The sequence below is a fragment of the Mus caroli genome, unplaced genomic scaffold, assembly GCF_978045245.1.
Source record: "Mus caroli unplaced genomic scaffold, Mus_caroli_1 scaffold_19, whole genome shotgun sequence".
In the NCBI taxonomy this organism is placed as follows: domain Eukaryota; kingdom Metazoa; phylum Chordata; class Mammalia; order Rodentia; family Muridae; genus Mus; species Mus caroli.
The window spans coordinates 44,426,340-44,498,428 of NW_028227274.1; the positions used below are offsets into that span (position 1 = coordinate 44,426,340).

Consider the following 72,089-nt stretch of genomic DNA (forward strand, 5'->3'; position numbering starts at 1 on the left):
TGACCTCCAAGATGTGAGTTTTATTCAGAAACTCGTTTTTAGTCACTCTTGTTCATCACTGTCTTGTTACAGCTTAGTCATGTTCATAAAAATGTTAGCAATAGGACAAAGTTGGGTTTCGCAGTTACAGAATACAAAGGGGTGTGTCACCAAGGGATGGAATTAGAATCAATTCGTGTAGTCATTCCAAATTCAGTGCCCCAGGGCAGACTGAAGCTGGTATTTGCATAGGTATTTGGAATTGGGCCACAGCCCTCTCTCCTCATATCTATTTATGTCTACTGACCTAGATGGTGGGGAAGGACAGGAACACACCAGAAGTGAGGTTCAGACACAAACAGGCTGGCAATCTTCAGGGCTCTGACAGAGGCCACGAAATGGGCTCACGGGGCTTCTAGTACCACTTGAAATCAACTGGGTACATCACGTAGCAAGACTTCATTATCGACGTGGTTTCTGAAGAACATTTAAATCCATCCTGATTGAGCTGCCAAGGGACAGAGCTGCACCCCTTAGGCATAGGATTGGTAAAGCTGCACTCAAACTGTGCAGCGCTCCAGAATCCACGTGAATGAAATTATTTTTATTTCTTATTATTTATTACTTGATATGTGGTACCAGAGCCTTGAACATGCTGAGCAAGCCCTTTAGCACTGAGCTAAATCAACAACAGAACTCACTTTCATACATCAGAAAGGATGATAAGATAATCTCTCTCTCTCTCTCTCTCTCTCAAGTCATACATAACTTTTTGAATTCACTGAATTCACTATGTGGAGGAGGGTAACCTTGAACTCCTGATTCTCCTCTCTCCTTCCTGAGTGCTAGAATATTATACGATGTTTAGTTATAATAAAACAGTAAGTTCCCTAGAACGGGCAGCATCTAAGCAGAGAATGAACATACAAGACTGTGGTCCAGCCAACCTTCAGGGTCCCTCCTAGGGTTCTAGGCTTTCTAGCTACAAAGCTTCTACTTGGCCAGCTTTGTTCAGTCCCCATGACTCTAAGAGGCTCTTAAGGCCACTCCAAAAGTTGTAAGAGGTCTCTTTAAAGTGTTCAGGCTGTTGAAGAAAGAATAAAAGGAGTGCATAGTACCTGACCATGCCACCTCGATCTTCAACACACAAGGTTTCTCTTCTAGTTCAGAACAGCTTCTTTCCAGGGTCTCAGTGTCACACGTCCCTTGCCTTTCTCTGCCCATACACTCTGCTACTCTCCCTTCCTTCTGTTCTAGAAACCCAGGCCAGACCAGGCCTTCGCCCTTACTATAGATACCCTCTGCAAGAACCATTCTGTCTTCAAGTCTCTCACACAACATTCATGTCTCCGTTTCTTTAATTTTTTTTTTAAGTTTAAATCTTTTCAAAATGATCTAATTAAAGCAAACTTTCCACACAGGTTTGCCTTGCAGAATGACACATTTTAAAAATAGAAGAGCCGGGCAGTGGGGGCGCACACCTTTAATCCCAGCACTTGGGAGGCAGAGGCAGGCAGATTTCTGAGTTCGAGGCCAGCCTGGTCTACAGAGTGAGTTCCAGGACAGCCAGGGCTATACAGAGAAGCCTTGTCTTAAAAAGCCAAATAAATTAATTAATTAAATAAATATATATATAACAGAGGAGTTCCTTTCCTTCCCACATCTTTCAGAATAAACGCTCCTCATTCCCCACATGTTGGCTGCTAGGACAAGCCTAATGCATGCCCTGCCAAGCAAGCACGTCTACATGTCCTAGTCCTCTCAATGTGCCTTTTAAGCCTGAGCCAGGATATTGTAAACTCCCTTAGTAGACTTACAGAACAGAATGATAACGGATCATGAGCGAATGCAAGGCCAGAAAGGATAGCACAAGCCGAATGTGGACCTGTAAGGCACAGAGCTATGGCTTTAGGACAATATATAAAGACAGCTTGGAACATAGAACATTATTGTTTCAAATAGCAACAATCTCTCCATGAAAGTCCTATTTCCAAATACACAGATGCTTGATACAATTACCCTGAAGTCATTGCTAGAATTAGATATCTTATATATTAACTTCCTAATACTGATAATATATAACTATGTGATAAATACAAAATTATGTTTACACAGTAGCATAGCTCAAGGCCAGGGGCAGACTGCTCACTGTAGGACACTCACCCTGGCGAGTTCTGTCCCCTTTTCCTTTACAGTAGTTTCTTAGTGCACATGTCACATAGTTAGTTTACAGTCTTGCTCTTCATAATCAGCCCCTACTTTATGGTTTAACACTGGGCCTCTGTACAGTGGATAGCTACCAGTCAGACACTGCTATCCTCTTCCCCTGGAGCACGGCTGTCATGTCAGGAAGAAACATTTTCCACTCTATAGGTCCCTCAGTGTTTCTCCCAGGACTCTAACAAGCCCACCTTTTATTGTGAGATTGACTTCTGTGTTCCATGTGAACCAACAAGCACTTATTTAAGCTTCTTTTAAAAATCTTTCATCTTATGATTTATAATTTTGCACTTTTAAAGGCAAAATTAAAATTTAAATGACACATTTTTAAGTCTTCAACTTTTAGTGTTCTTAGTTCTTATATACTGCTGGTTACTGCTGCTGTGTTCCGGAGAGGCACGTTTTTATTTTACACTATTAATAAAATGACATCTGGGGCTAGAGAGATGGCTCAGTGGTTAGGGGCACTTGCTGCTCTTGCAGGGGACTTGGGTTTGGTTCCAGCACCCACATGGCAGCTCACGATAGTCTGGAACTCTAGCTCTAAGGAATCCATCTTCTGGCCTCCTCTGGCATGTGGTGCACAGACATACACTGAGCTAAATGCCAATGCAAATAAAAATAAATCAATAAAGAAGAGCGGCATCTGTCTAGCATCCCTGGTTTCATCTCTTCTCCCTTTTGTGCACTCAATCCTTTAGGAGTTCCTGATAACCATCAGCCTCTGCCCTTGTACTTCCCTTCAGTCTTGCTAGCATTCCTAGTGTCCGTCTACTTCATTTTCTGCATGGAACACTGTAAGCCTCTCCTGAGGTTCCCCAGCTCTCATTCACAACCACGCACCCTAAGGCCTGTGGTTGGACTTGTCTTCCAATAACACAGAGCACATCGCTTTCAGCTCAGGTCTCCTCACGGGCCACAATAAAATCCACTCTTCCCAATGGCCAGCAAGAGCCTTTCCCCCTCTCGAGCTGTGTTCTTCTGTTTCCGGAGCCAACAGAGTGGAACCTACCTTAGGGCTCTTCTACTGTGCCCGCTGCCCACACGCAGCCTACATGAGGCTGCACAGCCTGCTTCTGCCTACCTCCTTCAGGACTGTTTAAGTGGCAGGTCACTAGAGAGCCCTCAGTGACTCATCACCCTTCCCTACTCCCTCTGCATCCCTCTCCACAGATCCCCCAGCTGAGAGTGGCTATGTCTCTCTTCCATGCGCGAGCAGGCTCCATCAGAACAAAGATTTGTCCTAATTGCTGTTGAGTCTTTATTTCCTACAATGCTGCCTATCACAGAATATCCTCAATTAATTCCTGTTAAAAGAATGAATCTTACTTCTAAATACAGCGTTGATTCCCACGAGCTATTTATAAAGCCAGCTATCATAACTTATTTTTTTGTTCACTGGTGTTGTGCCTACACGTGTGAGGGGGTTGGATCATCTAGAACAGTAGTTACAGTTGGGAGGAGCTGCCATGTGGCTGCTGGAACTCGAACCCAGGTCCTCTGGAAGAACAGCCAGTGTTAACCTCTGAGCTATCTCTCCAGCCTCAAACGCAAGCTATCATAATGGAGAAAGCTGATGTAAGACTTGAAAGGCAGGAAGCAAGTGGGGGTAGAACAGCAGGGAAGTGGGAGCTCTGGGGATCCCAACTTTCTGCAACTTGCAGTCCCCATCATGGTGCTAGACCGCAAGCTTTCGGTTCCCTTCTACATCTTTGGTGATACTGCTATTCAACTGAAGATATAGTATCTTTAAGTGTAAATACAAACAAAAACAAAACATAAAAAAAGAAGGAAATTAGAAAAAGAGGCCCTCTCGGCCTGCGTGGATGTTTCAGAATCTGCCTCACCTCTCTGCAGTGGTCTGACGGGACCCCTCGCCTGGCCTGACAATGAAGGTGGACGCCTGGTAAATGAAGCCTTCAGAACGCTGCATTTGGGCTCAGGAAATACAGGCTTGAAGCTATGAGGGCAGGTACTTCTAGCCTTGTAACTTTGATTACATTTTTGACGATCTCACTTGCTCAGTCTGAAAGGGGATATCACACAGAGTTATGGTAGACAGTCCTCAAGATATGGCTGGTATAGGGCTTAGTCTGTTGCTTATACAGAAACACTGGCAGCGCGTGCATTTCCTCCCAGCCTTCAGACTCTGTAGCTCTTTGCCTTGGAGCTCCCGAACACTAAAGAATGTTGCACGGTGTATGTGATTCTAGAGCCAATGCACAGGCTCACAATCGGATAAGCTATGTCTAACCAACAAGAGACGCCCTGGCCACTAACAGCCTTAGTTTTTGAAAGCACTTTGCCTCTGCTGCATTTCCTTGTCTGCACTGTGATAAATGACAAGCTGCTCTCCTCAGAATGGATCAGGAAGCCTGTTTCTTAGCAACACCCTTCCCACAAGCAATAGAAGACAGAACATAATTCCCTTTGGGCATTAGGAGTCTGCTCATAATACTGAATATGTGGCCAATTTTCCCTTAGATGCAGAATTTGAAATCAGTTCTCTACTTATCAGAGAGAACACAGTTAAGACCCTTCAAATGACAGCCTTTGACAACATTATCTCATTTCGTACTCCAGGTTATGTAGTTTTGAGAGCCATTTTTAACAGATATTGTGGAATCTTGATAGCATCTCATGGCCTTGACTGTCATGATTCAAAAATTAAGGATGGGGCTTTTCTAATTCGAAGCTATCTCCTCCTACCACCTCGCTAGTTCATCTTTCAAAGAAAGCATATCAATTACTTGTTTCAAATACCAGCTGTGTTCTTCAGTTTGATATTCTAAACTACAGAAAGAATTTCATGTTTTTCCAAGGATAAAATGAGCTCACTGTAAATGTAAGGCCCATTTAAAAGTAAAGAGCCAAAGAATTCTAGCATCTAAAATATTTTAAGGATCTATTCTTCCACCAGCCATTACACTTAAGACATTGTGTGCAGGTCCTCTGCTTAGCTATGCTATTTATACCTCATAAAACTCTTAAGTCTCCTCGACATGGAATTCAGACTTCAAGGTCATACACTAGGAGACAAGGAGCCGATGGTGTTGTATTTGTTTTCTGATACTTTATCCATTCCTGACCTTAAAATTTTGGTGGTGCTTTCAGCTCGTCACCTTCTTTGGTATAGTTTGTAGATTGTGACTAAACAAATGGTTAAGTTACCCAGAAGTTTGAGCTTCTAGAAAAGACATCTTTTAGTACTTCTCCAGGAGAACTTGAGCATATCCAAAATTAACACTCACCGCTTTCATGCTCTATTGTATATTTTCGAAGACAGGTTGAAAGCAATCAATGAAGTAAAAATGAGCTTATGAGCCAGGCAGTGGTGGCGCACGCCTGTAATCTCAGCGTTTCTTAAACCAACCAGGGCCAAACTACTTTTCAGCTATTTGATAATCAGAGTAATTGACCGTACCTTCTTCATGACTGCAACTCCATCGTGCCCTGCCCCTGTGGGTTACTAGGCAACTAGCAAGCAAAACAGATATGGTCACAATTATTTAAAGTGTGTTCCCATCTGGTGGGTCTAAATTTTCTAGACACCTGTCACTCAATAGCTTTCAATTTCTATGACTAAAAGTAGTCTTGCCATTATGAATGAAGAGCCTCAACAGCATGAGTGTCCCAGGAAATGCAGCCTGTACTGCTCCTGGCTCGACCCAATATTACACTTTACCCTTAGATCTATGTGAGATAGTGGCTTCAGAAGGCGCTACTCCTATCTGCATACAGGATAAATATATATACACATGTACTTATATTTGCTTATGCATTACATGGAGTGTATTGGGGTCAATGTATAAGACAGCTTATGATGGGACATACTTAAGACATGCCTTTTCTTCTAGTTGCTTTACAACATTAACTCACTAATAGAGAAATAACATTACCTTAATGTCTTTTACCTTCACAAGCAGTAGGAATAAAGATGTAAAAGTACACTTTGTACTGAAAAACAGGCATGAGTGAGTTTTTCTAACAAATAAAAGGAAAAACAATATGCAAATTTCCTCCTCCCTCCCACCTGGGCCCTCCAGGAAGGTCAAGTTGGGGTGGATCTCCATCAGTGACCATAAAATGCAGACAAGGTCTGTGTTTCAAAAGGTTTTCAGTTTTAAATACAGGCCTCAGATACTTCAAGCAACTTTGTTTTCTGTTAAGGCAGAGGACAAACAATGCCGGGCGGTGGCGGCGCACGCCTTTGATCCCAGCACTTGGGAGGCAGAGGCAGGCGGATTTCGAGGCCAGCTTGGTCTACAGAGTGAATTCCAGGACAGCCAGGGCTACACAGAGAAACCCTGTCTCGAAAAACCAAAAGGAAAAAAAAAAAAAAAAAAGAAACCCTGTCTCGAAAAACAAACAAACAAACAAAACAGAGGACAAACAATAATCATATTTAGAACTGAATACCCAAGGCCATGCATTCTCAACACAATTAGGATTTAACACTTTTATGTTCACAAACTAGAACTGAATTCTATTGAGAATTTCAGTATAAAAATGGCCTCCAGTCAGCCCTGATTTATGAGACAGTAAATGCCTTAGTGACTTCAATAGAAGTAACCCAGCAGTTTGAAATGAGAATCACAGATAAGCAGACATAGAAATACTCAATAAAGACACAAAAAAAGTTCAATCACATAACTAACCTTGAAAGACAAGGCCTTAGGCTAGAGAACTTGAAAAGAATTCAAAGCCAGATGCCTAAGTATAGTCACACCAGCCTCACCAACAGGGTCAGAGGAGATGCAAATGGCTGGCAAGAGCGTTGCTTTGTGTTACAAGAATCTCCTGGAGTCCCTGACAGGAAGCAGGAGCTGAAACCCACAAACCATGTCAGGAAAGACTCAGCAAAGGAGGCCAAGGAAACCTTAGCCTTCTAGAACAGCAGCAACTCAAGATGCCTACCCCTTACTCTGGGCTGTGACAAAACCCAAAATGCTCCCGTGACAAACTAAAATTATTGCCCTGCACTTTGGTAGAATCCTAACTTGTTCCCTTCTTGATACAGGATGCCCAAGATGGATATGTTTTGAGAATCTGGTGAGTGGTGCTATAGTTCAGTTGGTGAAGGGCTTCCTAGTATGCAGGAAGCACTGGACTCTATGTCCAGAACGATACACCCCAGACCTATTCTCACCACCCAAGAGGTAGGTACAGACAAGACTTGCATGGTCATCCTTGGCTGTATGTATATCAAGTTATAGGCCAGGTTTGGCAACTTGAGGCCCAATCTCAAAAACAAAACAAAACCAACTATCTCAGGGTTTTACTTCTGTGAACAGACACCATGAACAAGGCAACTCTTATAAGGGCAACATTTAATTGGGGCTGGCTTATAGATTCAGAGGTTCAGTCCATTATCATGAAGGCAGGAAAATGATAGCATTCAGGTAGGCATGGTACATCTTCATCTGAAGGCTACTGGCAGAATACTGGCTTCCAGGCAGCGAGCATGAGGGTCTTAAAGCCCACACCCATGGCGGCACATCTACTCCAATAAGGCCACACCTTCTAATAGTGCCACTCCCTGGGCATATACAAAGCATCACATTAACCAATAAACCAAATACACACTTTGATTCTGGGAACCCCTAGGCCCTGGTGGATCTGTGTGTATGCTCCCAAACCCTCATGAAGACAGAACATTTTTAACCTGGGAAATAATTGAGCAAATACAATGAGCAAGGTATATAACAAACACAAGAAAGGTTCCGTCATCTTCCTGCTCACTGTCAACATGAACATGGAATTAACAGATTAATAAGCACCCTGAGAGTCTGGGCTAGGAAGCAGAAAGAGGAGGCAGTAGGGTGCGTAAAATGAGACACTCAGAGGCTGCAACAAAGGAATTGGTAAACTGTGGAGGGAGCAGAATTGATAAAAGTAAAAACAAAAGCAAATGAGATTTAGAAATATAATATATTATGTCAGGCAGTAGACTAGATAGATAATAATGTGGAAAGCATGAGAAAAGTTAAGACTTGGAAATCTAGCCATGTGTTCAGACACAGAGAAGAAAGAGAATCACAGTGCTAAGTACTGATAACTAAAACCAAAGAAAAATACCCAGAGGTGACAAGTAGGAGAAAATAAAACAAACCTAACCCTGGCCATATCACAATACATCTGCAAAATGCACAAGACAGGGAAAGCTTAAAATAAATGACAAAAAATACCACCCCAAACGAAGAGGCTAGAAGACAAGGATCCCTAACTTCTAAGTGCTGCAGAAGAACAGTTACAAAGAAAGCAACAGTGTAACTCATACCCCTTCCAGTCCCCTTCCTGCAGAACATAAAGGGAAGTCCTTTAGAAGGAAGAAAACTCCACCATGAGGACAGGACTGCAGTCACAGATGTGGCTGTCAGCAAACTGCAAACCAACAAACCACAGCAAGACCCTTCTCAGATGGGAGGCCAAACAGAGCAGAAAAACATCTTAGGCTTTGAACCACCTGAGAAGTGCAGGTGGTGTCGTTAGGTCAAGCCATTCTGTGGTCAGCGTGTAGCTTTGCTAAGCCAGTGAGCTTGGTCCCAAGTCCCAAGGACCTCCTGACAACCAACCTCCACCTCAGTGGTTTAAAACAACAGAAATGTTGCCCCAAGAGTCATAAAGCCAGAAGTCCCAAACCAAGATGAGTGGGGGGGGGGGGGCGCGGGGGGAGCGAGCACACGCAGGTCACTACTCATTATGATGTTTGGACTCTGTATTCCGTATAACTTCTTTCTTTTTAGGTTGTTCCCTATTTCCAACTGTCCCACACTGTCTTGTGTATCAGAATCTGACCACTATCATTTTTATGCTGTGTTCCTGTTTATGACAAATACTCCTATTTGGGTATTCCCAGGTGGATCATAGCACGGTGTTAGCTTTTAGAACTCTTGTGTGCGCATGGTAGTAAACTTGGGCACTGCTACACCAGTGAAGCCCATATTTTGTCAATCTCAGAATTTCAAACACTGAGCAGAGACCTGAGACATCACGCACTTACAACAACAAGCCTGTCACTCACTCCACGTTCCCTAAGGATCCTTAGCTGTCTCAGAGCTTAAAACTCTGCAAACTGTGTCAGCCGTGGAGGTCAAAAATAGGAAACCTCAGCTGTACCCACAGTTAATCTCTCCAGAGGCTTTGAAGAAGCCACGCCCCTCTTCTAGTGTCTGGCAGCTGCCACCAGACCTCAGAGCTCCTTGGCTGGAAGCTGTCACTGCCGTCATGTGTCCTTCTCTCCTGTCACTTAACATGTTGCTCCATTTAGGATCACCCTAGTCCAAACGGCCCCATCTTGGGGTCTTTACCTTAAACTCATCTGCAAAGAACCTTGTTCCAAACACACTCATGCTCTGAAGTTCTGGGTGGACAAATCTTTGGGGTCCCAAACATGATTCCACCCAGTACTCGTTAAAAATATAAAGGTAAACAGGTAAGAAAACCTAAAAAGTAGAATGTGTAAACTCTAAGCAAACGGAGGAGGGAAAACATCCACAGAAAGCCATCTCCTTAAAGGAAGGGAAGAGGAAACGAAAAGCGAGTAAAGGCAGCTAAGACAATAGTGGCAGTAATTATAAACAAATTAAAAATTGTCTGAAATAGTAAGATTCAATTATTGAAAGAGTGTCAGATTAGATTAAAAATAATGTACATGGCTGCTTTTAACAGTTCTAGGCTTTGGTCTTTTTTGTTTGTTTTGTTTTAGAGACAGGGTTTCTCTGTGTAGCCCTGGCTATCCTGGAACTCACTCTGTAGACCAGGCTGACCTCGAACTCAGATCCAACTGAGAATACACTGTGTGACAATACTGAGAACTGACTAGATGGAGATTACAGAATCAAAGTTTGAAGTAAATTCCTACAGAAGGAAAAGCATTTTTCTTGAAGCTAAAATCTCTTTCCTCGGCAGTGACTAGAGAGCTGCTTCTTCCTGGGCCAATTTCAAGGATTTTTAAAAAAGTTTTAATTACTTCTTGATAATTTAAAAGATTAACGAAAATTTAAAACCCTAAAGATGTAGTTTTGATATGTCTTCTTCCTCTTCTTTCTTTTTTTTTTTTCTTTTTGGTTTTTCGAGACAGGGTTTCTCTTTATAGCCTGGCTGTCCTGGAACTCAGTCTGTAGACCAGGCTGGCCTGGAACTCAGAAATCCGCCTGCCTCTGCCTCCCGAATGCTGGGATTAAAGGCGTGCACCACCACGCCCGGCTGTCCTCCTCTTTCTTTATAAATTCCATATCTTAATAATAAATTATTTGAAATCCCTAACTGCAAAGGACAAATAGACCTGAGTAATTTTTAGCCATCATAGTGAACACATGTTAGGAGCACACAAGATGCACCGGTTTTAATGAGTTCATTTTTTTAAAGTCATTTGCAAACTTACACACATATTCAAAGGATAGTTGTATGACTTTGTTGTTGTTTTGAAACAAGGTTCCCTGTAGTTCAGGCTGGCCTTGAACTTGCTGTGTCCCGAGGGATGACCTGAAACCCTGATCCTCCTGCCCTCATCTCTTAATTGCTGGATTACAGTTATATACAGTCAAGCCTGGCTTACAGTTTTATCTAAGGCAAAATGACACAAGTTGCAAAATAAGAAACAAAGCACAAACTTAAGCAGAATGATGATATCTGGAAAGTGAACAAAACTCAGCTAATGCAGAGTAGGTATGCACTATTCACAGAAGGCGGAGGAAACATGAGGCCCAGGAAAGGAAGAGACAGTTTGTAAGGAACAACAGGAATGTCCTTCAACTGGTTTTAATATGCTTCCTTGGATGTTATGACGAGGTACAGCTGGTAGTCAGAATCTTACAGCACTTGAGTTACTCATGTTGGGTCCTATGGTGCCTATTTAAAGTCATTAATGAAGCCAGCAAAATGGCTCAGTGAGTAAAGGTACTTGCTGCCAAGCTTGATCCTTGAGTCCCACCTGAAGGAATGAGAATCGTCTCTAACCAAGGTATTCTGACCTCCACGTGCACATGGAGACATATGTGCAAGCACACACACAACAAACCAATCACAATGTCCCTGTAAATAGTATGGGTTTAGCTTTTCTTTGGGAAGACAGTGAAGTGGGAATCAGAATGAACCTGAAGGAGCTAGGAATTATATACACTACGATAAATTAAAGTCAGGCTTATACATACATAGAGTTGGACACTGCAATCTGCTTGCAATACTGGCACTGGGGAAGCTGAGTGGGAGGGATGAGTATATGGCTTGGTTTCATTACGAATGTCTCCACACCAGGAGATCCTGATATGATAGGGGAAAGGGAGGGCTTGAACCCAGGGTTAAATATGTATATTACCATTGAACTCCAGCCTTGAACATCTTAAACTGGCTCATTTTAGCAAAATCTGGAACAATTAATGCAACAAAATACCATTTTTGAGCTACAACCAAAAGAACTAATAACTTACATGGAAATATGGTGAATAAATAAGAAAGATCAAATCTACCTTACATTAGAATTCTAAGTAGCATATGCAAATGGCCCTTTCTAGAAAGTAAAAGTTAAACTCTTCCCTTGGGCACTGTTAGGACTTAGTGACCTGGTTCCAGAGAACAGAATGTGAAATGAAAAGTGTAGTAACTCTGAAATCATTAGAGACCTGGTAGATACATTAACTGAGTGACTGATATTCACATCATCAGTGATAACAGGCTGAAATCGTATATACATTAAAAAAGTAAGACTGGGGCCGGGCGTGGTGGAGCACGCCTTTAATCCCAGCACTCGGGAGGCAGAGGCAGGTGGATTTCTGAGTTCGAGGCCAGCTTGGTCTATAAAGTGAATGCCAGGACAGCCAGGGCTATACAGGGAAACCCTGTCTCGAAAAAACAAAAAAAACAAAAAAAAAAGTAAGACTGGGGCCGGGCGTGGTGGCACACGCCTTTAATCCCAGCACTCGGGAGGCAGAGGCAGGCGGATTTCTGAGTTCGAGGCCAGCCTGGTCTACAGAGTGAATTCCAGAACAGCCAGGGCCACACAGAGAAACCCTGTCTTGAAAACAAACAAATAAACAAACAAACAAACATACAAAAAGTAAAACTGATAACATACACTCCCCTAGAAAACTCCAGGCTTGGTGCGATACCAAATAAGCCTGAATTAAGGAAAGTTACATAAAACAGTCTAAACCACTATTGCAGAAAAAGAGGAAAGGTAAGAGACTGTTTGTTTTAACAAGCAAGATGAATAAATAAATCTTAACATGGATCCAGGTACAAGGACATTAGTGGAAAAATGGTGAAATCTGAAGTGTCCATTAGTTTAGCTAAATGGAAATGCACAGAGCAGGGTATATCCTCTACTTAATACTAAACATTTTAGGTGTTAAGACAAGTTACAGAGTTTGTATTTATAACTAAAGTATCTACAATTTCTTTACAAAGTCACATTCATATAAACCATCCATCTTTTAACATTAGCTACCAGAAGACAAACAGAAATTGTCTAGGCTGGCAAAGAAGGTGGACTTTTAGCCAGGCTCACTTCTGTAATCCTAGAGCTTGAAAAAGAAAACAGATACACAATAAACTAACTTGATTATCTTGTATTAGAACTCTCACCAAGACTAATTACAGAAAAATGTTATGATTCATAAACATAACAGACTGATCTTTCCATTTCCAGTTTTAGCATTATGTCAAATCCTGTGTACCTCTCAGTTCCCACCCACAGAATACAAAATAGTGCAGTCCATCTCGACTGCACTACAGAGCCACTTGTCATTAAATCCTTCTTTAAAGGGACTCACTGGGAAAACAACTAAACTCACTTAACAATAATATGCAGCTGTAATTTAATGAGGAAATCTTATTTAATGGACCATTTATGCTAAACATAAAGTAACATGGCACTTAGGAACTGTAGATTAGACAAATTATCCCAATATTCTAACCTTTATGATACTGTAACAACCTGCAGCCATCATAGCCATGCTGATTTACAGCCGCTGCTATCTTCCTCCCTCTCTCCTCCAAGATGCTGTCTCAGCCACTCTTAGCTCTGCCTCCCCTTTCCCTGTCCAATCACAGGCCTCTTCTGCACTAATGTAATTGGACAGGGAAAATCCTGTGACAAGGAACCAATTATTAATTATTCCTCTTAACTCGAAAAGCCCAAAATTCAACAATACTATTCTATCCAGCAGCACAGATAAAACCATGAAAGATGGCATTGTGAGGTGTACATTTTGTTGTTCAAGCCCTGAAAATAGAATTTGATCCAAAAGTGAAAGTCTAGAACACTGGATTATAATTTATACCACATGAGTTTAGAACTATGAACAACTTTCTAGGCCAATTGAAATCTTATATTAGATAACTTAAGACACAGGGAATGAAACTTAAAAATTATATTAATTGAAATGTAAGTATAGAAAACTTACCTTCATTATACACATATCACTGCACGCTTTTAATAATACCAACTATTAAGGACAAGAACACATTAAAAGCCGTCCTCTGTGCTCTTCATTGAGTTTTCCCAGACTTTAGTTCCTATGTATTTACCAGGAAAAAAAATTACAGTAAACTGTACACAAGTCATCTTACTGACACCACAGCATCCGTAATAATGGCATGGGTAAGTTCTATCTAGCTGAAGTTATCAAGTAGGCATTTTTTTCAAAAGGAATCCAGGAATCCATTGGAATATATTTCAAGGTAACACTCACCAAAAATTAAGAGTTAATGAGAGCACACTTAAGTTTGGTGCAAATTTAATTTTATTAAACCTTACAATGCTGTGGCATATCATGTTTTTCCATTGTGTGACAATTTATTGGCTGGCATCTGGATACAGTACTTCTTTTTAAAAATACACAATGGGAACCAACAAACGGAAGAGAAACTAGTCGTTTAGTGATACACAAGAGGAAAAAGAAAAGGAAAAAGATGACAAGCAATTCAAGTTTCTTAATATCTATGCTACTATGACCTGAGATACTAAGTTTCCTTAGTATCTAACTTTAAAGTGGTTCAAGTTCCAAGCAATGGTGCTGCTGAACAGGGTAGAAAGATTCCTCACCCAGCCCCTGCTGGGAACTACTTGCAGAGATTAACACACCTGTGCATTCAAACTGAGGGGGTTTGCTGGGCAATTTGATTTTTAAAGTCAAATTTCCAAATATAACCTAAATTTCTCAACTCACAGTAAATGGGCTTTTAAAAAATATTACTTCTTTGCAAATGAGCAATCACTTAACTTCAAAATCATTAAGGGTAAAAGTTATCTTGCACATCTTGGCCTATGCTTGTCAGACGTAAGGACAAAAAAATTACATTTTAAAACCTATAATTCATTTGCATTTGGAAAGGAGACTGGTATCTGAATAAAATAACCATTTCTTTTACAGAAATGATCAAAGTAGAACATCTGAAATTCAGAAGTATTTCTGGAGAAACAATGTTGAGACCTGCACATTAATTCCAGCCAATACTACCATGTATATTGTTTGATTCAAGTGAGTGCAATTAGGTCATTTCCTCACCATGGACAACAAAACAAAACAAAACACAAACTTCAGAATTTTATTTTATTCGGTCTCATACATTTCTGATGAAGGCCCTAACAGTTATCTGAGGTTGTACTCCTGAACCAATTCACTCTAAAATAAATTCAATGCTAATTTGAGCTACTAAACAGCTTTTTCAAGAGCTCCAAGTGGCATTTCTGGAGAAGGCAAACAGAAGAGGGAGAGCCGCACCCTGACTGCAATACAATGCTGCAGTTTTCAAGACTAAGTAAGGACCAGTTCTGTTATCTATTCATAGTGAAGGAAGCCACTATTCATACAGGGCTATGAAATTCCAGTGCATATGTAAAACAGTGTGATGATGTGCCCTGCTCTATAAGCGGGTGAGCCAGACTCTTCTGAGCAAAGAGGGGAGAAAGACATTAAATCCTAAAATCAAATTATCATCTTTTACCCAAAAAGTGAAATCAACCAATGATGATTCATGAAAATGGACAAGTTTTATTTTCTTAAAAAAAAAAAAAAAAGTGGCTCACTCATAGATAACTCTCACGACACCCATTAGAGGGAGATGATTTCCAAATATTGTTAGGATATGCCTCAATGACATATTATTCTTATATATAGCAGCTCAAATATTTTATCAGACTTGCCCATGGTAAATAAAACATAGTAAAACCTTTTTCATCAAAGAGTTTAAAGAGCCCATTGATAACTAATCCATTTTCCAAAGGTAAAATGTAATTTAAAAATGTAGTAAAATGAGTAAGGATACCTTTTAAAGAATTAAACCTCAATTGTTTAATGAAAAGCCTAATGTTCTTTATTTACTACCCATTACAAATTTTTACTGAATAAAGATGAATTTCATTATTTGTAATTCTTTAAGTAGCAGTTCATCAACCCTCAGAATAAAATGTCATCCTAAATCCAAGTGACCCAGATCATGAAGTTCACAGGCGAACTGACTCTCTGCTAGAATCAATAAGCTTTTCATTCAGAACAAATTCTTTATGACACATGTAGGGCAATGTACCATTCATTGTAAGTTCTACTGAATTACGGTAAAGTGCTGAGTGATTACCTGAATCTTTTTAATTCCCACTTATCTTCTCTTAAGTCAAAAGAGCCCTTTCTGCGGCATTAACAAATCTACAATAGGAAAATAAAGGGGGTGGGGGGTGGAGAAGGGAGAAAGACCTGGGAGGAGGGAGGTGGAAGGGAGGGGAAGAGGAACAGATGGAGGCGCTTTCATTAAGGGGACAGAAATCACTGTGCAATCTCTTGTGTTTAATAGGGTGACAAATAATTGAGATAAAGTAATTCATGCACGTTATCTTTAACAGATATACATAAACCTGAAGCAAGAAAGAAAGAACACTGTTACTGACCTCTGGTCCTATGGCAGTACACCACATACTAAAATACCGTAATTATCTTAGATGCCTAGGTCTGGCTTGGCAAGCATCATGCCACTGACATGCTCTAGCCTCTTTGTAACTAAAAGTGGTCTGCAGTTCATGACTGAGAGCTCAATGTGAGTCGTTAGGCTGTGTGATAACGTCTGAGGTTAAACTGAAGCAGGTTCTATACACCTAGTCACACCATCAGCACAAGCAGGACGACGCTGGAGCGGTATGAAAGGCAGGTCACTCTACAAAGGTCTTCCTTTACTGCACGCTAGCCTAAGATGACAGACCTAAATTTCAACTGGGTTAATGACTTGTAATAGATTTGTTTCCCAAATTTAGCATACAAAATTTTCTGTGGACTGAAGAAAGAAACCTCAGATGTGAAAAACTAAAGCAAAAACAAAACATAAAAGTTTAAAAAGCTTGAGCTCGAACAGCTTACCGGCAACTCTAGAAAGCGACATGCTCTGAGAGTACGTTTGTGAAATGGACTCCGGAACGTAAGGAAACAGTGTTTTGAGTTGAAGTTGACCAACTGCTGCATAGAGAATATGCCAACACACAACAGTCCCAGTTTAAGCCGGTGCATAGAGAAGATAAAGCACTTATGGTAACTGCAAATGGTAAACAAGTCCATAAGGTTTATGACTTAGCATGGACCCAACCAACGGTTCAGGGAACACTGTAGCAGAAATGGTTTGGGAGAAAAAGTGGAAACAGGCAAAACTTGAAGACAGAAGTGGGAGCCAGGGGAGGATGACTTCCAATTGTATAAAATTCACATACTAGTAAAATATAGACATCACTGAAAAACAGTTAACTCTGTCCCAAACACCCAACAGCAAACAAAATCAGAATGGCCTTTGGCAGACAATTTTAGAAATTTGAATATGACATTACATTTCTCAATAATTCACAACAATATATTATAAGGTATATTTATATTAAATACTGGGAAACCAATCCTGCAAATTTGATGCTTACAATGCTTTAGCCAATGAGAGCACAATGATATCAAGCTAAATGAATGCTGGTGTTATCACAACAGTGCTCATTTATGAAACAACTGTTCCCAAGCCGTGCTTTAACGGTACTGAAGCACAATCAAATTATCATCTATGAAGTGAAACAAAGGTCTCTAGCTTTTCTGGGATGTTCCCTTTGTAATAGATTCTATGATTCACGATGACACGAGCAGCAAGACACTGCAATGTAGTATGATTTATGGGCTGTATCAAATTTTTAGCTATCTCCTTCTCGTCCAGCAAGTCACTGGCAGTCTGTTTGTGTAAGTTTGTGGCATCAAAATGTGCACCTGATTTAATAAGGAGATTCATGATGTCTGGATGGTTATTCAGAGCCGCGATATGTAGGGGACTGTTGTCATCAGAGTCTCTGACATTCACATCAGCACCACATTCTATCAGTATTGCAGTAACTTGCAGAGATGGAAACTTACAAACAGGGTACCGCCCCACACATGTAGTATTCTTGTCCACAGCCAGATGCAGAGGGCTGAAGTTATTCTTTCCTCTTGGATGCAACTTAAGAAACCTGTAGATGGTCTGCTTTTTGAAATGATCCTGTTCTAGAGTACAAGGAACTTTTTCTAATAAGCAAATTAAGTGCAAAATGATGGAAAGAGCCTTATTTAACTGCAATGGGTCAGCTGGACACTGAGTTTGTTTGATAGCTCGCTCAATTTCAAGGACACTTTTGCACAGTATGCCCATGAGATCATCAAATGTAACAGTAGTACCCAGCAAGCCTTTAGCCCTGTCCTGTAGCATGAAGGAGAACAGTTCTGCAAACGACAGCAAGCTGCTGGCAGTCATTGGGCTTAAAGGGTCCAAATTGCTCTGCTGCATATCCAAAGCATACTTCCATAGGTTGATGCATCGTTTAAAATTTCCAGAGTCAGCGTAGACAGCACCCCTATATCTAATGTAGTAAGAGGTATCGGGATGAGAAGGACCAAGAATCCGTTCTCTAATTAACAGCGCTTGCATTCTCATCTCATCAGGATCAGCAATAAGACCTTCTAGCTCTTCTGCACTGTTTACCTCCTTGGCATAGTCATAGGCCATTATCAGTGTCTGTGGGACTGGTTTACTAATTATATTAGTCCTATCACTGTACCTCATGTTCATCGCCTTTTTCCAATATTTCAAAGCTCCAAGTAAATCTCTTTTTTTATCTACAAACGTAGCTCCCAGAAGCTCTAGAGCATTAATCCGTTCTGTCTTGCTTGTCTGGGCATGGTGCGTAAGAAAATCCACAATATTAGTGTGACCAGTCACACTTGCTGAGAGAAGAGGAGTCATTCCGTAGCCATCTTTCTCCATCTTGGCACAATACATAAGCAGCATCTTCATGATGTCCAAACTTCCAGACTCTGCACAATCATGCAATGCAGTGTTGCCTTGAAGAGAGAGGAAAGAACATACTTTGAAGCACCGGGCCAGGATATAATGTAACCCTCCAAGAAAAGGTCAGTCAACTCTCAGCCAACCATGAGGCATATTATAATTACAAAGGGTAAAACAGTTACCTTCAGCATCTAATATTCCTGTCTGACACACAGCAGGAGCTGAAGGAAATATTTATTACACTTCCTGAACAAATAACGACTAAAACAAGTACGGAAAGGAAAACAAAACAACAGAACACCAGAGTTGCCAGGTAAAGCTCCTTAACCAACGGCCCCTGGGAACTTTTCATTCATAGTGAAATCAAAGTGACTATGCTGTGACTCTAAAGCATATTCTCTGAACAACAATGGCTGAAATAAAATTCATAAGTCACCGGGCGGTGGTGGCGCACGCCTTTAATCCCAGCACTTGGGAGGCAGAGGCAGGAGGATTTCTGAGTTTGAGGCCAGCCTGGTCTACAGAGTGAGTTCCAGGACAGCCAGGGCCACACAGAGAAACCCTGTCTCGAAAACCCAAAAAAAATAAAATAAAATAGTAAGTCATTTGTAGATTTCTGGGTCAGTTTCTCCATTTATAAATGGAAAATCTAGTCTTTAAGATTCTTCCACTTGACTTTAGTAGGGGACAAAAATTTTTTTTCAAAATTCCTGAAAAGCAAATGAGTCTTAACTGTTAAAGCCAATATTGGTCCTGCTCTCACAGGAAAAACAAGTCCACTAAGACCTGAAAAATATGTGGGTGGTATGATGTAACCCCTCAAAGGATATATACAAGATTCTGAGAATGGGTTAATTCTGTTATAATTTAATTTTCTAAATATTGATTTAAATGTACTATTTTCCTAACACTGTCCCATCACCTCTCACATGAATTAAAACTGACAAAAGGCATTGGCATGTTACTAATAGCCTATAGAAACAGTATGACATAAACATCAAATATTATATATAAGGGCAATAATAACCATTTGATTGGTGATCAGAAGCAAAGCCACCTAGCAGATCTTTGGTATGGATATACAATGTTGAAGGAAGTGTTCATAATGCATCATTCTGGGCATGTTTATAGAAAGTTAACAAAGCAGGCTAAAACTGCCACTCTCAGGAAGGTTAGCCTCAGACCGGCATCTGCAAACTTGTTCTCTACACCAGCAGAATCCCTAAATGAGATGGGTGGCTCACTGTGTCAAACTGTAGTCATGACATTTATGTTAAAGAGTTGGTTTTTGTCCAGGAGTCTGAAGTTTGGGATATAGTTAGGCAAAAGGTACCTGTGTGACCCAGTCCTTAATAACAACCTTAAGTGCTCAATCTGTCATGGGTTTCCCTGTGCCAAAATACTATGTGTTTTTTCATTATTGATGACGAATGTTCTTTGTGAAAGGAGAAAGAATGAAGAGGCCTGCACATGCCCCTCACGACCTCACCCTTGACTCTCCCCTTATGATTAGCTGTATCTCCTTATGGTATCACTATAATCAATCTTACTTATGAGTACTATTCTAGTGAGTCACCTTCAAATATCAGGGTGCTTTTGGGGAGCTGCAACAAAGTATGAGCACCAGGAAGTGGTTTGAAGATGAATACTTTAAATAACAAATTTACTTTAGAATTAAAGTTGGGGGTTGGAGAGCCTCGGAGGTGGTTCACTAAGTAAAGGGCTTGACAACCATGTGTGAAGAGCTGAGTATGACCGGCAGGAACCATGTCAATCTCTGCACAGAAGTGTAAGTGTAAGCCTGAAATCCCAGGGTTTCTACACTAAGATGAGAGGTGGAAACCGAATTCCAGAAAGTTTGTGGACCAACTAGCCTGGCACATACAGAAAACACACACCAAAAACAACAATAAACCTCAAAGAGACTCTACAAACACATGAGTCATGGTATGTACACACAGAGGCACATATATACAAACAGAAAGAAAAAACCATGAATACGGCTTTGCATCAGGTGTAGTGACTCACGCCTTTAAACCCCAGCACTTGGGAGGCAGAAGCAGGCAGATCTCTGAATTCAAGATCATCCTGGTCTACAATGTGAGCTTCAGAATAGCCAGGGCTGTTACACCAAGAAACTCTCTCAAAAAACAAAACAAAACAATATAAAAAGAGATAGCTTTGCAAGTAACACCACTTGCTGTCAATCCTGATGAGTTCTATCCTGGGGTCCTATGGGGTTGAAAGAAAGAGCTGACTCTTGACTCTCAAGTGGGCCTCTCGTCTCCACACACAATCCATGGCACACACCCCACCACCCCGTCAACTACTGGTAACTAGTGATCAACTAGTAAACAAGGAAATGTCATTTAAAGTGATTTTTAAAAGTTGTTACATACAAGGTCTTTGAAACATTTCATTAGTTGATCTTGTTTCATTTCCCACAATATCTTTAAGTACTATAACGATTATTTAGAATCTGTTTATTCTGTCTCAGATTTTGTGATCTACAACAAAGTTTGTAAATCACCCAAGGCACTCAAAGGTTAATTGCTGATTGTCATTTGTTTCAAATTTCAATTAAGTGAAAACTACTACTACCCTAAGTACATTTTCAAAACATTCCAAATGATTCTGGAGTGAGAATCCCTGTTTTCACACCCCCCAAAACAGACAGTATAAATCAAAAACAAACAAACAAAAATCTAAACCAGAAGAAAAGGCCACTGCTTTTACATTAAGAGTATCATAAAGTCAAGAATAGGGATGCAGCAAGTCAGTTTTAAATGAACTAAAATTCTGCACTTATTGAAAAATTAAGAGTATTCTAAATACAGCTATGTGCAAGAAAAAAAAATCTGGCTTAAAAGAGAAAGAGAAAAGGAAGCCTTTTTTTGTCTAGTAATGGCAGTGACAAAGCAGTACAATCACCCAAGACTATGTGCTAATCCAGCACTTGAGAAGTAGAGGTGGGAGACTGTACTTTCAAAACCAGTCACCGTTAGCACAGACAATACGCTAGCTCAAAAAACAAAAACAAAAAACCAACCTGTTTTCATTTTCTCTAGTCCATCTGTCCTTCCTTCACTTTTGTTTTTATTTTGATACAGGCCCAGGCTATTCTTAAACTGTTTATGTCCCATCTGTACTTACTGAGTTTAGTGGTTACAGGCTTGTCCCACCATGCCTAGCAACAGATTTAAACCTAAAACTTTACTTAAAGCACTTAAAAGCCAACAAAGTAATCCAGGATTAGAAAGAAAACTAGTATTGGGCACAATTTTCCTAATGGTCTTCACTGGTTTTAGAAGACACGGGCGTCTCAACAGCTTGCACTGCAGACTGGAGACAACTGCAGTCACAACCTATTGGGAAGGGAGCTGTGGAAACTTGTTCCCTACTTGAGGCTACAGTTCGACAGGGCAAAACTGAACTACAAACAGACAAGCCATCACAGAAAAAGAAATCAAATTTAATAAAATAACTGAGGATGTTACTACATGTACTCAAATACTAGAAGCAAATATTGATACTTGGAGGATCAAATTGTTACAGCACTGCTCAAATCATGTGTGTGTTCATTATAGGTGTACCTGTGGAAGCCAGAGGGAACATCCTTCAGGTGCTGTGGTGGTTTTTGTTTGGTTGTGGTGTTGGTGTGGGCTGATAGTAGCAGTGGTAGAAACAAGATAGATACCCTCACGAACAAGGGGTGAAAAGCAAGCTGCCTGCTCTTCCCGCCTCTGATAAGTGAGGGGGTCAGAATCCTCACACCAACCTGAGTGGACAGCACCTTCTGGTTGGCATCTCAGCTATCCAATCCAGCTTCCTGGACTGAGCAGCAGCTCTTCACACTAAGACAGCCACTGCTTAACTCCCCAGCCTCTGCTCTGTAAGCCAATCTGACGAATCCCCTTCATGTGTTTGTCTTTATCCTTCTTGGTTTTTGTAAGATGTATCTTTCATTAGCTTGAAACTTTTCTCAAACTCTCTCCTTAAATACTGCTGAGGGCTCCCTTTTCATGCTTTGGAATTATGGCTTTAAGCACGCTGACCTCTTGGCCCTGTTTCTATTGTCTCTTGTAGACCTTTCCCATCTGTCATTTTCTCGCTGTATTTTCATCTGACCCACCTAGTTCACAACTTCTTGAGTCTGCTGGGGTAATCCATTTTTAAAAGCCTCACATTGAAATTTCTTTAGTTCTAGAATGTCTATTTGGCTTCCAGGTGGTTTGTATGCTATTTTCTCTTCTGTACACTGAATGACAATAAACAATGATCTGAGGAACCTAGGGAGAATGCTCAATTGCTAAAGAGCTTGCCTTACAAGCAAGGAAATGTGTGAGAGCCTCATCAGAACCTTACATAGATAATGCTGGCTGTGGTGGATCTCACTTGCAACCCAGCCAGCCCAGCCTACTTGACACCCTCAAAGCTAAGGAGAGACCTTGTCTCCAAAAATTTAAGTGGAGGGCACCTGTATTAGGGTCTGATATGGGGCGGGGTGGGAGGGTGGGGGTGTGTGTAAACTAAGTTCAAGAGAAAAGCATTAACCCATAGGAAGGTTCCATTCATTCTCTGCTAGAACACAGCAAGATCAAAAGCAGCAAGAGTGTCACCACAGCCGGGCGTGGTGGCGCACGCCTTTAATCCCAGCACTCGGGAGGCAGAGGCAGGCGGATTTCTGATTTCGAGGCCAGCCTGGTCTACAGAGTGAGTTCCAGGACAGCCAGGGCTATACAGAGAAACCCTGTCTCGAAAAAAAAAAAAAAAGAGTGTCACCACAAACAAAAGCTGAGACATGGAATCTCAGTGAGAATCCCTAACAGAAAAGAACTCCCAGGTTGTACCTCATGATAAAGCCACATCATGGATAATGTAAATAACAAACACATGTAAATAAGTAGCAAACACTGTAGATGAAAAAGAAAACTAAAGTATTTGTTACTAGGAAAAAATATCTTTCGAGTATTTTTTAGCAAAAGGAATAAGTACGTGGAAACCAGAAGACAAAAGGGGAAATCTCCTTAAATACAGCTTTCTCAACCATATCTAGTGGGTTTGAAATACTACATATGGAAGTAAACTACTTGGCAGCAATAGCCCGCCCTAGCACCTGAGGCCATGCTGCTGGAAAGGGAGTAGAAATGTGGGCCAGCCGGGCGTGGTGGCGCACGCCTTTAATCCCAGCACTCGGGAGGCAGAGGCAGGCGGATTTCTGAGTTCGAGGTCAGCCTGGTCTACAAAGTGAGTTCCAGGACAGCCAGAGCTATACAGAGAAACCCTGTCTCGAAAAAACCAAAAAAAAAAAAAAAAAAAAAAAAAAAGAAATGTGGGCCAAAGCTGCATTAAATGTGAGCTACTACAAAAACAGTGCAAGGGGATACACGCAATTAGTTTTTTCATAAATTATAGAGTAATAAAAAGAAATAAAGGGTAATCCAAAGGGTAAAAACGAAAGTTAAAACAAACAAACAAACAAACTAGCAAACAAACAAAAAACACAAACAGGGGGCTGGTGAGATGGCTCAGTGGGTAAGAGCACCCGACTGCTCTTCCGAAGGTCCAGAGTTCAAATCCCAGCAACCACATGGTGGCTCACAACCATCCGCAACGAGATCTGGCACCCTCTTCTGGAGTGTCTGAAGACAGCTACAGTGTACTTACATATAATAAATAAATCTTTAAAAAAAAAAAAAAAAACACAAACAGGGAAAACCTAAAAGGAAGCAGATGAAACTCCAACTACAAGAACATATGCTATTAAACAGAAATAAATGAAACGGTCCTACTAGAAGGAAAACAGACAAATTACAACAAAAATCCAAGACAAACTGTATGCACGCAATACACACCCTGAACATAAAGACAGAAATCAGGGAAGAAAAATATTTTTCCCCAAAGACACATGGAGTATACAAACAAATACCGACCATAATGTAGGCCATGAAGTAAGTTTTAAAGAGTATCAAAAGACTGACATAAAGCTTTCCAGTGATGGCACATGCCTTTAACACCAGCACTCAGGAGGCAGAGGCAAATGGACCACTGAGTTTGAGGGCAGCCTGGTCTACTGAGTGAGTTCCAGGATAGCCAGGAACCCTGTGTGTATCTCAAAATAAATAAATAAATAAATAAATAAAATCAGTAACATAAAAAAATTCTCTATATTTCAAATTTTAACTCATTTTAATAAATAGTCTATGAGTCAAAGAACTAAGTCAAAAGGTAATTTTAGGCCGGGCAGTGGTGGTGCATGCCTTTAATCCCAGCACTCAAGAGGCAGAGGCAGGCGGATTTCTGAGTTCGAGGCCAGCCTGGTCTACAGAGTGAGTTCCAGGACAGCCAGGGCTACACAGAGGTTTCTGTCTCAAAAAAATCATACACACACAAAAAGGTAACTTTATCTGACTGGCAATGAAAGTACTAAATAACAAATCTTATCATCAAAACTGTGCTCAGAGTAATAGATACTTTTAGATGAACACATAACAAACAAACAGGCTTAAAGGAAGCTACAGTCAATCTCAAGAAATTGTGATGGGAAGAAAAAAAATCAGAGTACAATAAACTCAGAATATGTGAATATGAAAAAATGAAAAAGAACCATATCAAGAAATTATGAAGGAAGAAAAGTAGTGAATTAAACCCAGAAGTAGCAAATGTAAAAGGGGGGGGAGGGGGAGCAGAAATGACAAAACTAATGCAATGTTTATTTTCTTAAAATGTATTAGCTGTTGTCTCTTTTAATCTAAGTGTAACAATGTGAGGCAGAGGGCTAAATTCAAGTCTACATACAAAAATTAGTGGATGCCACCTCCGTGACATCACTTCTGGGATTCCATTTAATTTTTTTAATTAATCATTTTATTTGTTAATATTTCAAATGTTACCCTCTTCCCAGTCTCCCACCCATGAACCCCCCCCCAACACCTCATCCCCTCTTTGCCTGTAAAATCGTACTCCCCTTACCCATCCACTCCCGCCTCATGCCTCTAGCATCCCTTCTCTGGGGCATCAAGCCCCCACAGGACCAAGCGCCTCCCCTCCCACTGATGCCAGATAAGGCAGTCCTCTGCGACATGTAGAGAGGGAGCCATAGACTGGCCCAGGTGTAGTTTTTGGTTGGTGGTTTAATCCCTGGGAGCTCTGAGGGGTTTGTTTAATGATACTGTTATTCTTCCTATGGGGTTGCAATCTGAGATTCCATTTTAAAAGCCAGTCAGTCATACTATACTTGTGAATGCTGTATCTAATGGTAGTTCAACCAATGACATATTCCTAATTCATGCTTACTCCTCAACAACAGCAGAAAATCTTCAAGATTCTGAAACCACTATAGCATGTAGAAAAAAAATCTTTAGTTTTAGAAAGTATTTTATTTGGTTAAGTGGAACACAGGTGCACTATGGAAGCAGATTTTACATGGCAGTACTATGTCCATCATGTTCTCTGGCCTTGCTTCTCAGCATCTCTGGTAAGCATCTAACCTAGAAGCTAGCAAAATCCATAATATTTAGGCTTTATAGGTTATAAAGTTACTGTCTTAGCCTATGAACTCTGCCACACAGCATAAAAGAATCCAGAGATGTTAAATTAACAGGTAAGACTGTACCAACGACACTCACAGACTTGAATTTCATTTTTATATAGTAAAGGTTTTTATTTCATTTTCCTCAGCTATAATTTTTGTATTGTTTCTACAAATCTTTTTGTATACTATATATATATATATTTTTTTTTTTTTTTTGGTTTTTCGAGACAGGGTTTCTCTGTGTAGCCCTGGCTGTCCTGGCACTCACTTTGTAGACCAGGCTGACCTCGAACTCAGAAATCCGCCTGCCTCTGCCTCCGGAGTGCTGGGATTAAAGGCGTGCGCCACCACGCCCGGCAATTGTATACTATATTTTGACAAGGTTATATTCAGTAAAAACAACTATTCATGCTTTTCACCTGTATGTTGGAATTATGTCAAAGTTTCAAGTCTGCATAGCCTCTGTAAATCACATTGATATTGCCTAATTGTTCTTAATGGTTTTACAATAAAAGTTAAAGTAAGGAGATATGTCATAATTCACATAAACATTTCCTTGTCAGTGGGCATTTGTGCTGCTTTAAAATAGTCACTACTTTAAACAGTGCCTGTAACACAGCAATGACAGATAGCAGACCAATGACTGCCAGAGGCTGGGGTATGAAGAAGGTTAACCGCAAAGGGAAAAGAAGAAATTTCTGTTCTTACATTTATATGGCAGTAACAATGCTCACTGAAAATTACAGAAATATTTACTAAAACAGACAGGCTTTATGTAAATTATACCTCAATCAACAAGTGCCAAAAATTATCACCTTCTTAACAGTTAAGGGGATGATAGAACAGGTGACATTAAAGTAGAGAGAGAGGTGGAATAATACTGAGGGTTAAAGGTTTAAGGGGGAAATGGTATAGAGGAGACAGAGGAGAGGGAATTTCAGAGTGGATTAATCAACCCTAAAGATGTATAAAAAATAATTATGGCAACTTAGTACTGCACTTAGTACTTCAAAAGCTACTTAAAACTATAACTTTAAAAAACGTTTAAACATAGATATCCTGCACACACTGACAATGCAGGTATAGCCTAGAAGGTATAGGCTAGTAAATGGAAATCTCTAGCAAGGGGATTCTACCCTTATGAGTAAGGGAGGTTACGGAGGGCCCCCAACCAATACAGGCAATTGCCACTGCTTTAGGCTGCCCACAAGAGCTAGATGGGAAGACCCTATTGCTGATGACACATCACTATTGTAGAACACAGAGCAATCAAGCTAGAATTGACTTGAAAGCTTTCTCCCGGATGTGTAGCTTTCTAGGTACCAGAAAGTACCACAAAGCCTGCTGGGAGAGGAGTCATCAATGGACCTACCCACTGTATAACCTCCAGGGATAACAGTGGCCTGCCAGGCAAATGTGCACACTAATGCAGCAGTGGCATGACTGTTGTGGGCATAACCAAAAGCTTTCTCATTAGATACAGGAGGGAAGCTGGGCCAGGTACAGACCTATAATTCCCGATCTGAATGGAATGCTATGCTTAAACATAAATGCTATCAACAAGCTACCAAACATCCTAAATCAAAATAAAGGGATACAGACTTATGTGTCCCACTGTGTCCTGCTAGTCAGTCTAAGTGGGAATATAGTATATATCATAATTAGGTCACAATTTTAATCCTTGGAAAAGTTCTTAAGCCATAAACAATTTTAGTAAACCCTGTAACTTTATCTCTGACCATCACACATGTGTTGTGGTATCTGTGTGCCCACACATACACACTTATACAAAATAAATAAAAATGTAATAAGCAACTATCTTGTTAAGTCAAATATTACACAACTGATCTACAATGGATATTCTTTAACATTTTCAAAATAATTCAAATTGCTATAAACAATACCATCAAGAGTGAAAAATGATCCATAAAAATGGAAAAAATACTTGTAAATATATATACACACACACACATATGATAAAAGACTTGTATGCTGAATACATACTCTAATAGCTCAATTATAAAACATAAAAAATAGAAGACACTAAGATACAGAAATGGCAGACAATATGTGAATTAAGCATATGACTAGATACTAAATCATTAACCACGGGAAACTATGAACCAAAAATCACAACTCTAGAATGAGTTGGGTGCATTTAAACAGAACAAGTGCTGGTGAGTGCAGAAGAATTTGGCCTCTCCTATATTCTGAAGAATATAAACCATGCAACTGCTCTGAAAAACAGCCTGTTACTTCCTCAAATGTAGACAGTGACCTCCGTAACCTTATTTCAATTCCTAGGAACGCATATGCCTGAGAGAAATTAAAATATATATCCATGAAATTTTTATATAAATGTCCATAAAGGTATCACTCATAATGCTGAAAATAAAAGAATGGAATGCTCATCAGCGCTGAATGAGCAATAATGGTAGGTTGGCTCCCTAGCATTATGAGGTAGGCTCTCAGCCTTCCTCATGCTATCTATACAAGCCCAATACAGCTGCTCATGCTGTGGCGTTCCCCAGCCTTAACATCATTTTCATTGCTACTGCATAGCACGTTTTGCTACTGTTACAAAATTTAAGTATTTGTAAGTGTGTTTTCCAATGGTTTAAGGTGGCCCCTGTGAAAGGGTCATTTGAGCCCCCAAAAGGGATCATGACCCACAGATTAAGAACCATTGAACTATACAAAGGCATTATTTGGTAATAAAAATGAAACTGACATGCTACAATGAAATAAACCTTGAACACATTATGCTAAGTGAAAGAAGCACATCGAGAGACACATGTCTCACCTGCACTGAACGAACACATGTCGAGTACAGGTGGATTCACAGGGACAGATAGAAAGAAACTCAGTAGTCACTGAGGCAATGCAGTAGACAATGAACCTCAAGTTTGGGGCAGGATGAAGAAAAATTGCAGTGATAGCTATCTAACTCATTAAACACACTAAATTAAAAAAACCCATTGAATTGTATGTTTTAAATAATTCAATGATATGTGAATTAGATCTCAATATAATTATCTGAAAATTCAACAACGCTTGTTTTCCTAGTAAAGTATATTTTGACCAACAAGAACAAAGACCAGTATGTTTGAAAATATACAAAAATGACTGCTAAATTCCTAACAGTTTGGATGTAAAAGTAGACATGACGGGCTTAAGTAACTTCATTTGAGAGCAGCAAAGTAAAAAATCCAAGCATAAACAAACAAACAAACAAAAATCTCAAACAAAACAGACCACACACACACACACACACACACACACACACACACACACAAACCCTAAAGAAGATCGTAAATGTGAAGTACTGAGACAAATGTAGCAATTCTGGGGATTAATATAATCTTTCCAGATTTGGAGATCATTGGTTTTAAATAGGAACCAACTTGTCTCAAAAGCCAATTGTTATAGGCCTGGAGAGGGCTCAGTGATTAAGAACACTGGTGGCCCTCCCAAAGGATCTGAGTTCGATCCCCAGCATATGGGGCTCAGAATTGTACCACTACCCCCAGAGGAATCCAATACTCCTGATCTCCACAAGCACTGAGAATACACAATGCAGAGGCACACACACAGACAAAACACCCATAAGCAAAAAGTAAAAATCAAGTTTAAAAATGTTTTTTAAAAGTCAATTGTTATGTTAAACTGAAGATACTCCTGAATATCTGAAGAATTTTCTCTCTTTATAGACTGCTCTGGGGAAAGAAGGAACCCACCGCACGCCTCCTTAGGTAGTTCTGTTGTTAGGGATAAAGCTCTTTCCATTTATATAATAGTATCTGCTTATGAACTTGATTCTGAGATCAAACCTCAGAGGCGAGGATCAAGAATAGGTATCTTGTCTTACTGATAATGCCCTCTCAACAAATGAATGAATTCCACCACTTAAACATATTCAAAAAATGCCAACAGCCTGTTAAAAAGTAAGGGAAAAGCTTAATAGTCAACTACTTGTTAAAAAGTAAAGGAATGGGCTGGAGAGATGGCTCAGTGGGTAAGAGCACCCGACTGCTCTTCCAAAGGTCTGGAGTTCAAATCCCAGCAACCACATGGTGGCTCATAACCATCCATAACAAGATCTGACTCCCTCTTCTGGAGTGTCTGAAGACAGCTACACTGTACTTACATATAATAATAAATAAATAAATCTTTAAAAAAAAAAGTAAAGGAATGAAAAACTCATAGGCATTTAAAGACCGACCAAGTATAAGTGACTGGTGTCATCTTTTTAAGAACACTTTCTAATGCATGACATATAATCTGTTCTAAGAAACTAGAACGAAGATGTAGCTCAGAAATAGAGCACCTCCTAGCATGCATGAGATCCAGAGGTCCCCACCACCACTACAGAGAAAATCTGTTGGATTCTACCTCTAGTCTTATCAGCATTTATTATTTTTAAGGTAGAGCTAAAAATTCAAAGAAAATTCTTCTTCACTACCAAGTCAAATCTGCTACTCTTCCAGCCCTAAATCAGCTTTAAGTAGTTCTTCTTTTTGATCACCACTGTGTCTCTCCCCAGCCCCCATTCCCATGCCCTCACCTAAAAATCTAAGGATCAAAGAACAATTACCAAAGAAACAAAGCTTGAGGATCAAAGGACAGGCAGGTGAGGGTGTGTACACACTGGAATCTGTCCCTACCATCGATAAACAATCACTTCACCAAATGAAGTGGCACCACAAAAAGGTTACACATGAAACAAGAAAACCTTTTTATCTGTGTATGGCTTTAAAATTGAAGGTATCTGAAACATTTGGTACAACTATTTCCTTACTTGTCTTCTTAAAAAGACGTGTCAGATGTTGATACCAAGAAAAACATAACTTAGACAGCAGATCATCTGGCAAAAAAAAAAAAAAAAAGGAGCACACACATCCTCACATACAGAGCATGTGACAATGATGATCCCAGTCTTGGGCATAGATACCCAAAGGATGCTTCATCCTACCACAGAGACTTTTGCTCAACCACATTCATGTGCTGTTCTATTGATAATAGTCAGAAATTGGAAACAATTCAGATGTCCTGCAACAGAAGATAAAGAAAATATGGCACAGTTACACAATGGAGTATCACTCAGCCATTAAAAGAAATGAAATCATGAAATATGCAGGGAAATGATAGAACTAGAATTTTAAAAATTCGGAGTGAGGTACCCCAAACCCGGAAAGACAAATGTGGTACATATTCACTTATATGTGGATACTGGCTGTTAAATCAATGAACACCAAGGTACTCACTGCAGAAACACTGGTTAGGTATAGAGTAAGGGACTGGGAGGACTGATAAATCTCATTAGGAAAGGGAAATGGAATAGATTGTCATAAATGTAAATAACCATGGATGGATAAGAGAGCTAGAACAGGAGGATGGAGTGGGGAGGGAAGGGGAGAAGAGGCTGAGGGAGAGACATGAGGAAAGACAGCTAAAATTAAGGGCCACTTAAGGGGTAGCATGGGAACCTAATTCAGCAGAAGCTCCCTAAAATGTCCATACATGAAGGAGAACTGAATGAAATACCCAATTCATGGAGGAGAGAGAGCCCAATCTGGCCATCTCTTGTTAGTAAATGAAGTTTCTAGTACTGGGATTAAATAACATCTAACTGAGTTGTTGGTCAAAGAGGGTACGTGGGAACCCCTAAAACAACCCATGCTGTTGCCAAGACTATAGGTTGCTCACCACAATCTGATGGCAGGACCCCATTCCTGAAGACAACATCTACACAACTCATTGGACAGGAAGAAGTCAAGCTGGTGCCCGCACTCCTATATTCTAGCATCTTTGATACAGTACCCTACCAAGCAAACCACTAAGGAATTTGATCTACAATGGTGTCCTGCCTGCGAGATATGTTTGTGCTATGGTGTTACAAACCCTTGTGGGGCTAACTAACCAATATCTGATTTGGCTTAAGGTTCTACCCCATGTGATGGAACCCAAAACTGACATTGCTTGGATAACCAAGAATCCAAGACTGGATAGTACAGGGACCTAGGGTAAACCAAATACTACTGTCCTAAACAAACAAACAAACCAACAAATGACTCCTAACAACATTCTGCTCTACAATAGAGCAATGCCTTGCTCAGCTGTCAGAGACGCTTCTTCCTGCAGGAGTACAAAAAAAATAAAGATATCCACAACCAGGCATTATGTAGAGGATTTTGGCAAGACCTTGAACACACAGCCCTAAATGGGATGTCTCCATCAAATCCCTTCCCTTAGGACTTATGGAACTTCAGGGAAGAGTTGGCAAAAGAGTGTAAGAGCCAGAGGGGTTGGAGGACAAGCAAGAAAACAAAGCCCCGTGAATCAATATGACTGACACACACATCAACTCACAGAGACTGAGGCAGCATGAATGTGAGGTGCACAGGTCTACACCAGGTCATTTACAACATATATATTATCATGACTTTCGGTTTAGTGTTTTATGGGCTTCACTGGTAGATAAGCAAGTGGATCTCTGTTTCTTCTACCTGTTCTTGGGCTCTTTTCCTTCTGTTTGTTTTTGTTCAATTCCAATGTGTTAGTTTTATCACACTGCAGTATAATACAATATAGCATAGTATGTATAGTATAATGTAGTGTATAGCATATTCCCTTAGAGGGAATATGAGGGAAGTAGATCTAGATGGGAGGGGGGTAGGGTAGAACTGGGAGGAGTAGAGGAAGAGAAACCATAACTGAGATGTATTAAGAGAAAAAAATATTTTTAGTAAATGGTAAAAATGATAAAGAAAAATTACTAAAAATATTGTATATCCTGTAATATCAACTATTCAGCCAAGATAAACTTATTTTTGTAAAAATGAACAAGAACATCTAATTAGTGTACAAAAAGGAAAAGTATGCAGTGCTTAAAACTAAGGAGCTATGGATAAGAATTTAAAAATAATTTACTAATTTAAAAAACAGGTTATAGAACAAGATATTAAATAAAACTGCATACTCATGTCTGTATAAAATTTAGAACTATCTCTGGAAGGACTGTCTGAGTACCAGGATTTTTTTTTTAACAGTTTCACATTTGCTCTGAAAAACTTCAAGTAAAAAAAAAAAAAAAAAAAAAAACCTCAATGGTCTTGTATCATTTTTATAAGGCCTTTTCAAAAAAAAAAAAAAAGCACTGCTGTTATAAACATGCTCAGTAACAACACAGTGCCCCCCAGCAGTTTGCCTTCATCTCAACACATACTTTGCTTCAGCAATTCACCCTAGACAGGCATTCATACTATAATTATTGTCACAGAAGTGTGCTAATACACCATTTTCTTCAAGAATATTCATAGCAGCAGTCTTGGATCAATTGACTATATATATATATTAACAAGAATGAGCTAGCCATGTTTGCTGGGATTGAATGACATAATCTAGGATTAAGATACGCATGTAGCCAGGCTTTTGCCTACTTTGTCAAATCCCTTTTTCCACCACCCTTCTCCACCCCTATTCCAACCTCCCAACACTGGGTAGGAGAAAAAGAAGGCTAGAAGAGAAAGGGGGCATCAATGTTGTTAAACTACTTCCTGCTGATTAGGGGAGTCCAGTTCTTTGGGACAAGTTTGAACTTTGCAGTCAAGATATTAAATTTCTTCTTGTCTGTTTCCACAGGACCACGTGACAAAATGCAACAAACCTCAAGCACAGCAACCAGCAAGAGGAGGGGAAGGAGCAGCAGCTGCCGCCACAGCCCCTCTTGGGGCTTTAGCATTTATAGAGCCTTTCAAGAGTCCCCAGAATTCCAAATGTCATACATTTGCAGAAACTATCTGTAGCTGGCAAAATCAGGCCCCTGCTAGATAGAGCATGAGGCAAACCACAGTCAGCTGCTGTGGACAATCTAAACAGGCCTATAGCCCATACCTGGGATTAAAACAAAAGCATGTTTCTATAACAATTCTGTATTTTTAAAGAAACCACAGTTCTCATTGCACCTGAGCCTGCACACAGACACACAAACACATGCACATGCATTTACACACACATGTATACATACATGGATGTACACACAAGGTGAGGTGTCACCCAACAGCAAAGGAAGGCAAAGCATGGAGAGAGGGGTGCACAGTCTATCTCTAAAGGAAAGATACAAACTATAAAATATGGGGAACTTCTAGAAGTCTAGAATGCTGGGATAAGAATTATTTTTCATTGTAAACAAAGCGAGCCAAGTGATGTTGTTTGAAAAACTCTTAGCCTGATGCATGCTTTTCTTAACTCTTAACAGTTTTTTAAAGTTAGGTAGTGAAGTATTCTGTTATGCAGATTTACTTAAGGTCTTCAGATTATCAAAATTGTGCAGAGAAAGCCTCCTTTAGAGGTTGAAAGACTTCCTAACCTATCACTACCGCCTTTAGTTTCTTACAATCCTTGAAAATTACACTGAACTGTAAACCTAAGCTCTTTCTGACAAAGGTCCTTAAACTGTTGCCAACAAATCCACACTGGTTTGACCTAGTCTCTATTTAGCTTTTTAAGCCCTGAGCTAGGCTTGAAAACTCACTTTCTGTCTTGCTACATTTACTATTTGTTCTACTGGCCTCGAGTATGTGGAACCAGGGAACACATATCTCTTTCAGATTTAATTCTTTCAAGGCAGTGTGGTCTTGTCTTCTATGACAGAGTAACAAGGAAAATGCCTACCTAGAATAAATAAGATAGTGACTCACTACTCCAAAGTGACTTTTAAAAAAGTTCAAAACAACGTATTTCACTATACTCCCAAACGGATCAAATTGTAACCAGGAGGTCAGCTCTTCTGCCACTAATATGCTCTGTACCTTCAGGGAAGAGAGAAAAATGCTGCTGAAGATAGTGACTGGGATCGTTCATCACGAATGTTTAATGCACTATCAAGTATCAGAGTCAAGGTAATACTGGAAGGTAATACTAGTAAACACAGGTCTGTTAATGTAGGCCTACTCAACAACAATGCTGCAAATAAATTGCTACCAAACTTCCTGAAAATAAGAGGCAGTCTTTTAAAACAAAACAAACAAAAGAAAACCAAAGCTGAACTCACCTTTAACACTTTTTCTGTTAACATCTGCCCCCTTTTCAAGTAAATACTGAGCGATCTCTTTGTGTCCTTTATAGCATGAAATCATCAAACATGTATGCCCATGGCGGTTGGACACTTCCAAATCGGCTTTGTGTTCTACAAGGTATTTCACTATTTCCAAATGGCCATCGAAGCACGCGGCTCGAAGAGGAGTTGAGTTGGTTAAAGTCGTGTTGTTGACAGATGCTCCGTGATTTAACAAAGACTGGACAACCTTCAGATGTCCTGCTGCAGAAGCGGCCCACAAAGGGGGGGCCCCCTCGATGGTTTCCCCGTCAAAGTTAACAGAGCCCCCGACTTCTATGGAAGCACTGCATTGCTCTAGAAGGAATTCTACCATGTCGAGGTGTCCATACCTAGCAGCCATCAAGAGTGGGGTGGCCCCATTTGTTTTCTCCGAGATTAAGGAGGAAACCTCCGCTTTCGATTTGCTTGCCAGCAACTTGGTGAGGAGCCGGAGTTTGCCATCGCGCGCTGCGTTGAACACCGCTGTCTTTAGATCCATTTATGTCCCGTCAAGGCTAAGCTTTTATTTATCGTTCAAAGCAGAGCTCCAGCTTAACTCTCCACGCAGGCAAGTAACAGGAGCCAAAGTTCAACGTTAGTCACTGAGACCCAAAACGGGTATAAAACACAGAGAGGAGGTTCGGTCCTATCGCATTCAAACATCGGAGAAGCGGAGCACCGAACTAGAGAATTAAAAAATATATAATTTTATTTAAAGAAGCAGTTTTAGGATTTTTGCATACAAGTAAAGGTAAAAACACGATTTGGGCTTCCCTATTTTCTAATCTTGGGGCGGGGGGGAGAAAAGGAAAAAAAAAAAGCCGTACTCGGAACGATCCTTCCCCCTTCCTCCAAAAGACGTGCGAAAGCAAAATACAAAAGGGTTCACACGGAGACCATACATAATGTTTCGACGGGAGGCAGTTCCTCCCAGTGTGCGGAAAATGAAACACTACAGGCAATTGGTTTCCTCGTGTCCGGCTCTAGCCAGCCCAGCTTTGTTCTGGTTTTGCCTTGTACACGCCCAGCAGCGAGTAACCGAAAGGGGCAGGAGCCGCGGCGGGTTCCGAAAGGTTTCTTCCTTGCATCTGCAGAGAACTCGCCAAGGGCGCGAGGCTGGGAGGCCTCATGGTGGCCAGGATGGGTTTCGACAAGGAACAAAAAGGTCAGACGCACCAACTCCCGGCCTGCTCACGCTAAGACCTCGCCGGAAAAGGCTTTTCTTCCCTTCAAACTACGCGAGGCGCTCAGGAAATCCGCCCGCCTTTCCAGCCTTTAACTTCCCCAGCCGCCCCGGGCTCCGCGGCCACAACTGCCCTCCGTCACCTTCGCCTCCACCCCTTCCAGCCGCCCGCCCGCCCGCCCAGGGTCCCGCGGCCCACACGACCCCGGCCCGCCGCCGGCCCGCCATCTGCCCCGACGCCTCCTCCCGCCCAGGCCTCCTCGCCCGGTCCCAGGCCGCGGCCATCGCTACCTGCCCCGGGGCTGTTCCTCCCGCCGACCGCTGCTCCGGTTCTGGCCGCCCCTTCAAATGGAAACCGTTGTCCCCGTCGCCTGAGATGCCCTACTCCGCCTGCGGCCGCACAGCTCCTCCATGCCCCGCGCCCCACAGGAATGAATCCGGCCGCGCTGCTCGCTCCGCCCCGCCCCGCGGAGCTGTCTGCACCCTCCCTCCCCGGCCGTTCGCGTTGCAGCAGCTGCCGTGGCGGATGGTGTAATGGGCTGCAGGCCCGGGGGCCGGACGAGCCAGTTCGCTGCTTCACATTACTGACGCCGCAGCCGCGCCATTGGGTCGAGGGAGGGCGGCGGCCGCCGCCAGCAACCGCCTAGGGGCGGGGCAGGGCAGGACGGCGGGGAGGGGGGCGGAGCCTGCGCGAGCTCCAAGGAGAGTGCGCCTGCGTACTAGGGGAGAGGCGTGGTGTTGTAGGAGGAGGCGGGGCCTGAGAGCGCTCTGGAAAATGCACCTGCGTGCTACGGAAAGGGCGGAGCTCCTTGGGAAGGGGTGGAGCCTCGGGGGGCTATCCAAAAGACGCGCCTGCGTGGTATTGGGGGGCTGGGGCATCCTGAAAGGCTGAGGAGCCCAGAAAAGAGAGCGCCAAGGAGAATGCGCCTGCGTACTGCGGGAGAGGCGGGGCATCCTGGATGGAGGCGAAGGCGGGAGAGGAGGACGCGCCTGCGTGCTACCGGTAGGAGAGGGTCGGGTCTTCTACCTTTAGGTAGACTTCCTGACTGAAGTTGTGGGAAACTCGCGCTTTCAGTGTTTTCCCATTTCCCCTCAGCGCTCTCTGGTGATCTCGGAGCACTGATCCGGAGCGCCCATTCTTACTGTCCCTCACCTGAACAACGTCGCACTCACTCATTCCTTTTATTCTTCCATGGACGAGGGTAGACTGCTTGTCCAAACAGACACTCCAGACAAACATCTCAGAAAATGAAACTAGTGTTGGAGCTTGCCAAACGTGATTTTTTTTTTTAACGGACGCTGAAAGACATGAATACTATATAAGAAAACTGGCGACAACCAATTAGGTCAATAAAAAGTAAATGATAAGCCGAGCGTGGTGGCGCACACCTTTAATCCCAGCACTCCCGAGGCAGAGGCAGGCGGATTTCTGAATTCGAGGCCAGCCTGATCTACAGAGTGAGTTCCAGCCAGGGCTACACAGAGAAACTCTGTCTAGAAAACAAACAAACAAACAAAAAAAAAAAAAAAAGTAAATGATAAAAACTGAAAAATGACAGAAAGCTAGAAAGCCTGGGTGAAGGAGACAAAGTAACAGTTGCACACAGCAGAAAATAAGCTTAGAGAATTCATGAGGTTAAAGCCTTGTGTCTATGGTATTAAGCTAGGTTGAGAAGTGTTTCAACTTTATCTTGAGAAGCGATGAATCATAGGAAAACAGGTCTGAAAACAAATCTTCAGACCTTAAACCCACGCAATTCCTTAGCACCACTGGGAAAGAGAAAATACCAGGGTAGGTAGACTGAACTTCATCATCAACGTAAGCTTCATTGCAAGAAACTATGCAAAACGAAAAACATCTTTAAAAAATGGTCAACTTAGTTTGTTCATAGTCACCTGTGTTATTCGGAAGCTTATGTGCCTTCACACGATCACCCCCGATTTTCATACAAGTGTACACTTGGCTTTTTTCCTTTGTCATATTCTAAACATTTCTCGTGCTTTTATACTTTTTTTTTTTTACCTTTTTGACATTTTTAACACATGTACATGCATGAAAATGAGGACATGACCACTCCTAGGTATGGTTGGGGAGAGCAGCTTTATTGTCAATATGAGGGAGAGCACAGCCAGAGGCATCAGGAAGGTTCCAGACTGAAGAGAGAGGAAGGAGGGATAAGTAGACCAAGAGAGGAGCTGATGACCAAGAGACCAAGAGGGAACCAAAAGAAAGTGAGTTATACAGGAGTCAGAAGCTAGGGGAAGGTAAGCCCAACACCTGGGCTGGAGAGGTTTAGGTCAGGATGGGTGCCAGGGTGAGAAGTCCTGGGAGGAACCACAGGTACGAATAAGACTTGTCCTGGGTTTTGTTGTTGTTGTTTTGATCTGACAATTTACAATGTGTGTGTGTGTGTGTGTGTGTCCCTCAGTATCCTACAAGTGGAGTAGAGAAAAGGAAAGACAAACCTAAGCTTTGGCTGTCCCAGAACTCAGTCTGGAGACCAGGCTGGCCTCAAACCCACAGATTCATCTGCCACTGTCTCTGCCTCCTGAGTGCTGGTATTAAAGTCTTGAGCCACCATCCCGGCCTCCATAGAATTTTTTTAAACTTTATTTTAGATTTATTTTATTCCTAGGACTGCTTTGCCTACATGTATGAGTATATACCACATGCATGCCTGGTGTCTGAGGAAGGAGGGAGCCTCCATGTGGGTGCTGGTACTTGAACCCCAGGCCTTCAAAAGGACAAGTGCTCTTAACCACTGAGCTAACTGTCTACCTCCCCCCTCCCCCCTCAGGATTCTTGAGAGATAGGTAGACTCTTAGTTTTAAGGCCAATTCTGGTTTCTGAACCTTCTCTTTATGTCTATACTTCTTCCTAAAACCTGTGTGCTAGTGGAGGGATACACTTAGGATCTCTTGCTAGTTCATTTCCCAACTCTTGCAATCACTTCATCTTTCCCAGTTCATAAAAATAGAAAGGCACACACACCTTTTACTGACAAGATTCATAAAAGGATATGTTACTCTGGAATGCAAGAACCTCGAGGAACTTTGTCAATTCGTCCTCAATTGAAAGCATTGAGCCGAATTGAGAAACTTTCCATTCGCTGGGTAACAAATTGTCTTGTTAAATGACACCCAAATCGTTGCTTTCAACAACATACGTTATAAAATCGCAGGAAATGGGCATTCCTACTACTTCTTAGAACGTTAGGTCAGTGTGCCACCCACCACAAGGGGATGCTGCCTTCAGCAAACTGCACCTTACTTTTTTTGGGGGGTGGGGGAAAAGGGGTTCGAGACAGGGTTTCTCTGTATAGCCCTGGCTGTCCTGGAACTCACTTTGTAGACCAGGCTGGCCGGGAACTCAGAAATCCATCTGCCTCTGCCTCCCAAGTGCTGGGATTAAAGGCAAGTGCCACCACCGCCCTGCTCTTCACCTTACTTTATGTTTTGATTTGTTTTAATCCTTACTGGCATAGTATATGCAAAACGATGCAACAAAGCTTCTCAAATTTACCTGGCCATCCTTTTGATTTTCTTTTTTTTTTTTTTTTTTTTTTTGGTCTATATGATCTATATAATTGGTAGCATTATTTTTTTATTAGGTATTTTCCTCAATTACATTTCCAATGCTATCCAAAAAGTCCCCAATACACTCCCCCCCCCCTCAGTCCCCCACCAACCCACCCCCACCCCTTGGCCCTGGCATTCCCCTGTACTGGGGCATATAAAGTTGGCAAGTCCAATGGGCCTCTCTTTCCAGTGATGGCCGACTAGGCCATCTTTTGATACAAATGCAGCTAGAGTCAAGAGCTCTGGGGTACTGGTTAGTTCATAATAATGTTCCACCTATGGGGTTGCAGTTCCCTTTAGCTCCTTGGGTACTTTCTCTAGCTCCTCCATTGGGGGCCCTGTGATCCATCCAATAGCTGACTGTGAGCATCCACTTCTGTGTTTGCTAGGCCCCGGCATTGTCTCTGTAGCATTATTTTTAAATTCTGAGAATTTTCTCTCTTTTTTGGATTCCCCAACAGCTTTTGTTAGAACCCCATGCACTGTATCGGTAAACTTTGTTAATGAGATATAATTTGGGGAAAGGACAGAATGAATCAAAAATATCTCTAGTTCTTAGTAGCTAACTGGGCAACAGGCCAATTTAGATAAGCATAAAAGGAGCCTGCTTTCCTGATTTCAAGAAATTGATTGTTGGAAGGCCGGGGATGAGTTTAGTGCTAGAATTGTTAACATTTTGTCTAGGCTCCGCCTCACAGTTACCTGGCAACAGCCAGGTGTGCCTGACTTACTATAAAAGGGGCTCTGCCCGCCCCTGCTCTTCCTCTCTTTCCCCATTCCCTTCCTCCCTTTCCACGTGCACATGGTCGGCCTCTACTCCTCTTGGCCTCTACTCCTCAACTCTCTCTGCCTTTCTCTGCTTTCTCGGTCTCTACCCTCTCAACTCCCCTCCCCACGCCCTGATTAAACTCTATTCTATACTAACCCTAAGACGTGTGGCTGTTCCCTCAGGGGGAAGGGATGACTCTGCATGGGCCCCCGCTGAGGCACCCCCTTCCCCCACACCTGAGTGCACCTCTACCAAACATTTTCTCTCTCTCCCTATCTTTTTATAAAACACAACAAGGGGCCTAGCAAACACAGGAGTGGATGTTCACAGTCAGCTATTGGATGTATCACAGGGCTCCCAATGGAGAAGCTAGAGAAAGTACCCAAGGAGCTAAAGGGATCTGCAACCCTATTGTTGGAACAACACGATGTACTAACCAGAACCCCGGAGCTCTTGTCTCTAGCTGCATATGTATCGAAAGATGGCCTAGTCGGCCATCAATGGAAAGAGAGGCCCATTGGACTTGCAAACTTTATATGCCCCAATATAGGGGAATGCCAGGGCCAAAAGAATGGGAATGGGTGGGTAGGGAAGTGGGGGGCGCTATGGGGGACTTTTGGGATAGCATTGGAAATGTAATTGAGGAAAATATGTAATAAAAATATTAAAAATCAAAAAAAAATAAATAAAACACAACAAGAACAGTTATCTAGCATGCATGAGGCCCTGACTTTGATCCACAATGTTGGGGAGAGGAGCAGAAATGGGGGGGGAGTGAAAACTGACTGGGGGATATTTCTAGCTAGCTATAAACAAACGGATGCAAGCCAAGCATAATGGCTCACTCCTTTAATCTCAGCACTGGGAGGCAGAAGCAATAAAATCTCTGTGAGTTCAAGGTCAAGCTGGTCTACATAGTTCCAGGACAGCAAGAGCTACTCTCTGAGACCTTGTCAATAATAGTAATAATAATAATGGCAAAATATGTACAGAAATAGCAGTGAGAGCCCAAAGGAGAAAACTTCCAACCATACTGGTGCATATCTGGGAAGGAGCCTAGGGCTAAGCTGAACCTTAAACAACCAGCAGGGGCCCGCCCAGCTGAAAGGCAGAGGGGAGGTTAAGAGACACAATTTGAAAGCAGAGTGCTTGGGAGCCCAGGAGACAGCTCCTTCCCTAGTTCTTCCTCTCCATGGGGTGGTACTTAGGAATGCACCAACGTCCTGGCTTCCCTCCCTCAAGCAGGTCCTAAGGACCTATTTCTTCTCTCTTCCAGCTTAACTCTCTATGCCCTGCTCTCTTGCAGGTGTTAGGAGTGCAGTCTAATTAAAGAACTCATGAGCCCCAAATTGCTTTAAAATTATAGAAATATGCAGGGCAGAATTCTTTTAAAAGTGAGAATTCCAGGTTCTCCCTCTATGTTTTGGGTTTTGTCTCTTATTCCCTGGATGACATAAGACAAGCAGGTAATAGGTTGCTCACCAAATTCTGACTATTTCTCTTGGCTCAGACTCTGTCTTTGGTATCCTGGTGCTATCATGTTCTCATTATCATGGGGTAGAAGAAATCTTGTATCCATATAAAAGTATGTTTCTTTCCTTTGCTGTCTTATTTACAGGGGCCCTCAGAGCCCCAGCTCTAACACTGAGAAAGGCTCTAAAATGTCGATTGACCAGCCTCTCTGCTATAGGACCTCAGGGTTCTTCAGAGGGCTGAAGATACACTTGAGGACTGTGGATCTGATCTTGTGGTTCTTTATAGCTTAAAGGAGTTGCCCAGTGAAGTGGGGAGAAGCAGAGGTCAAGGGAGAGAGTCAGCCAGATCCACTCCCAGATAAAAGGCTACTATCAGTCTCAGACTTCTGCCAGCACACAGAGAACTGCTGGGAAAGGCAGTCTGAGCCTCAGGCTTTCCTCCTATCCTGATCTCTGGCCATGACCCTGACTGGCCCCTCATGCCTATGCAAATGTCTAGCCTATCAGCCAGAGCCAACAATCCCCAGCCTTACCAATAATCCCATAGCCTCAGCTCCATTCTAGCTGGCAAGAGAGGACCAGGATTGTCCTCAGTATCTATTAATCATCATTTGGTATGCAGTCTGACTGACCAAATCTCTTGCAAACCCCTCATAACCATATTTCCATTGTTTTACCAAGTTCTAATAAACTGAAAGCTCCACTTCTGGTGGCAGACTTGGCCTCTGCATTGCTGCTCCCTGGAAATTCAGACTCACTCTTTCTGAATGTATGCTTTTAATAGTTTTATTATTTTAAGAAAATAAAACTAAAGTGTGCACTTTCACTAAATTCCAAAAATGATTCTTATGCCTGCTAAGTTTGAGGCCTTGGCCCATATAAGATCACTATGTCTGTTTTTCCAAGCAAGAGACATCACGTATGTGAATCCCAGTTCTCTGGCCAGTGTCTGTGGATGTCATTCCTGATTCCGTCTTATTAAGTTAGTATCTGAAGAGAAGGAAATCTTCTAGGACTGCTATAGAATTCTTTATTCAGTTCTCTAACACAAGGCTGCCTACCCATGTTGTGAAATTGCCTGTGAGTGAGTGTGGCGGTTTGAATAAGGATGGGCCCTGTTCAACTCATAATTTTGAATGCTCAGTCACCAGGGAGTGTAACTAAGATTAGGAGGAATGGGTGGTGTGGCCTTATAGAAGAAGGTGTGTCACTGAGGGTGGGCTTTGAAGTTTCAAAAGCCCGTGCCAGCTCCAGTCTCACTCTCTCTGCCTGTGGATCAGGATGTAGCTCTTAAGTACTTCTCCAGGACCTGCCTGCCATGCCTGCCATATCTGCCCACTATTATGATAGTGGACCAAGACTCAGAAACTGTAAGAGAGCCCTCAATTAAATGCTTTCTCTTATAAGAGTTGCCTTGGTCATGGTGTCTCTTCACAGCAATAGAACAGTGAGTTTATTGTCTGATGGCCTGACGAGGCACCCTAACTGTGGTACTATGGTCATGCGTTTTCTATCACCAGCCAGATGGATGTCAGTGGGGCCAGGTTACTATCAGTTGCAAACAGAAGAGTCTGATCATTTATAACCCAGTAGTCTATGAGGTCCTACTAGAGCAGTGAATACTCACTGCCTCTCTGCCTGAGTCTTCACTTCTAGGCCTTGTCCAGGCCCAGGGGAGAATGCTTGCTGCAAAGGCCTTGTTGCCTAAATGTTCAAATGATCCTTTTGTGCTTCTTTCAGAGCCTTTTTTTTTTTTTTTTTTTTTTTTGGTTTTTCGAGACAGGGTTTCTCTATGTAGCCCTGGCTGTCCTGGAACTCACTCTGTAGACCAGGCTGGCCTCGAACTCAGAAATCCACCTGCCTCTGCCTCTGCCTCCCAAGTGCTGGGATTAAAGGCATGCACCACCATGCCCGGCTCTTTCAGAGCCTTCTAAATCAACGTGCCTTGTAAAATTTAACTTACACTATATTCAGTTTTGAAATTGCTTACCCAGACTGAAGATATGCTCAGTGAGAGAACACATGCCTAACATGGGCCAAGGCCTGGGTACCATCTCCAGCACTGGAAAAAGCAAAGGCAAGCAAAGTAGAAAAGCAAAAACAAAACAAACCCCCCCAAAATTCAGAGCTGTCTTCCCACATATCACTAATATGATGCCCACACAGGAGCTCCTAGCTGCCTCCTCTTATACTCAGCTTGAAAGCCTTCTTCCCACCATATGGTTGGGATGAGTCATTATTGATGGTGTGCCCTCTACTGATGACTACTCCAGATTCCAGAACTACTTTAGTGCCCTAGGTGCTCACAGCTCTAGGATTATCCCTCCATCCATTCTCTCAGTGGGATTTACTACATCTCTGGTGTGGAATTTTGTAAGATCATTCTAACCAACCTAAGATCAGCTCTAATGCATCCCACTGAGCATCTAAAATAGTGATTCTCAATCGTCCTAGTGCTGTGACATTTAATTCAGATCCTCATGTTGTACAGACCCCCAACCACATTTTTATTTTTATTTTTATTGCTACTTCATAACTGTAATTGTAATGTGCCGTTATGAGTTGTAATGAAAATATCTGATATTCCAATGGTCTTAGGTGACCCCTGTGAAAGGGTCATTTGACCTTTACCCACGCCCCCAAAAGGGTCTTGACCCACAGATTGAGAACCGTTGATCTAGAGACGATAGTCACTGACTCTGCGCCTCCTGCTCCATCCTAGGTTCTTTCTACACAGACCCAGCATGCTTTGCTGTTAATGACTCTTAAGACTTCAGCAGAATCTGTCTCCAAGTCCTATCTGCTTCTGGCTTCTTTCTCCTGTTGTTGCAACAATACCTGTAGAAAGAAAATCTTGTGTATTGCATGGATACATCACCTACTAGTTAAAAAGCCTATGGCCTATGGCTTAGGCAGGAAATAGAGATGGGACTTCTGGGAGGAAAAAGAATTCTGGGATAGAGCTAGTTGGGAGATTGGGCCAGGAAGATGTAAAGACATGGGTGCCTGGTACCTGAGCACAGGTAACCAGCTATGTGCCAGAATGTAATTTAAAACAAATGGGTTATTTTTAGTTAAGCTCTAGTCAGAGAGGAGCCTAGCTATATGGTCAAGGTATCTGTAAATATATTTTAAGTCTGAGTCATATTTCTGGAAACACGAGGCTAGGAGGAAGAAGCCCTAACTTCCACAAATATCTTATTGTTACCCCACGCCTGACCTCAACCCCAATAGCAGGGAACTTCCTCTGGACTTTCTTACTGAAGCTAGGCATGAAAGCGTGTCTTTGAACTCCCGACCTTTCTGATTGGGAAATCCCTTGCCCATTGTTTCCTGACTGAAGCCATTGTGTCTCTTGATAAGAGTGGCTCCCACTGACATTGTTCTCTGCCATGTGGTTAGGTTAGTAAGGGGCTTCATGCCAAGTGTTGGCCTTGCTTCCTGTCCAGAGTAGCCATTCTTACTTCCAGTCCAGTCTCAGGTCACGAATCCTGTTTGGAGAGTCAGTCTTGTGAGTATAGTTCTTTGTTCAGCCCCACAAGGATCCATCTAATGATTGACATTATGGGCTGGAGAGATGACTCAGTGGTTAAGAGCACTGACTTCCAGAGGACCTGAGTTCAATTCCCAGCAACCAGATGGTGGCTCACAACCATCTGTAATGGGATCTGATGCCCTCTTCTGGTGTATCTGAAGACAGTGTACTCATATACATATACATAAAATAAATAAACCTTTAAAAAAAACTGACCTTATGGTGACCTAATATATAGTCCTAAGGGCCTCCCTTTGAGAAGCCTGGATCATATCTTCAGGAGCAGGAGCAGGGTGCTTCTTTGAGGATGAGGGTTGCTGTGCAAGCATCCTACTTGGACTTGGTTCAATCAGGTTATCAGGGACCAGTTTATTACTGTTGCTGTTCTAAATATTCTAAGTTTTCCATATCCTCTAGACAGCTAACTTACAGATCAAAAATACCTCTTGCCTTTTGAGTCCCAATAAAAATAGCCTTGTGAAAAAAAAAAAAAAAAAAAACCACCAACAACAACAAAAAGAAAAAAAAAACCAGCCTGGTCTACAAAGTGAGTGCCAGGACAGCCAGGGCTACACAGAGAAACCCTGTCTCAAAAAACCAAAAAAAAAAAAAAAATAGCCTTGTGATTGATCATTAGTGGAAGTCGGGCAGCTTGTATCCATGAATCCATCGGTCTAGCTGTTCACTCACTCATTCAGTCACACATTCACTCGTGTGTGTGTGTGTGAGTGTGTGTGTGTGTGTGTGTAGTGTTAAGGGTTGGATTCAATGCCTTGTATATAGCAGGGAAGTATTCTGCTACTGAACTATGATCCCAATCCTCCTTTTACATTTATTTTAAGCCAGAATCCAAGTTGCCCAGACTAAACTTAAACCTATTCTGTGTTTCTAGGTAGGCCTTGTGATCCTCTTGCCTCAGCCTCCTGAGTAGCTGTGATTACAGCCTTGTGCTGCCACACCCAACTTCATTCTGTCTAAAGCTATTGATTGCAGACTGTATCTGGCAGTGAGGAGCCTAGGAATCCAATGTATACGAGCAAGATCATGTTGTACGTGTTCTACGGGAGTATTTGAAGCATTGCCTGTGGGTTGGGCAAAGACGAGGCATTGATGACTAAGCAGAAGCTGAAGGGGAAGTGGATGCTTTCACCAACAAAGAAGAGATATGAAGAAGTAGGAGAAATGTTCCAAGGCGAGAGGATCTGGTATTAAGAATTTAAAGAAGTCTCAGCATGTATGTTAGCACACATCTCTAACCACATGTTCCAGCTCCGGGAGGTGGACTCAGGAGGATCAGGTCCTCAAGGCTGTCCTTGGCTACATTGTAAGTTTGAGATCATTCTGGGCTACACATATGTGTACATGAACATGTATAAACACACATGAATATGTATATACACCACATAACACACACATAGTGTAAACATACACACAAGAGAGCATGTACATACACTACATAACACATATGCATGTACACATACATACATATAAACATGAGTATCTACCACATAACACATGCATGCACATGCTCAAAAGAAAATGTACTATAATGCATATGTATACATGCACAAATGAACATGTACAGGCACCACATAACACACTCATGGTATAATCATATACACACAAAAGAATGTACATATACCATGTAACACATATACACACACACACATATATATATACATATATATATATGTGTGTGTCTCAAACAAAAACAAACAAATAACCACAACAAAAACGATAACCCCAGAGCTGAAAAATGATATTCATGGCTGTACAATGCACCAGTGAGGAAGTGGGAACCAAAGGCAGAGGGTTTTGAAGCAGGTAAGCCATGGAACATCTCAGGAATTCACCTGGGCCTGAGTGACAGGACAGGGCAGACCTAGCTTCTGCTGTCCCCAGTGGCAGTCACCAACTTCTAACTTCACCTAGAGTGAACAGACACTGGAACCTGCCTGGCTAAGCAATCGGCTCTATAGCCACCAACTCACAGGGCTTTTAGAGATCTCAAAGCTTGCCTTTGAACAGAGAGTTTTAAAAAAATGTAATTTGCCATTATTATATCTCCCTCTCAAAAATAAAATTGAGACAAAACCAATAAAGAACACACCCTACTAATCCAGTGTGTGTATATAGCAGATTGCGACAGTGGAGACCTGTTTATCTTGACTAGAAGAGTCCTGCCTGCTACAGCTCTTCATCTTGATACTAGAATAAACAGCAGTTCTCAGGCTGTGTTTGTTTTAGTAAAATCACTAGCCTGGGTCCCTCTGTTACCACAGTGTAAAATCCTCCCCTACTCTTACCCAGAAAAGCACGAAGCTGTTACAACTCTGATTGAAATAGTTGTGCCAGGAAGCATTCATGAATCCCAAAAGACCACCAAGGAGCCAATTTTGATATAATTGCACTAGGATCTCTTTATTTAAGCTCCAGCTTGGGCCACACCACCATCTCTAACACAGTAGAACAGGAGGGTGCAGTCCTGAGCCTAATTTTAGTCAAACATTTATAGAGGCAAGAAGAGGGTATCTAGCTGGGCGGTGGTGGCGCATGCCTTTAATCCCAGCACTCGGGAGTCAGAGTTCGAGGCCAGCCTGGTCTACAAAGTGAGTTCCAGGACTGCCAGGACTATACAGAGAAACCCTGTCTTGAAAAAAAAAAAAAAAAAAAAAAGCTATCTAGCTTGATAGACATCTGATTGGGAGGCCATAATGACCTTTAACATAATTGGCTGATGCTGGGAGCCAAACCATAAACCTAACTTGTTTTCCTCCTGACTAGTGGTTGTTAGGAAGTGAAGTGTCAGGGGCAAGCTTGTGACCAGGGGTGCAGATTTGTTGGAGAATAACCTGGAAACTGGTACTAGATGCAGGGTTTGTTGGAGGGTGACCTGGAAACTGGTGCTAGGTACCAGCCTATTAGTTAACTTGAGTTCAACCTTAGGTCGGGTTATTTCAGATGGAGTCTGAACCCAGAAGATCTAGCCTCTCAAAAGGATAGATTCATTGGGTAAGTACAATACTTTGGGCAGTGCCCTGCTGCCATAGCTAGAAAAAAGAGAGAGACAGGCTTAAATTTTAGAGCTTTCTTCGAGAGGGATAAATAGACCAATAGAAGTATAACTGCCTAAAATAAGGCTTTAATTTTCTTGGCACTCTTATTATTGCTCTTGGGGTCATGAACAGGGCTTGATAGAATTAGAGAAATCAGGGCCTTCTTTGGTACAAGAGTTTGTAAGTCTAACTTTTGCATGGGAGATTTCAACTGAGAGCCAGAGTCCCCAGTGGATCCTCTGCTATCTTTCCTTTCCATTGGTGTCCTTGGAAAGCAAAATGGTGAGGCCTTGCTTTGCTGTTTACAACTTTCTGTCAACAATCTTCAGATTCGATCGTTCCCATCACCAGCTTTGATGAAATGGTAGTCACCGTGATGATGGTAACCGCCAGTCTGTGTCTAATCCTGCTCCAGCTCCATTCTTATAGTTATGGCACATCAAGCCAAATGATAAACAGTACAAGCCATACATGCAGAAAACTCAGCTCAACACAGGTTTATTGCCCACAAAAAGTTCAGTCAACTTCTCTCTGCATGGTCCCCAAAGCCATCATGGACATCAGACATCAATAGGCAAACTATTTTGTTATATTATTTTGTTGAAACAGGGTCTCCTGGCCTCCGACTTGCTATTTAACAGAGAATGACTTCTCATCCTCTTGTTTTTTTACCTCCTGTGTGCTGGAATTACAGATGCATGCCACCATAACTGACTTATGATACGCTGGGGATCAGACCCAAAGCTTCATGCATGCTGGGTAAGCAATAATCTACCAACTGAGCTACATCCCCAGCCAGCAAACTTACTTCAATACATAAGTTACGAGAAAGTACAGAGTGCTAAAGAAAGAACCAAGCTTTCCTAGTAATAGTTCTCAGGAAGGCAGCATCTCTCAGATGCCCCATTTCCTCAGCCTTAAGGTGAGGAGAGAAGTTCCAACCGCCAAAAGACTGCCTTGAGAACTAGGAGAGATAACATTCATAAAACACACAGTAGGCACTCAGTATGTCCTGTCTATGTAATTACCTAGTGTATTGGCTGGTTTTGTGTGTCAACTTGACACAAGCTGGAGTTATCACAGAGAAAGGAGTTTCAGTTGAGGAAATGCCTCCATGAGATCCAGCTGTAAAGCATTTTCTCAATTAGTGATCAAGGCGGGGGAGGGCCCATTGTGGGTGGTGCCATCCCTAGGCTGGTAGTCCTGGGTTCTATAAGAAAGCAAGCTGAGTAAGCCAGGGGAAGCAAGCCAGTAAGTAACATCCCTCCATGGCCTCTGCATCAGCTCCTGCTTCCTCACCTGCTTGAGTTCCAGTCCTGACTTCCTTTGGTGATCAACAGCAATGTGGAAAATGTTAGCTGAATAAACCCTTTCCTCCCCAACTTGCCTCTTGGTCATGATGTTTGTGCAGGAATAGAAACCCTGACTAAGGCACCTAGTAAGACCAGAATCCAGCATTTTTATTCCGTATAAACACAGATTTATTGCCTAAAAAAGGTTCAGTAAATTTCTCTCTGCATGATCCCCAAGGCCATTGTAGACAACAGGCATCAATAGGCAAACTATTTGATTATATCAATTTATTTATTTATGCCTGCTAAATGTGTGCGTGTCTTCTTTCACACACCAGATTTATACACAACCCTATACAGGACAGCAATGTAACAATAGCCCACTGTAATCTTTGCCCTTGTTCCCAAACAAGGCTGAACAAGAAACGGTGACCACATCAGCACAAACCCTTGACTGCCATTCACAAATGCCCCAGGAAGCACTCTGTGCTGACAGCAGGCCGGAACGACTGTTTTAATGTGTGAAGAACAAAATGTCCAGATTATCCTGTAACTTCTCCCCTTGTCCTCTTCTTGCTATTATCCTGGTCTGGTCCATTTACTGTTCTGCTGCCAGGGTTATATTTGGCTTGCTGTTCCAACAATATTAACCCTCTGCTCCCTCTGCTCAGAAATCTGAAAGGCTGACTCTGAACAGGAACCAGACATAGGCTGTCCTAGGCTTTGGTTGTCCCTCTGCTACCGTTCATTAGAGGCATTCTCTCCATGTCATCCATGCCAGCCTTCTCCAGTCCGCTCATGGCCTTTCCCACAAGTCTCACTGGAGATAGCCTTGTATAGAAGTGCTCTCCAAGACTGAATGTCTAAAATGCTCCCGAATGACTCTTACAAGCTGGACTTTGTACCTTGATTAGGTCTTGGGGAATCTCTTATTCCTCTTGTTAAGAGACTGACTGGGGGCTGGAGAGATGGCTCAGTGGGTAAGAGCACCCGACTGCTCTTCCGAAGGTCCAGAGTTCTAATCCCAGCAACCACATGGTGGCTCACAACCATCCGTAACGAGATCTGGCGCCCTCTTCTGGAGTGTCTGAAGACAGCTACAGTGTACTTACATGTAATAAATAAATAAATCTTTAAAAAAAAAAAAGAGAGACTGACTGACTTAATGCAATTGAGATTTCTGTAGACTTTTTCTTGTTAATGAGATTGATTATTCTAGAGAAACCTTGATTTACAGAAATGCCAATGGGCTCTATTTAAGACACTTTAGTTATTTTTTTTAAGTTCTCTTGTTTTCCTCATACTTGTTCATTGATATAATTATCTATTAGATCACCATCACCATTAAATGTTCCAAACCTCAGAGAGTCATCATTTATGGGTATGAAATCACTGCTGAGGAAAAAAGAACAAGAGACTTATTCATAATGTGGCATATGGTGGTTAACATTATCATGCTTTTTAAAACGAGGTGCTATTTCACTGACTTTATAAACATTGATTTATATTACACTTTACCACTGTATCATACATTTCTGTGTGCGTGTGCTATGGATTGGTCAAATGTGGGCTGTACATTGAACATACCCCTTCTATGACCATTCCCAGATCATATACCTCTATGGGAAAAGCTAAGAGCCTGATGAATAAAGCAGAGTCAAGACTTTCAGTCTTTGAAGCCTAATGGAGCTGACTTAGCTGGATATACATCTTACTTTAGACTTATCCTTAACCTTGTGTGTGTGTGTGTTTTAATTTATTTACTTTATATGTATTCTGCCTGCCTGTTTGTCTTTGTACCACTTATGTGTATGGTATTCTCAGAGAAGGCATTGGATCCCTGGAATTGGGGTTAATATACATATCTGTACCACCATGTGTGTTCTGAGAATCAAATCTGGATCCTCTTAACCATTAAGCCATCTCTCCAGCCCCATATAAACTTCGGGTTTTTTTTTTTTACTATTATTATTTATTGTTTTGTTTTATGTGCATTGGTGTTTTGGCTACATGTATGTCTGTGTGAGGGTCTTAGATTCCCTGGAACTGGAGTTACAGACAGTTGTGAGCTGCCATGTGAGTGCTAGGACTTGAACAGACGCTGGGAGAACAGCTAGTACTCTTCAACACTGAGCCTTATCTCCAGCCCAATAGCTCTGTGTGTGTGTGTGTGTGTGTGTGTGTGTGTGTGTGTGTGTATGTGTGTGTGTGTGTGTATGTGTATGTATGTGTGTGTGTGTAACTGAAATGCCTGTCACTTATCCAATGCCTCTTTCACTTGGTCTGTTAAAAGTATGAGGCAGGTAACTTATCTTTTCTGTTTACAGGTCTATGAATAGAGAGGAGATCTGTCTGGAATTAATTACTCCCAGGGACTGCATCTGGACCCCATACAGATGGTGTTTTGCATTTCTGAGCTGATGATATTTAGATAAGATTTCTTTGAAGTGATGCCATGACAGGAAGATACTTCTGTGAATCTTTTAGAGTAAAATACATATTTTACATGTGGACATATGTGGATTATTGGGGCCTAGGAGCAAACCATAGCAACCAAAATTGCCCCAGTAACTGTGCTTTATACAGTTATCTCCCTTTCAAGTGCAACCATAATCTGTGAACATGCCATCAATCCCTCTATTTTTCTAAGTCAAAAGTAAGATTTGTCAAGTAGTTCTGTCTTGTCTAACTAAATGGGTCTTTGAAAGGAGATTGCTCTGATGACAGCAGAAATCAGTGGAAGCACAAGTGGAGATGACCTTGAAGGAAGTTCTCTTACTGGCATCAAAAGACTCAGTTGCTACTATGTTGGAAGAAGGCCTGTAGGAAAGAATGGCCTTGAGGAGTAGACATTGGTGTCCAACTGACAGCAAGGAGGTGGGTCTGCCTGTATACACAAAGAACTAAGTTCTTTATCTTGACATAGACTAAATTCTATGTCAAGGAATGGCATAGATGAGGCTAGAAACAGATTCTTCCTCAGTGGTATCATTAGAGAAGAATGCAGCCAGCTGACACTTGACCTCAGTCTTCTGAAACTCCAAGCAAGGGGCCCAGTTCTGCTATGCCAAACTTGATTATGTTAAAAAAAAATAAGCCTTTGTGTAAGTGAAGCTAGTTATTAATCAAGTCGTCAGTGGCTTGTTGTGCCATTAGTTGTTACAATTCAGCCACTAAGACTTTATATCGTCCTGCCTTAAAACTCAGTCAAATAAGCCATTCCTATTTCCCATTAACCTCTAAGGAAAATTATTATTTATTTTACTCATTATACCAATGAAACTCAACACAGTTTGAGTTTTACCAGTGGTTAATTTTATGAGGAAGTTACATGACAGCAGAGCTGCGAGGTGCGTGCAGGAGGAGGTGGTGGGGACAAGATGCACTGGTGCAGGAAGAAGGCCAATAGAAATGTCAAGGTGAGTCCCGCTAAGACAGGGCCTGCAAAATGACATTAGAGCCACGGCAGACTGACATCAGAGCAGTTAAGGATCAGATGATACAACACACCTTGGGTGGATTCAACACATAGAAATTGAAAGAATCCCTTTCCTGGGCTGGTGAGATGGCTCAGTGGGTAAGAGCACCCGACTGCTCTTCCAAAGGTCCGGAGTTCAAATCCCAGCAACCACATGGTGGCTCACAACCATCCATGATGAGATCTGACTCCCTCTTCTGGAGTGTCTGAAGACAACTACAGTGTATTTACATGTAATAAATAAATAAATAAATCTTAAAAAAAAAAAAAAAAGAATCCCTTTCCTGTTAAATAATGGTTCATAAAGTGTGGTTACTAATCTAGCTGTCTCAACAGCCCTTGGGAGCTTAGAAAGGCAAATTCTTTTTTTTTTTTTTTTTTTAGTTTTGTAATTATATTTAGGTACAGAAAATTTAGTGTACATTTAACCCAATTTAGTGGCGAGTTCTTTAGCCTTTGCTTTTTCCAGCTTGGCAATGCGAGCCACAGACTTAGGACCCAGGACGTTGCCTCCCCAGTGGCGACAGATCTCATCATATCTGTCATTATAATTGGTCCTAATAGCTTCCACCAGCTTAGCCAGAGCACCCTTGTCTTCTGAGTTAACCTGTGTGAAGGCAACAGTGGTGCATGTCTTCCTGTGGACCAGGTGCCCCAGCCTGGCCTTTCCCTTGATGATGCAATAGGGCACCCCCATCTTTCGACACAGGGCAGGTAGGAAAACCACCAGCTCAATGGGGTCTACGTCATGGGCAATCACCACCAGCTGAGCCTTCTTGTTCTCCACCAAGGTAGTGACTGTATTGACTCCTGCTCGGAGGACAGATGGTCTCTTAGTTGGGACGTCGCCTTTGCCAGCAGCTTTCTTCTCAGCACGGGCCAGTAGCCTTTGCTTCTTCTCTTGCTTTGTCTCTGGCCTGTACTTGTGGGCAAGCTTAAGCAGCTGAGTAGCTGTCTGCCTGTCCAGCGCCTGGGTGAACTGGTTAATGGCAGGAGGGACTTTGAGCCGCTTGTAGAGGATGGCTCTTTGCCGCTGCAGCCAGATGTAGCGGGGCCATTTGACGAAGCGCGTTAAATCTCGTTTGGGTTGGATTTCCTGTCCAATGCCAAAGTTCTTGGGCCTCTTCTCGAACAGAGGGTTGACCACCTTCTTGGCCTCCTGCTTCTTGACGACGGCGGGGGCCGGGGCCACCTTCTTCCCCTTGGCCTTCTTCCCTTTGGGCATCTTGCTCGGCTGCTGGAGAGAGCAGAAAGGCAAATTCTTAAGCCCTAGAGAATCAACATCCATGAGGGTATGGCTTAGTAACCTCTGTTCTAACATGCCCTGTTAGTCATTTTTACATGGAATAATGTTTGAGAACCACAGTAATAGTGTTTCCACGCTTACCTCTTATGAATAAGCATTCTGAGGTCTACAGAGTCACGAGATTACCCAAGACCCAGCTCCCCTACTGTCATACAGACAATAAGACATGCCACTGGACCAACAACCTTGAGCTCTGAAGCTCTGCATATGTTGGCTTTCATCCAGTGTTGGGGCCAGCCTGTGGCTCTCATGTCCGGGTTCGAGCCTGGAAGGCATCTTGGAACTGGAAGAGAAGAGGGAGCCTAGGCAAATTGAGAAATAATGGAACCAAGACAACTAGTCTGCTCAAGGTTCAAATGTTTAATGGCGGACATGCTTTATAAAAGGGGGGGTTGGGGGGAGTCCATTCCCGCCAATTCATCCTTGGAGCCTGGAACCAGCTGCATGTGATGACGTGCAGGATAGGGAGTAGTCTCCCGAATAGCTCAAGGGCCTCTCAGCAGGTAGCAGTATCTTGAAGAGGAACATTGACAGTGGCTCAACAATAGAGTGATCTGGGGAGGAAGGCTCCACCCTAGATAATCTCCTTAGTGGCAGCAAGGTCAAGTTCTGGCTCAGCCTGCTTCAGGCTTGTGGGCTACAATCCAGGGGTGTGTCCTAGCAGGTCACTTCTGAGTTGCATATATTAATAAGAATTTAAGTTAGATTATAAATTATTAGTGAAGGAATGGGTCTCAGTGGAATATGATCCAGAAGAGGAGAAAATTAATTATAAGTAATTTGCTAAATCCAGTCACAAATGAAAGGGAAAAAAATAAGAATAGGAGATTCTAACCTGAACATGGAGGTCACTCATGCCTCTCATAGAAAGAAAAGATAATTTTAGAATGTAGATTTTCATGTAGATTTTCTGAATGAAGAAAATTGCTCTTGCAACCAAATCAAATCAACTATTACAGAAGCAAGAGTTTTGTTCCCTCTATATGTACCAGTACCCTACTGAGGTTTGTTTTTGTTTCTAAATTATATTTTTAAACCATGCATCTGTAAATAACGTAAACAAAAATAATCACAGTGTGAGGACTTCGGCTTAGACTGGAGGTCTTGTGTTGAAGACTTTAAATTCAAGGTTGTAGGGATGAAAGCTTTCAATCCAAGATCTTTGTGGTGGCTAGAGTAAGAGTGGCCTGCACAGGCTCCTATACTTGCATGCTCAGTTACCAGAGTGTGACTATATGAAAGGGTTACAAGGGTTAGGAAGAAATGTGTCACCGGGAGTGGGCTTTGAGGTTTGAAAAGCCTATGCCAGGTCCAATCTCTCTCTCTCTTTGCCTTTCGCTCCCTCCCTCCCTGTCCCTTCTTTCCCCACTTCTCTCTTCCTCTCTGTGCTTGCAGATCAATAACTCTCAGCTACTGCTCCAGCACCTGCCTGCTGCCATGTTCCCTCATTATGATAATTGACTAACTGTATAAAACTGTAAGCAAGCCCCCAACTTAATGCTTTCTTCTTATAAGAGTTGCTTTGGCCATGGTGTCAGTTCACATCAAGGAACAATGACTAAGACAGGATTTGGTACCAGAAACTGGGGTATTGCTGTGACAGACCAGATCATGTTGTTTGACGAAGGAATGTGGAAGACTTTGGAACTTTAGAAAAGTAGTTGAATGCTTTAAGTGGTGATTGATGGGATTTTGTTTTATAATATTGGAGTACTTTGCATTGATAATAAGGAAAAGAATGTTCTTCCATTAGATATAAACTATCTCAGAGAATATCAACCTTACACAAGATTACAAGACCATGAGAGAGAGAGAGAGAGAGAGAGAGAGAGAGACCATCCTAGGGTTTAGAGAGAGAAAGGAAATCAGGCTTTTGCATAACTTTATCTAAGTACGATAGAAAAGTCCGTGTACTTTGCACAAAATATCAACCAGACTCTTTCTTGGCCAAAATGATGGCACTCGTTAACTAATTGCAAAGGTATTCTTTTTCTAGTCTCTCCTCTCTATAGATAATATTTACTGAGCCACCTGAGCATAGAACTGTCTGTGCTGTCTTACAGCTCCAATCTGGATCAAACTAGGTGATCTAGAATTTTCTTGGCAATGAGTTATAAATTAATTTTGTGCCATTATAAGCATATTTTTTTTTCTTTTGAGACAGGGTTTCTCTGGGTAGCCGTGGTCTGGAACTCACTCTAAAGACCAGGCTGGCCTTGAACTCAGTGATCCACCTACCTTTGCCTTCTGAGTGCTAGGATTAAAGGCATGCACCACCAGTGCCTGGCTATGAGCATATGCTTAATGCCCAATTATATATTATTGTAATGTCAAAGACTGAGTATTTTCCATGTAAGATGCCCATAATCTTTTAATAGAAATAGAAAAGCTTGAATAACTTGAGTGGATACATTCTAAAAAATGAGTGCCCAATCCAGCAGCACATCTAACCCATTGAACCGTATGCTAGCAAGCTTTTGTTATATGGCTTATATATCTAATGTCTCTGGAGAGTCAAACCGCATTGACTCTTTGGCTTCTATATCCCAGGCATGCATTGTTTTGTTTTTTTGGTTTTTTTTGTTTTTGTTTTTGTTTTGTTTTTTTTTTTGTTTTTCGAGACAGGGTTTCTCTGTATAGCCCTGGCTGTCCTGGAACTCACTTTGTAGACCAGGCTGGCCTCGAACTCAGAAATCCACCTGCCTCTGCCTCCCAAGTGCTGGGATTAAAGGCATGCGCCACCACCGCCCGGCTGCATGCATTGTTAATGATAGAAATACATTATGAAAAAGAAACCACTGTAGGTTCAACTGCACAAACATCACAGAATGTACAGTGAAGTATAGTGCATACAAACCCATAGCAAGATGCTTCCTATCTTCAAGCAGCTTGTGCCAAACATAAGCTGTATGTGCTGCAGGCCAAAGAATAAATGTGGTCTTACCAGTGTCATTATTAAGCACAAGAAGTATGATGACTCCAATGCCACTAGGTGTGGTAGCTTTCTGTCACGGTGACAAGAAGCTAGAGAAGACAAGTTAGAGGAAGTTAAAATCAATGAAGCCAGGCAGAATAGCACATGCCTTTAATCCTAGCATTGGGGAGGCAAAGGTAGATAGATAGACTCTGTGAGTTCAAGGCCAGCCTGATCTACATAGTGAATTCTTGTTACAATAAAACCCAGTCTTGAAACAACAACCACAGTGAAGATTTATTTTGACTTGTCGTTTTAAAGATTTAATATATAGTCCTTTGTTCAAGTTGTTTCAAGGCCGGGCCATAGGCCATGGCAGCAGGATGTGAGAAAGGAAAACACCTCCCCTCTAGGTGGCCAGGAGGTGAAGATGGAAACCAGGAATAAAGTACTATCCACAAATGACCATCCAGAGACTGCCCCACCTGGGGATCCATCCCATAGACAACCACCAAACCAGACACTGTTGTGGATGCCAACGAGAGCCTGCTGATAGAAGCCTGGTATAGCTGTCTCCTGCGAGGCTCTGCCAGTGCCTGACAAATACAGAAGTGAATGCTCACAGCCATCCATTAGACAGAGCTAGAGAAAGGAGCTGAAGGGGTTTTCAGCCCCATAGGAGGAACAACAATATGAACTAACCAGTACCCTCAACTCCTGGGACTCAAACCATCAAACAAACAAACAAATACATGGTGGGACTCATGGCTCTAGCTGCATATGTAGCAGAGGATGGCCTAGTTGGTCATCAATGGGAGGAGAGGCCCTTGGTCCTGTGAAGGTAATATGCCCCGGTATAGGGGACTGCCAGGGCCAGGAAGCGGGAGTGGGTGGGTTGGTGAGCAGGGGAAGGGAGGAGGTAATAGGAGGTTTTTGGAGGGGAAACCAGGAAAGGGGATAACATTTGAAATGTAAATAAAGAAAATATCTAATTAAAAAAAATACACTCTGCAAAAGCATGACAACACTGTGTGTTGGAGAAGCCATGAGTGTAGCCACGTGAGGCAGCTGTGTATCTTGTGTCTGCATTCAGGAAGCAGACAGCAATAGGGTTGCTGTTCAGCTTGCTGCTGCTTCTTACTCAGTCCAGGATCCCACCCCATGGTGTGATGCCACATTTACTTAAGTTGTGTCTTCTTACCTCAACTGACCTAATCTACAAACTCTCTTACAGACATGGCCAGAGGTCTGTTTCCATGGTAATTCTAAATCCCATCAAGGTGACAGGCAAGACTAACCTCATACCCACTGTGGCATACTGCCTCCGATCAGGCCCCTCCCTTCTTAAAATTTCTGTCACTATTCTATGGCCAGTTCAGCTATGAATCTATTAATGGATTGATCCATTGATGAAATTAGAACCCTCGCTGGGCGTGGTGGTGCACACTAATCCCAGCACTCAGGAGGCAGAGGCAGGTGGATTTCTGAGTTTGAGGCCAGCCTGGTCTACAGAGTGAGATCCAGGATAGCTAGGGCTATACAGAGAAACCCTGTCTCAAAAAAACAACAACAACAAAAAAGAACCCTCAAAATTCAATGACCTCCCCAGAGCCCCATCTCTGAAAATGCTATGCAGGGTACCAGCCCTTCAGCACATCAGCTTTGAGGCAACACCTTGTATCCAAACCCCATACCATGAGGCAAGCAGACATTTTCAGTTCTACTACAAAACGTTTGCATTCGGTGTGTGTGTGTGTGTGTGTGTGTGTGTGTGTGTGTGTGTGTGTGTGTAGTACAGCTCTGTAGACTCAGTTGACTCCTTCTGCCCTTCCTGTGGATTCTGGAGCCCAACCTCAGGTTGTCAGGCTTGCTTTGCAAGCGCCTTTACCTGCAGTGTCACCTCCCTGGCCCTCGGTTTGAGCCATCACAAACACTTTAACTTTTCTGATAAAAGTGGAGATATTCTAAAGAGACTCCTCCTTCAGCTATCAGACTATTGAAACAATGGTCCCCGTGGAACTGGAATTTTCCCAGGAATCTCAGGCTGGGAGAAAGAAAAAGCTGGTACCCGGTGCCAACGGGAGTCTCCTCAACAGAGATTTCACACAGACAACAAAGACAGATTAGAGCTGAGACAGCAGTGGGTTAGTGATAGTCAGGAGTACACTCTGAGCTGGACGGCTGATTATGCATACCTCTTGCCTTCTGTTGAGACCTAAACCTCATGCTAAGACCTTAAAAGTGTACCTAGTGTCAGGGTCACTGGAGCCCTTTATGTATTCCTCCCTTCCAGTGTGGCAATATTGGATCAATATCTCTTCGAGTTCCACCATCACGTGCCTCTGTAGTTGGCCTGTTAAGGAGGAGTGCTGGAACATAGCTCCTTAGGGCTGTCAGGGCCCAGGCTTTTTTTTTTTTTTTTTTTTTTTTTTTTGGTTTTTCGAGACAGGGTTTCTCTGTATAGCCCTGGCTGTCCTGGAACTCACTCTGTAGACCAGGCTGGCCTCGAACTCAGAAATCCACCTGCCTCTGCCTCCCAAGTGCTGGGATTATAGGCATGCGCCACCACTGCCCGGCAGGGCCTAGGCTTTGACCTTAACAATTCCCTTAACAGTGTACGGTCTGTGACTGTACTTAAGTGTTTTCATTTGCTAACTGTAGAAGTGATTATTTTATTTGGACATTATTTTATTTTATTGGGACTTAGTTTTATTAATGCATATGTTTGCTACATATGTGCTGGTGCCCAGGGTCACCAGAAGAGGTCTTCAGCGCTAAAATTACAAGCATTTGAGAGACTTCTGATGTGGCTCCTGGAATCCAAATCTTGATCCTCTACAAGATCAGCAAGCACTCCGAGTTCCTGGATCATCTCTCCAGTCTGAGAAGTGATTATTTTAAAGAGAAAGAAAACCTCCATACCTTACTGATGACAAAAAGCTACAAAGTAACAAATTATGCTGTGCAGCCCATGTCAATGAAGATGACAATAACTTATTATTAGGCGCTTCATCATTGCTAGTGTCTTACTAAATGCTCCCAGAGTTTAACTTGAAACTCAGAAATATTTGTTGCTTCTAGAGTAGTAATTCAATGTCCAATTAAAAGTGGCTTTAAAAAATAAAGAAATGTTATCATTTCTTAATTTCCTGATGTACTCAACTCAGTCAATCCCGTCTCTCTGAAGCTACCCTCAGTGTCCAGGACATATTCCTTTCAGAACCATAGTATCCGGTGTCAGAGTGGCTTATGTAAGGTAAGCCATTCCTAGCATCTCTCCTTACTAATTCTCACTGTAAAAGAAACACTCCCCTCTCTGGGCTCCAGCAGCCAGGACTAAGCCTTGTGTTGCTACAAGGTCAACTGAGAGTATCAGGGCCTGAAGTTTGCCGTTGTAATAATGGGAGAGATAGCAATTGGGGAAGAAGAAGACATGTCACTCACAGGCATTTTTCTATTCCCCCCTTTACAAAGGAAGATGCCAGTTTTAGAGAGTCAGCACTTTACTAACAATTAGACTGTGTGGTGCTAGCATAGAAATCTAACACTGTTGGATCCAGGGCCCCAGGGCTCAGACCCACAATCCTTTCCCCAGCTGTGTCTCTTTTTATCCATCATCACAGTTCCTTATTTATATAAATAATATTGAGCCTCCTGTTTTATTGAACTGTGGTACTGATTAAAGAGGCAAGGTATGTCTAAAGTACAATGCCAAGCCCTGTTATATGGAACTCACTGTGTAGACCAGGCTGGCCTTGAACTCAGAGAGATCCTCCTGCCTCTGCTTCCTGAGTGCTGGGATTAAAGGAAAGCACCACTAAACCTGCCTCTACCTAACATCTTTCTGATTTAATTTTTTAGATTTCATTTATTTTTATTTTACTGTATTGGTGGTTTGCCTATGTGTATACCTGTGCATCATGTGTATGTAGTATGTGCAGAGGCCAGAAGAGGGTGTTGGATTCCCCTGAAACTGGACTCACAAATGGTTGTCAGCTCCTATACAGGTACTGGAGTTCATAGCCACTTAGCCAATCTCTAGCTCCAGAATATGAGGATTTTTGTAATAATATCAGCATATTTAAATATTACTATATTTAGATTAATAGCATTTACAAGCCATAGTAAAAAGCCAAGAATAATAGAGTAGAATTATGAAAATAAATAGTAATATGGAAAGAGTAGCTTTCCAGATACTGAAGCTTACCTAAAAGACGCTGATGACCACGGTGTGAGAGCGATGCTTGAATATGTTGACAGATTAGTAGAAGAAATACGGAGTTCAGAAGCACTTACCTGATAATAGTGGGAACTCTTAAGTTAGTGGGAAGAGATCTTAGCACAAAAGGATCTTAGAATCTTCAGTGGAAAAGTACTATCTCTTGGCACATACCCAGTAAATCTCATGTGAGTTTATGGAAATAATAAAGTCACAAAGGTGTTAGAAGGAACATGAGAGTATTTTCTGCTTTCTGGATAATCTTCACAGGGGATGAGTCATTCCTGAAAATAAAAAGACGCTCAGAAAGGGGCGGGGGGATGAAAGGGAAGAAGAAAGAGAAACAGAAATGAATAAAGCCTACTATATGCAAATGAAAAAATTGCCTACATAAAAAAGACCATAAGACAAGCCATAATCTATCCTGAGAAAAATATTTACAACTTAGAACACACAGAGACTATGGCTAATGTAGCCAACATTTACCTAAAGATATTCACTGCTACTAGTTAATATGAACAGACTAACCAGAAAGCAACAGAACCCAAGCAAAGGATACACACACATGCACGCACATGTGCGCACACACACACACAGGTATTTCACAGAGAAGATAGTGTCAAAGGTCCTAACACACATTGTCTTAGTCAGGGTTTCTATTCCTGCACAAACTTCATGACCAAGAAACAAGTTGGGGAGGAAAGGGTTTATTTATTCAGCTTACACTTCCATACTGCTGTTCATCACCAAAGGAAGTCAGGACTGGAACTCAAGCAGGTCAGGAAGCAGGAACTGATGCAGAGGCAGTGGAGGGATGTTACTTACTGGCTTGCTTCCCCTGGCTTGTTCAGCCTGCTTTCTCATAGAACCAAGACTACCACCCAGGGATGGCACCACCCACAAGGGGCCCTTCCCCCTTGATCACTAATTGAGAAAATGCCTTACAGCTGGATCTCATGGAGGCATTTCCCCAACTGAAGCTCCTTTCTCTGTGATAACTCTGCCTGTGTCAAGTTGACGCACAAAACCAGCCAGCACAACACTCATGGAAATTTTAATTTTTAAAACCTCCTGACTATAGGCTTAAAGGTAAGCTGGGCATGATGTTACATACCTGTAATCCTATCACTTGGAAGGCAGAGAAAATCTCACCTCTGCTTGAGTTTGAAACTAGTCGGGACTACATAGTAAATTCCAAGAAAGCTTGGGCTACAGAACCTGCCTCAGAGAAAGCAAACACCACCACCACATCTAATGGTGTGTAGTTTTTTACTTACTGCCTTTTGACTGCTAAAGTTAGCAAAGATTCCATTTGGAAAACTATGGGGAAATGGCTGGTAATATGCTGGCGGAACTGTAAATGAAGCATATTTATGGACTATCTATACAACGTCTGCATGCGTATTATAACCAGCAAGTCATCTTTGGTGTAGCTGCTTGTATGTTAATGCTATTTGGGTTCCTCAAAACAGTTTTCACAGATCTGTTCCCAGTTAATTCTGATTGGTAAATAAAGATGTCAGCAGCCAATAGCTGGGGAGGAGAGACAGAGGCAGGCGGGATTTAGGATTCCCAGGCTTGGAACCTTGAGGAGAAGGAAGGGAGACCCCGTGTCTGAGGCGTGTACAGGAGGGAGAGGCAAAGCCACCGTGTAAAGGGATCAAGAGATCGGGGCCCAGAGGGCTGCTCAACTGGGTCTAGAGCAGCCAAGATGGAACTTAGAAATTTGTAAGTAGTAACTCAGAATTATCAGCAGGAGGTAGATTCTAACAGCATGAAGGTTAGACAGTTGCCTAGCTATTGTGTTGCTTAAGGCATATTCAAATATAATGGCTCTCTGTGTGTGTGTGTGTATGTGTGTGTGTGTGTGTTTCATTAACACTACACTTTGGGGCTTTTATCATCTCAGTTATTAATCTATCTTATTTTTGTAGCAGTGATGGTTAAAACCATAGCTTTGTGCATGCTTAACTAATGCTCTACCACTGAGCTATGTCCTCTGCATTAGGTTCCTGGGCTGAAATATAAATTAGGAAGCATAAAATTCACTGTGTCTGCAGTCAACTCAATTGTTTGGATTTACTTGCAGAGTTGTGCAGTTTCACTTCAATCTAACTTTAGAGTATTTTCATGTCATAGTGCTACTCACAAAGACAAATTGCTGAGGGCTGTGGCATTGGCTCTGTCAGTAAAGTGCTTGCTGGGCAAACATGGGGACCTGTACTTGATTCCTCAGCACCCACATGAAAGGCAGGCATGATGGTGTTTGTCTGTCATCCTAGCACTGGAGAGGCAGAGGTAGGGTTCCCTGGCTGGGTTGTCTAGCCTAATCAGTGAGCTTCAGGTTCAGTGGGAACAATGGGAGACTCTGTATCAAAGGTTAAGGAAAGCCGGGCGTGGTGGCGCACACCTTTAATCCCAGCACTCGGGAGGCAGAGGCAGGCGGATTTCTGAGTTCGAGGCCAGCCTGGTCTACAGAGTGAGCTCCAGGACAACCAGAGCTACACAGAGAAACCCTGTCTCGAAAAACCAAAAAAAAAAAAAAAAAAAAGGTTAAGGAAGAGATAGAAGCAGAGACCCAACATCAACCGCTGGCTTCCACACACATGTGTGCACACCCAAATATATACCGTATCTCTCTCACACACACACACACACACACACACACACACACACACACACGTGTGTGAGAGAGAAAAAGAGTGAGTGAGAGAGAGAGAGAGAGAGAGATTGGACTTGTGTCTTTACATAAAAATCCTCTGGAAAGAGAGTTTGTTGAAATTTCCCTGTTTTTAAACCTGTAGTTTGCCCAAATAGCCGGGAGGAACAGCCCTAAATAAGTTATGAAACTACTGGGCTGGCAAGATGGCATTTGGCAAGCGAACCTGATGATCCAAGATGTATCCCCAAAACTCACAATGGAAGGAGAGAGGCCACTTCTGAAAGTTGTCAACTGACTCCCTCATGTGTGCCATGGTACCACACACATATACATCACATGCATAATACATAAGATAAAATTTATAACATTAAACTGCATAGACATTTTTCCATTCTTTTTCACGGGGTCTCTTGTATCGCAGGCTGGTCCTGAACTTGCTTTATAACCAAGGATGATGTTGAAAGTCTTATCCTTCAGCCTCCACTTCCCGAGTGCTGTTATAGGCATGCAGCACCATGTCCATGTGATATCGGGAACTCAGGGCTTTGTACATCGAGTTAAGCACACTAGCAACTGAGCTAACGAAGCTAAGGGTCCAGGAACTTAGAGGTTCCTGTCATTTGCTAATAAACACTCATGCGTGCCCTCTGACTCGGAACACTCTGCATCTGAAGAGAACAGGAGAAGCGCGATGGGAGGCAAAGGAAATGGTTTTCCAAGACAGCTCTCGCTAATGGCAGACAGGATGGAGGTGTGAAAGAGTGTGGATGTGGGAGCAGTCGTGAAGCCTGTGTGCTTCAAAGGAAAGGGGAGAGCAGAGCGACAATCTGTTCTTGTGCTTCCACAAGTTAACTTGTTGGGGTTGAGTGATTTTCATGACCCACGATATTAATTCATTGGTTCTTTAAATGATATTTGCCTCAGTTCAAACTCAATGCATTGATTGGCAGTGGGGATGGCCAAACACAATGTGTGTGTGTGTGTGTGAACAATGTTCTTATCTGGGTATCAGTGCTCAAACTACTGTCCAAAATCTAATAACTTTTCACTGGGCCCTCATAAGAAACACCAGGAGGACGGGCAACGTTACCTTTCTCTTGATCATTGGCTTAATGATCTCAAGTACTTGGCAGCCTTGAAACTTCCTCTTCACCCTTTGAACGACCCTGAGGAAGGTGTAGTCATGTGCTGTGCCCGTGTAATAGGTGACCTGCAACTGTGAAGGGAGGGAAAGGCACAGAAGCTGCAATGACTGCCAAGGTCAATACTCTGGACCCCTCCTCCCAGTAAGACACCGCAACAGTTTCCTCCATGCCCCATGGCCCCATTCAATCATAGATCACCTGCTTTCACCCAAAGCTGGACAAGGGTTAGCCTAGATCAGTGGTGTGGTATGTTATTCCTTTAACCACATGAAGGTTTCTGTTATTGTTTTTAACCTCCAGCTCTGGGTCTCAGTTCAGTCTCCTCTCCCCAATGAGAATCTTCAAATCAATTTGATCTCTTTTTGCAGAGCCCTCTGTTAGGCAGGGGCAAGGCTTGAGAAGATCTCCTTTACAGATAAACCTTGGGTCTGTTTCTTAGTTACTTTTGGATTACTGTGATAAAAGAACAAAACAAACAAAACAAACCCCAAAACCAAAAAAACGAAACCACCATGACAAAGGCAATTTACGAAGTGTTTGTTTTGGCTTATGGAAGAAAGCGTTCCAGAGGGTTAGGGTTCATGGGGACAAAGTAGAGGCGAGGTGGCTGGAGCAGGAAACTGAGAGCTCACATCTTCAAGCCACAAGCATAAAAGAGAGAGAGAGAGAGAGAGAGAGAGAGAGAGAGAGAGAGATCAAACTGGAAATGGTACAAATCTTTAAAATCTTAAAGGCCACTTCCAATGCTATACATCCTCCACATCTCCCAAACCTCCCCAAACAGTGATGTCAACTAGGGACCAAGTGTTCAAGTGGCCAAGACTGTGGGGGACATGTTTCATTTAAACCAAGCTGTGGAACTTGCTACCAGGAGACAATTGTGCTCTTTTAGGTTTTGGAACAATGGCCACTACCACCAGCAACCATGCTTGGAGTTTAGGCTTGCAACCACGGTGAAGAGTGTGCAAGGGCCCCAAGGTGGCTTTTACTGAAGACAGTAGCATCAAGCCTGGGTGCAGTCAGGTACAGCTTCAGCCCAAGGCCTTGGGATTTGCAAAGAGAAGTCAAGGGCTGAGGTAAACAAGCACTGTCTCGGTCTGAGAAAACCCCAGCAGGAAGTTGTTGGACTGGAAGTTAGGGCAGATGGGGGAGCAAGGAGCTAAGGAGATCCATGACTGTTCTTCCTGCCTAGGACCCAACTCCAGGGGAGACAGTCCAACGTCAGCCCATTCCTCAACAAGACACGTTCTCAGGGCTGAGCACCATGAACGGCTAAATCAGATAGATTGTAGTCCATCTCCCTAGATGCAAGTGTGTAGAATTGATTCACAAAATCAAGCTGAAGACATCCCAACTGAGCTACTCCTCCCCTGAATGGCTTCAAGGCTGGCACTCCTATACGCCATTTCTTTGCTTTTCTAGTTTATGGCCCAATTTCCCCAATTTGTTAGAGGCATGGAATCTGGCTGAAGCACCATCCTTGCCCCCGACTTTCTCCATGTGCAATGCCAGCACTAACAGCTTCTTCACTGCTGGCAGATCAGGGAACTCCTCTCTCTCCAGTGCAGCTCCATATACTTCACTTGCAAATGAGGCTTAGTATCTTCCCTTTTGTTTTCAATCTGTTCCCTACAAGCTGCAGTGGTTCTGATAGTGGGGGTGTGTAGTGGCTATTCCTGGCTGTCAACTTGACTATATTTGGAATGAACTACAATCCAGAATTGGAAGGCTCACCAGTGAGCCTTATCTGGAGGCTTGGAGATAGAAGTTTCTGATCTGGATCTTGGTATGGAGAACTTGAGGCATAGTGGCTATGGATTCCAGAAGATTAAATCTCTGAGTTCAAGGTCATCTGGGATTAAAGGTGTGGTGGAACACACCTTTAATCTAGCTATACCTTCTGCTGGAGACAATATAAGGACATTGGAAGAAGGGAGTCTGGCTCTTGCTCCTTCGCCTGCTTGCCGTGTGAGACTGAGTAACTGCTAGATCCTTGGACTTCCATTCACAGCTGCGACTGAACCATTGTTGGGAATTGGGCTGCCGACTGTAAGTCATCAATAAATTCTTTTACTATATAGAGACTATCCATAAGTTCTGTGACTCTAGAGAACCCTGACTAATACAGAAGTTGGTATCAGGAGTGGTTCTAGGGTAACAGAAGTACAAGGATGAATCTTTTAAAATACTGGAATTGGCTTGTTGATCCACCAGCACTTTCAGCTACTGAAACCTCTCCAGATTCTCTCCCTCCTGGGAACTCAGAGAATTTTGAAGACCCATGGCTGAAACTATATTTCAAACTTAAAGAAGCTAATGCCCTTGATTTTCTTGATGAATTAGGTGATTCAATGCACAAAGCTTTCTACAAGATGGGGGAAAAAAAATCAGAAAATGATTTTACTGGCTGGCTGCTCTTAGTATCTGGGGAAAAAGTGATAAATGAAAGGAAGGAGTTGTGTGATAAAATCGAAAGGCTCCAGACACAAGTAAATGATCTAAAAGTTGCTAAGTGTGTCCTTGAAGAGAATCTTCTCTTGCAGCAGCATTAGAGCTCAAGTTGCAGAAAATCAAACTGAAACCCTCATTGTAAGGTTGGCTGAACTACAGCGAAAATTCAAGTCTCAGCCTCAGAGTGTGTTGACAGTTAAAGTAAGGGCACTAATTGGCAAAGAATGGGATCCTATAACATGGGACGGGGATGTGTGGGAAGACCATGTTGAAGCTGAAAATTTTGAATCTTCAGATTCTCAAGGGTTTGCCCCACCTGAGGAAGTAGTACCCTCAGCCCCACCCCTTGAAATAATGCCTTCCCCACATGAGGAAATTAATTCTGCAGAGTCTGATAAACCAGCAATGACTTTCACTGAAGAAAATGCCAGACAAGACAATACTGATGTTTCTCAAGGCCCACCAATAGTTTCTTCTAGACCTGTAACCAGACTCAAAGCAAAACAGGCTCCTAGAGGGGAGGTAGAAAGTGTAGTCCATGAGGAAATTCGCTACACTACTAAGGAGCTTAATGAGTTTGCTAATTCATTCAAGCAGAAACCTGGTGAATATGTGTGGGAATGGATTTTAAGGGTGTGGGATAAGGGTAAAAGGAACATAAAACTAGAGCAGGCTGAATTTATTGACATGGGCCCTCTGAGTGGAGATTCTAGGTTTAATACGGAAGCTTGCATAGTTAAAAAAGGTGTCAAAAGTTTGTTTGGCTGAGGTGTTTATCAAAAGATGGCCTACTGGAAATGACTTGGAGATGCCTGATATTCCGTGGCTTAGTGTTGATGAAGGGATTTTAAGACTTAGGGAAATTGCAATGCTAGAGTGGATATATTGTGTAAAGTCTAATTGTCTACAATGGGAAGGTCCAGAAGATATGCCCTTTACCAGCTCTATAAGACGCAAATTGGTGAGAGGGGCACCAGCACATTTGAAGGGTTTTGTTCTTCCCAGATTCTTTGCCAGATCTTAGCATTGGAGATGCTTCTGCTCAATTAGATGAATTAAATTCACTGGGTTTAGTCGGATTCCGAGGTAACAAGGGCCAGGTGGTAGAATCGCCGGAGACAAGGTGATCCTAGTTATTATAATGGACAGCGTAGACAAAACAATGTTTATAATAACATACCCAGTAATGGTCAGCACAGGAGAGGTGAAATTTATAATGGAATGACTCGCTTGGACCTTTAGTACTGGCTAATCAATCATGGTGTTTCCAGGAATGAAATACATAGGAAGCCTACTGCATGTTTGATCTGTATAAGCAGAAAAATTCTCAAACAAATGAAAGAAAGGCTACATTAGATCGTGGTAAACAGCAATCTCAGCCAGTGAATCAATTTCCAGATTTGAGCCAGTTTGCAGATCCGGAACCCCTTGAATGAAGGAAGGGGTGGCCAGGTTCCACTGAGGAAGGATCTTGATAAGACACCCAAAGGTTTTGCTATTACCCTTTCTCCAGTTCTTCCCCAGAGGAACCTACAGCCTTTTACAAGGGTAACTGTACACTGGGGAAAAGGAAATAATCAGACTTTCCAGGGTCTGCTGGATACTGGTTCTGAGTTGACACTGATCCCAGGAGATCCCAAGAAACATTGCGGCCCTCCAGTTAAAGTAGGGGCTTATGGAGGGCAGGTGATTAATGGAGTTTTGACTGATGTCAGACTCACAGTAGGTCCAGTAGGTCCCCGGACACATCCTGTGGGATTTCCCCAGTTCCAGAATGTATACTTGGGATAGATCAGAAATTGGCAGAATTCTCAGATTGGTTCCCTGAACTGTAGAGTGAGGGCTATTATGGTTGGAAAGGCTAAATGGAAGCCTTTAGAGTTGCCTCTGCCAAAGAAAATAGTGAATCAAAAACAGTATCATATTCCTGGAGGCATTGCAGAAATTACTGCCACTATCAAGGACTTGAAAGATGCAGGGGTGGTGGTTCCCACCACATCTCCCTTTAACTCTCCTATCTGGCCAGTGCAGAAAACAGATGGATCATGGAGACCGTTGATTATCGAAAACTAAATCAGGTAGTAACTCCAATTGCAGCTGCTGTACCAGATGTAGTTTCTCGTTACTTGAGCAAATTAACACATCTTCTGGCACCTGGTGTGCAGCTATTGATCTGGCAAATGCCTTCTTCTCAGTACCTGTCCATAAGGACCACCAGAAGCAATTTGCTTTCAGTTGGCAAGGCCAACAGTATACCTTCACAGTTTTGCCTCAAGGATATATTAACTCTCCTGCCCTGTGTCATAATTTAGTTAGAAGGGATCTTGATCGTTTGGATCTTCCACAAAATATCACATTGGTGCACTATATTGATGACATTATGCTGATTGGACCAAGTGAGCAGGAAGTAGCAACCACTTTGGACTCATTGGTAACACATATGCGTATCAGAGGATGGGAAATAAATCCAACCAAAATTCAAGGACCATCTACCTCAGTGAAATTCTTAGAGGAGTCCAGTGGTGTGGGGCATGTAGGGATATTCCTTTTAAGGTGAAAGATAAGTTATTGCACCTGGCCCCTCCTACAACCAAGAAAGAAGCACACCATTTAGTGGGTCTATTTGGATTCTGGAGACAACACATCCCTCACTTGGGTGTGTTACTTAGGCCTATTTACCAAGTGACTCGGAAAGCTGCTAACTTTGTGTGGGGCCTGGAACAGGAGAAGGCCCTTCAACAGGTCCAGGCTGCTGTGCAGGCTGCTCTACCCCTTGGACCATATGACTCAGCAGACCCGATGGCACTTGAGGTGTCTGTGGCTGATAGAGATGCTGTTTGGAACCTCTGGTAGGTCCCTGTAGGTGAATCACAGAAAAGACCTTTGGGATTTTGGAGCAAAGCTCTACCATCATCTGCAGACAACTATTCTCCCTTTGAAAAACAGCTCTTGGACTGTTATTGGGCCTTAGTGGAAACTGAACGTTTGACAATAGGACACCAAGTTACTATGTGACCTGAACTACCCATCATGAGCTGTGTACTATCAGACCCTGCAAGTCATAAAGTGGGACACGCACAGCAGCAGTCTATTATCAAATGGAAGTGGTATATACGTGATCAGGCCAGAGCAGGTCCTGAAGGCACAAGCAAGTTACATGAAGAATTTGCTTAAATGACTATGGTTTCTACTCCTGTTACAATGCCATCTGCTGCCAAGCATGTGCCTATAGCCTCATGGGGTGTTCCCTATGATCAACTGACCGAAGAGAAGACTAGGGTCTGGTTTACTGATGGCTCTGCACGTTATGCAGCGCCACCCAGAAGTGGACAGCTGCATCATTACAACCCCTTTCTGGGACAACCTTGAAAGACACAGGTGAAGGGAAATCTTCACAGTGGGCAGAACTTCGGGCAGTACACATGGTATTACAGTTTGTTTGCAAGAAGAAATGGCCAGATGTATGATTATTCACTGACTCATGGGCTGTAGCCAATGGATTGGCTGGACAGTCAGGGACTTGGAAAGATCACAATTGGAAAATTGGTAAGAAAGACATCTGGGGGGCTGGTGAGATGGCTTAGTGGTTAAGAGCACCGACTGCTCTTCCGAAGGTCTTGAGCTCAAATCCCAGCAACCACATGGTGGCTCACAACCATCCATAACAAGATCTGACACCCTCTTCTGGAGTGACTGAAGACAGCTACAGTGTACTCACATATAATAAAATAAAATAAATAAATCTTTTTTAAAAAAAAAAAGACATCTGGGGAAGAAGTATGTGGATAGAGCTCTCCAAATGGGCAAAGGATGTCAAGATTTGTGTCCCATGTAAATGCTCATCAAAAGGTGACTTCAACTGAGGAGGAGTTCAATAATCAAGTGGATAAGATGACCCATTCTGTGGACAGTCAGCCTCT

General features: G+C 42.4%; 1 protein-coding gene, 1 long non-coding RNA gene and 1 pseudogene across 2 annotated transcripts; 1 reads left to right on the forward strand and 2 right to left on the reverse strand.

The window, feature by feature from the left end:
- Positions 1 to 13,800: 13,800 nt before the first annotated feature.
- Positions 13,801 to 36,903, reverse strand: Fem1c (fem-1 homolog C). The gene is made up of 3 exons (XM_021150650.3): positions 36,580 to 36,903; positions 35,061 to 35,788; positions 13,801 to 18,527 (listed from the first exon to the last, which is right to left on the reverse strand). The coding sequence occupies exons 2-3, from the start codon at positions 35,602 to 35,604 to the stop codon at positions 17,218 to 17,220; spliced, it is 1,854 nt and encodes a 617-aa protein (XP_021006309.1). The 5' UTR covers positions 35,605 to 35,788; positions 36,580 to 36,903; the 3' UTR covers positions 13,801 to 17,217.
- Positions 36,904 to 37,160: 257 nt separating this feature from the next.
- Positions 37,161 to 53,693, forward strand: LOC147000286 (uncharacterized). Its single transcript, XR_015046062.1, has 3 exons — positions 37,161 to 37,291; positions 46,539 to 46,970; positions 52,322 to 53,693. It is a non-coding gene; the product is annotated as an uncharacterized LOC147000286 (long non-coding RNA).
- Positions 53,694 to 53,841: 148 nt separating this feature from the next.
- Positions 53,842 to 54,715, reverse strand: LOC147000287 (large ribosomal subunit protein eL8 pseudogene; annotated as a pseudogene).
- Between the last annotated feature and the right edge of the window lie 17,374 nt (positions 54,716 to 72,089).

Bases quoted from the DNA above. Each gene is read 5' to 3' on its own strand.
- Fem1c (XM_021150650.3), bottom strand. From the start codon at position 35,604: ATGGATCTAAAGACAGCGGTGTTCAACGCAGCGCGCGATGGCAAACTC. The intron at 18,528-35,060 runs GTGAGTTCAGCT...TCTCTCTTCAAG, and splicing joins TAACAGAAAAAGTGTTAAAG to GCAACACTGCATTGCATGAT.